This window comes from Callorhinus ursinus, unplaced genomic scaffold (assembly GCF_003265705.2).
Source record: "Callorhinus ursinus isolate GAN/ISIS: 27379988/994484 unplaced genomic scaffold, GSC_fseal_2.0 scaffold43, whole genome shotgun sequence".
Lineage (NCBI taxonomy): Eukaryota > Metazoa > Chordata > Mammalia > Carnivora > Otariidae > Callorhinus > Callorhinus ursinus.
This window is the reverse complement of record NW_027397105.1, coordinates 9718715-9786194: the sequence shown is the minus strand read 5'-3', so window position 1 is coordinate 9786194 and position 67480 is coordinate 9718715. Positions and strand designations below refer to the sequence as shown.

Below are 67480 nucleotides of genomic sequence, written 5' to 3'. Positions count from 1 at the left end.
CCCGGGGCGCGCTCCCCGGGCGCTCGCCGTCCACCGGCCCCGCCCCGGCCCGCCCCGCCCCCGGCTCCGGCTCCGGCTCCGGCCCCCGCCCCCGCGCCCGCGCCCGCGCCCGGCTCCGCGCCGCCGCGCGCCTCCCGCCTCCCTCCCCTCCACCCCGCGCTCCCCTCCCCTCTCCCTCCCGCCGCTCGGCTCCGGGCTGGGGCCTCCGGGCACCCCTCCGGCGTCGTCCCCGGCACCGCGCCCCCTGCCGGCCGCCGCGCTGCGCCTCCCGGGGCCGTGGTGCGCTGGCGACGGGGGCGAGCAGGCCTCGGGGGCGCTCGCTCTGGGTCCCCGGCAGGTTCCCCAGATGCTTCCACGACCGCGCGCGAGGGTGAGGCTCGCGGGAGGTGAGGGGAGGCGGCCCGTGCGCCCGACGAGATGGGGAAACTTTGGAGCTTGGGGGGGGGGGTGGGTCTCAGCCCGAGTCGGGTTTCTCAAAGTGGGCTCCGCTGCGCATCGGCGCCCAAGTCATCTGAGGTGTTGGTTAAAAGCGCCGGCTCCTGGACCTGGCCCCAGACTCACTGAATGAGAAGCTCCGCGGTGGGGCCCGGGGATCTGCATTTTTAGCCAGCTTCTGGGCTGATTCTGATATATGCTCCTTTGACACCTCGCCTGCCCCAGGGGTCAGGGAGGGGGCGGTGGTTGGTGGTGTTCAAAGCCAGAAACTACGTGCAAGGTTGTGTGTTGTGTGCATGCCCTTTTATGGAGAGAGTCCGTCTGGTGCTTCCAGCAGTCTTTTAAAGGGTCTGGACCATCAGGGTGTCAAGAACTGCTCTCTTCTCTTGTTCTTACTCTCACACCTCTGCAGAAGGTTCTTCGTGGTCATCCCGTGCAAAAAAAAGCTGAGGCGTGCCTGCAGGGAGGTCCCACTGCACATTCCTGCGGCCCCCTCCCTCTGCCAGGCCTGACCCATAAGGGATCAGACCCCCTGAAGTCTGATGGTGCTTGGGAAGCCACCCAGGGCCCCGCAAGAGAGAAGGCCAAGGCACTCGGGGACTTTCCCTGGTACAGGGCACAGAGCATGCTGGGAGGCGGTGGGGGCTGTCCTGGTGTCATCTGCTGGGCTGCAGGAGGGCTAGCAGTGGTGTGTGCTTGCCCCTGACCCAGGCACTTGCTGCTGCTTTCGTGGAGAGGGCAGGGTGAGCCACAGGGACAGAAGTCATAGAGAGCTGGAGCCCAGCACACACTGCGCCCCGGGCATCAGGCAAGCCCTCAGCTCCTTCCTCTGTCCTGTTGAGGTGAGAACGCTATGTCAAGAATTGGGAGAATAAGATGAGGGGGTGCAGAAACTCCAAACAGAGTGCAGGTATGCTGCAGAGGACAGTTCCTTTCCCTCTGTGAGCATCCCTGGGTCTTCCCATAGGTGTTTGTGCCGCCAACCCCCGAGTGCCTGGAGGATGAGGCCTTGTATCTCCGACAGCAGGCTTCTCTTTCCTGTGGACTTCCCGCTCCCAAATGCCCATCCTGCCGGCAGAGAGCACTCAGTCTTCCTCGAAGCTCGCTTCACAGGCCTGGGAGCAACAGCTTCCCAACTTGCCTGGACCCTTTGTGTGTAGAATACAGCTGTGGGCATCTCCAAACAGCCCAGGCTGGGAAACATGTGGATACCTGCAGGACTGCCAGGCGGGGGGCACCAGAGACACTTGCCACCCAGGCCCCTCCCTAGGGACCCTGGAGGGTCCACTCACCTGGAGGCAGACCACAGTCTGAGCTGGCAGGCTGGCCTGCTTGTGTGTGTGGTTGGTGCAGATGCCATGTCAGTGGAGGAGGGTCCCGGCCGGTCCCTCACCTGGGGTCTGAAAGTCATTCTCTTCTTTTTCTTCCAACACCTGGTTCCATCTTTCTTCTCCTTGCTCTTAATTAAAAAAAATTTTTTTTTAAAGACTTTATTTATTTGAGAAAGAGAGCGAGGAGACAGCGCAAGCAAGGGGAGGGAGAAGCACACTCCCTGCTGAGCAGGGAGCTGATGTGATGCGGGGGCTCAATCCCAGGACCCTGGGATCAGGGGGAGGGAGAAGCAGAGGGAGCTGTAGTGATGCGGGGCTCATTCCCAGGACCCTGGGATCATGACCTGAGCTGAAGGCAGATGCTTAACCAGCTGAGCCACCCAGGCGCCCCTTGCTCTTAATTTTTTACTCAACTTTTCCCTCCTTTGTGGCTTATTCTCATTAGTGTATAATCTGCTCAAATCTCTCCCATCTGTTTACAGAGAAAATTTTCATTTGCCCCTGTCCCCTCCGGTCACCAGTGCCCCACCTCTCTCTTTCCTTTTCAGCTAAGCTTTTCAGAAACTATTTATTTAAGATGTTTACCTCCATTTACTCCTCGCCCACTCCGGCCACACTATGTCATTGAAATGTCTCTGCCAGTGACCTAGTTGCTAAGTTCAGTGGCCACTTTTTTTTTTTTTGAGAGAGAGCGTGTGCGGTGGGGGGAGGGGCAGAGGGAGAGAGAGAGAAAATCTTTTCTTTCTTTCTTTTTTTTTTTTAAAGATTCCATTTCTTTATTTGAGAGAGAGAATGAGAACAAGTGGTGTGGCGGGGCAGAGGAAGAGGTAGAAGCGGACTTCCCGCTGAGCAGGGAGCCCCCCTCGGGGCTCGATCCCAGGACTCCGGGATCATGACCCGAGCTGAAGGCAGATGCCCAGCCAATGAGCCACCAGGCGCCCGGAGAGAGAGAATCTTAAGCAGGCTCCTTACCTAGTGCAGAGCCCGATGCTGGGCTTGATCCCATGACCCCAAGATCATGACCTGAGCCAATATCAAGAGTCACCCGCTTAACTGACTGAGCCATCCCGGAGCCCCGAGTCTTCATCACTTTTGACTTTTAAGCAGTATCGCTTCCTGTTGCCTACTTTGAAACTCTACTCCCCTGGCTTGTAAGGCATTACTCCCCTCTAAGGTTCTTTCCTGAGGTCATCTGGGGGCTCCTTTTCTTACCCTCATATTTTCCTTGTTGGTGTTACCCAGGGTGCACCCCTGACCTCTTCCCAGGCGATGTTGTTTATACTCATGGCTTTACCTGCCTCGCACACATGGATGACTCCAAGTTTCGCTTTCTAACTCAGAAGCTAATAAATTAACCTGTCACCGATTCCTTGATGCTGGCAGAAGACCTGAGACTCCCGGATCAGAGACACCAGACTTTATTACTCAGGCACACACAGCACATGGCATGAGCAGCTGCATATTTGCCTCAGTCTCCCTTGCCTCTGAGTTCCACGGGGGCAGCATGATGGGCCCAGATGGATGCTCTACAAGCAGTGGGTTTGCATCACCGAGGAACACCAAGCTTGGGAATCCACTGCTCATATAGGAAGCAATAAGCAAGCCTAGAGGGAGGCACCACCTCATCTCTCAAGGTTGCTCGCCACAAAGACAATACTGAGAAGTGGCCCAGGTCAAAAGTGGTCAGGGTCTTGCTCCCTTGACACACACAGCAAGATGTGGAGTGCAAAAGACCACTGGAGGATTAGCTCATCTAAGCATGGGCACTTCATACCCAACAAATGAGCACATCCTCTTCCAGGCCTCCTTCCCCACCTGCCTTCTCCTCTCTCTGCTTTCTGTTAGTTGTGGCCAGCCAGAGACCCTGGAGTCACTGTGGTCTCTGGTCTCTCGCAAGATGTGCATCTGGTCAACCATGTCCAGTTAATGATGCCAAGGACGGTGGCTCTCATTTTGCACATTCATGGTGTGCTTGGTCTCAGGTTGTGTTCCTTGTGTATATCATGCTATGTTACCCTTTCGACAGCCGTGAGGTCCATTTTATTATTGTGCTGATTTCACAGGTGAGGCAGTGGAATCTCAGGTTAAGGTTGCTCGCAGATAGTGAGGGGCAGGACTGGGATTCACAGCTAGGTCTGCCTGACTCGGAAGCCTGTGTTATTAATATTACTTTATATCATTGATCCAGCTGTTTAGCTATGACATCCTATAGCCACTGCCTTGTTGAGGATCTGTCATTTTTCACCCCAATCAGTGGATTACTATAGTCTTCTTTCTAACTTGTCTCCCCACCTCCAGTGTTGCTCTTTCTAATGTGTCTTCCATGTGGTAGTTGGAACCATCACTATAAAAGGAAACTAACTCTGTCTCTCTCTCATACCCTCCCGCTCCCCCCTCAGGAATTCCTGTCACTTTCAGTCCAAACTACTACACATGGCATTCATGTCCCCCAGGTGCTACATTGTCCTCATGCCCTGTGCTTCAGCCATCATCCCATATATTACTTACACATCTCCCAAGATGGCATGTACTTTGCACCTTTGCACATTCAGCACTGTCTTCCTGGGATGTCTTCACCTCCTTAACAGATGCCTACTCATCCCTGAAGATCCAGTTTGAATGCCTCCCGCACCCTCCTCTGTGTGACTCTAATTCCCTGCAAATACCGTAACCTATCTTGTAGCATGTTTCTACTGTTAATTGGCCTGTGCTGTTCTGCCTGGAGCATCCTTCTTCATCCCTCGTTAGTCTTATCCTTTAGACTAAATTTGGATGTCACTTCCTCAGGGATGGCTTCTGAGTGTCTCTTGCCTCCCACCAGCTAAAGTTAGGTGTCCCTCTTTCTTCTTCAAGTCCCACTGCCTGTACCAGACATCGCTGTAATGACCTATAGGCCCCCCAAGGGCAGGTTGTCCACCAGTGCCTACAGAGCACAGCGCCTGGCATATTGGAGGAGCTCAGAAAATACTTGTCGAATGAAAAAAAGGCACACATGGCCGCCTCCAATGTGTTAGCCTAGCATCAGGAAGTCTGTACACGGCAGGCGCTCAATAAAATGATTGAATGAACCACTAAGAGCACTAAAATGCAGGTGGGATTTGTTGACACGGAAGCTACTGATGAGCCTCAGGAAATCAGTTTGCAGGGAATCGAGGAGCTTGTTCTTTCAAGAAACTTGTGAATGGGACTGCTGTTTTGTTTGTTTTTTTTAAAGGGAGATGGGTCACCTTATTAAGAGAAGATCATAGAATTTATCTTTTCGGTCATTCTCTTTTAAGCAACTACTTTTTGGGGATGCCTGGGTGGCTCAGTCTGTTAGGCATTTGCTTTCAGCTTGGATCATGATCCCAGGGTCTTGGGATGGAGTCCTGAGTCAAGCTCCTTAGTCGGTGGGGAGCCTGCCTCTCCCTCTGCTGGCCACTCCCCCTGATTGTGCTCTCTCTCTGACAAATAAATAAAATATTTAAAAAATAAAGAAAGTACTTTTTTATTTTTATGTATGTATGTATGTATTTTTAGCGAGGGAGAGAGTGCGAGCATGCGCATGGGGGCAGGTGTGTGTGTGGGGGGGAGGTTGGGGAGGGGCAGAGGAAGAGAGAGAATCTCAAGCAGGCTCCATGCCCAGCCTGGAGCCTAACTTGGGGCTGGATCTGATGACCCTGAGATCATGACCTGAGCGGAAATCAAGAGTTGGACACTTAACTGACTGAGCCACCCAGGTGCCCCATAAACAAGTAATTTTTGTAACAAGGGAAGCACTGTCCTTTTCTCATCTTCAAACCTGGAACTAAGGAATTCACATCATGATTTCCCTTTGAACGTTCATCTCAGTTTCTGCTCATGTTGTAAGAACTTGAAGTATAAGATGCCCATGGAATTTGAAAATCATTCATATTATATAAATGTTGAAATCAAAATATCTAATACGTGGATCAAACAGTAAATACTTTCTTTTTTAAGATTTTATTTATTTGACAGAGAGACACAGTGAGAGAGAGAGAGAACACAAGCAGGGGGAGTGAGAGAGGGAGAAGCAGGCCTCCCGCTGAGCAGGGAGCCTGATGCGGGGCTCGATCCCAGGACCTTGGGATCATGACCTGAGCCGAAGGCAGACACTTAAGGACTGAGCCACCCAGGCGCCCCAAACAGTAAATACTTTTATTCAATACATCAATCTCTTATTGCCGCGATAGGTTTTACATTGACTATATTTATCATTTTTTTTAAATAACCGTGCAAAAAGTGCTATGATACCCCTTTTTTAAAGAGAAGCTGAAGTTTAGAAAAAATAAAGAATTTGGCCGGTGCCTCCTTAACAGTAACTAAAGATCTGGAATTCAAAACCAAGTCTATATTGCTTTAGAGAATACAGACGCTTGATGTATATTTTAAACACTTCTGCTAGAAAATGTTGCCATGTCGTTGCTGTTTGTCTCTGAATTTGCGGAAAGGACTCAGGTAGGAGCAGGGACAGGAGGGGAGGGGGCTGAGGCCCCTGGTAAGGTGGGTGGGAGGTGACCCAGAGTGGGTCTTCTTTTTTTCTTTTTTTCTTTTTTCGATGAGGTAGAAACTTCCTGCTAAAATGCCAGGGGAGAAGGCAGGGCACCAGCGGTGGGACCGCAGCTGACAGGAATGGGTCAGGGGGCTGTCTGGGACAGATGGAGGCAGGGTCATGGGGCTGGATGGACGGGTTGGCAACCTGGGACCTGGGAGCTGGAGTGGCATCCTGTTTGCATGAGGTTTGCTCCAGCACCTCCTGGCAGCTCAACGCCAGAGCCAAGAAGGGAGGGATTAGAGTGACCGGTGTTGGGGTTTCTTAGGGCAAATTAGGTGACAGTAGGTCCTGAAAGCGATGACCTGTGGAATATTGTTGGGGAAGGTGGTGACACTGGGAGGCCAAGCATGGGATAAATCAACCAGTGATCCTCAACCTTGAGGAGCCATCCGGGTGCCCTGGGGGGCTGGTTAAAACACAGATCCCCGAGCGCCATCCCCACAGTCTCTGATTCAGTAAATGGGGGCCAGTGGCATTTTAAATGAGTTCCCAGGGATATGGACGCTGCCAGTCAGGTGTGTGTGTCTGGGGACCGCACTTTGAGAAGAGCTGGGGCATGGGCAGGAAGGAAGTAAATTTTTCTCTCCTGAGGTCTCATTAAGGCTGCAAAAACAGACAGAACCACTCCTCGACTGAGGGATTTAGGGCGTCACTGAAAGAACTGGCCCTGTGGGAACCCTGGAAGCGCGCACGCACGCACGCACGCACGCACGCATGCGTGCGCACGCAGGGACACGCATGCGCCAAAGGGGGCTCAGCGTCTCGGTTCACTTTCCTTTCGAAGGAAGACCCCAGTCCTTGCAGGGGTGCCCAGCTAGCCAGCTTCTCTCTCAGGAGCTCTCCCGACACCTGATGCCTTCTTTCGGCGACCAGGTAAATGCATCAGGGTCCCTGATGATGACACGGGCCGGGGACGAACGTGAACCCCTATATGTTAGTCTGAAAGTCTGCCGGTACAAGCCGACCACCTCTGTGAGATCCCAAACATTCCACTAGCTCTTCTCAGGAACCTCGAAGCCCTGCACCTTGCCCAGGCCTTTTCCAGAAAGGATACTCTCGGCCTGTCAGGAACGCAGATGAGAGAGATGGCCCCTGACCAGGAGGAGAGCCCGTAGCGGGACAAGGGGCCAGGTCTCCATGAGTTCCAAGTACCTCCGTGCAAACAGGACACCAGAGGGACGCATCCACCAAGTGCCGCTAAGAACTGTGTACAAAGCTGACTTCATACTTTCCCCCCTCTACTTCTTTAATTATTTTTCCATTGCTCCATGCCCGGTTTCCTTTAATGTGGCTATTTAGTTGTGTCATCAGTGCCCAGGAACCCAAAGCAGAACAAAGCCACGCCAACCATTTCATCGTAGGATTCTCTTCCAGCCCTTTGTCCCAACTCCTGATTCCCGTGTTCATCATTCCCCGCTTTCCTCTTTATATTATTTTAAACTTTCTTTGTATAATGGGCCATGTCAGACATACACAAAACGAGGGAGACCAGTATAGTGAACTCAAATGTCTCTATTGTCCAGATTCTAACTTTTCAAATCATGCCCAATCTTGTTTTGCCCATTCCGTCTATTTCCACATCCTGTAGGGAGTTGTACTGCATTTATGTGTGTTCCTAAAGGGCTGTTTATTTTTCATTTCTATTGTCTTTAATTTTATCAAACGGTATGTTGCCCTATGTAATTTTTTTCAGAGCTACTATTTTCACTTAATATTACATTGGTAAGCATCTCCCCTGTTGCAGCCCATCACTATACTGCGTTATTTTTGATGGTGTACAGTAGTCCATTTATGAACATCCCTTGGTTTATTTCTCCACTCTCCCATTTATGGCTCTTCAAGTTGTTTCCAGCCTTTCGATATGGTGGAGAGTGCTTTTATGAACGGTCTTGTGTGTTCTTGTCATACACCTGGTATAGCTCTGTGAGTGGAACTGTTTAGCTTTAGGATTAAAGCTGGATTGTTTCCCACCAAAGTGCCGCCCCACCCCCGGCATCATATGAGAGATCCCTCCCCTGATCTGCATCTTCTTCTCTCCCATGCTGGTTATTGATAGGCGTATTCATTTTTTGTCCCCCAATTACTTTGCCAATTAAAATGGAATCTTGCTGGGGCCTTAATTTGCATCTCCTCAGTAACTGGTGTCCTAATCAGCTTAGGCTGCCATCACAAAATACCATAGGCTAGGTTTTGGACTTGCTTAGGACCTGTCACCCCATCCCTTTTTCCTATTTCCCCCTTTTGGGATGGAGATGTCTATTCTGAGCCACCCAATCCATGGCAATTTGTCATGGCAGCCCTAACTAAGACATGTTGACTATCTCTTCATTTGTTTGCCGGCCCATGCATTTCCTTTTCTGTGAAATGCCTGTTCATGTGTTTTGTTCATTTTCTATGGGCTTGTTGTATTCATTTCCTGTTGTTGCTATAACAAAACACCACAAACTTGGTGGCCTAAAAGAACATAGTTTTATTATGTTCCAGTTCTGGAGGTCAGACGTCCGACGTGGGTCTTACTGGGCAAAATCAAGGTGTTGGCAGAGTCGCGTTCCTTCAGGAGGCTCATCTGTGTCCTTTCTCAGCTTCTAGAGGCTGCCCACATTCCCTGGCTCACGCCCCTCTTCCAACAATTACATCACTTGGATCTCTCTTTCTGTTGTCACGTCTCTTCTCTCTGACCTTCCTGCTTCCCTCTTATAAGGACCCTTGTGATTCCATCAGGCCCACCCACATATTCCAAGATAATCTCCCCATCTCAAGATCCTTAACTTAATCCCATCTGCAGTGTCTCTTTGTCCTGTCAGGTAACATATTCAGTAGTTCTGGGGAACAGGACGTGGACGTCTTTGGGAGACCACTGTTCTGCTTGTGCTCTTTCATTGTGCTCTTCCCTTTCTCGTGGATTGGTATAAGAAGAGACACATAACCCACGTAACACCGCCGGGCAATAGAGGACAGTCCCCACAAGGGCCCAGCCCTGGGCTGCAACTCCCTGCCCTCTCTGCAGGGCACCTGTGGGTGTTTGAAGAGACACAACAGAAAGTAAGACCTCCACCACCCCAGGCCCTCTGTGAGCCTCTGGGAGCCAGTCCCAAGTTCTGAGGTGCCGGGAGACACAGGCATGATCTATGCACCAGTCTTGAAAATCCAAACAGCACTTCACTTCTTTCTGATGTATGTTATGATTTTCCAAAGCACTTCCCCATCCATAATCTGTCTTGACTCAGTGCTGTCAGAGGCCAAGTGCAATGGGATGACTGTGCTGGAAGCTCCCCAGCCAGTTGGAGACTAGCAGATCCTAGGCTCTTTTTTTTTTTTTTAAATATCTTATTGGAGACAGAGATACAGAGAGAGGAAGAGGCATGAGCAAGGGGGGAGAGGCAGAGGGAGAGGGAGAAGCACACTCCCCGCTGAGCCAGGAGCCCGGCGCTGGGCTCTACGTGGTGCTCGATCCCAGAACCTAGAGATCATGACCTGAGCCAAAGGCAGACGCTCAACCATCTGAGCCACCCAGGCGCCCCGGATCCTAGGCTCTTAACCCCCAACCTGGAATTCTTCCCAGCAGCCTGGGCCTTAGGGGAGAGACCCATGTGACTTGTCACAGGGCCCTGTCCCAGCCTTCCTTCTTAACCTGCCATAGTGGTATGGGTGGTGAGAGCTCCAGGGCTTGAATCACACAGGCCTGGTTGTAGCTTCCTGCTCAACCACTTACCAGCTGTGTGACCTCCAGTAGGTGGTTTAACCTCCCTGGGCTTTGGTACCTGCCTGTCTAACAAGTTCCCAGGTGATGCTGCTGCTGCTGGTGTTTGGACCACTTTGAGAATTATGCTCTGTATAAATCACGGATTCTCTCTGAGTCTTTTTCTTCGTCTGTAAAATTGCCCTTCTCTCCTGGTTGGTGTGATCCTCAAATGAGATAACGTATGGGAAAGCCCTTTGTAAAAATTTAAAAAGACACAGAGGGAATGATCAACTTAATGATGTGTCATCATCGCTGCTCACGTGTGTGTTTCCTTCACAGTTTACAAAGAACGTGCACATATAACACCAGTGGCTAACTGCTTAGGAGCAGGGGCTATTTAATTTCATGGACCCTAGGTTTGTCTGACTCTCTGACCTGGGGAGTGTTTGATAGCCGCTTGTGCTGGAAGGGTGGATGGTGCCTTGCCCTGCCTGGAAGAAACCTTGAGATCCGCCCCTGTTGTTCACCCCCCAGACAGGCTTGATGGTGCTTCGAGTGTTTGTGGTTATTTTTGTCAACCGTCACCTCCTCCCACTCCTCCCCAAGAAAGCTCTCCGGTGAGTCATCCGGGAGGCCCCGGAGGCAGTTGACGTTGCTCGGCTGGTATCTGGCCATTGAGGGGAAGGAGAAGTGATGTCTCCTTGGGCTTGCTTTGCAGAAAAATTCCATGGGTTCATAGCCTCCTGGAAAGTCGATCTCTAGAATTTGTGTCTATGATGTGCATTTGGTGTTGTACCTTTTTATTTGTATTCACTCAGAGATTCAACAAATATCTGTTGAATGACTGTTATGTAGCAGGCATTGTTTTAGGCTCTGAGGATACAGCAATGTACCGAACCGCAAGGTGCCCCTTTCATGGAGTTCATGTATGTATAATATTCACGGGACATATATTGAAAGCCTGCTGTGTGTCATGGAATTTATTTATTTTTTAAAAGATTTAATTTTATTGATTTGAGAGAGAGAGCGTGAGCAGGAGGAGAGGCAGAGGGAGAAGCAGATTCCCTGCTGAGCAGGGAACCTGACATGGGGCTCGATCCCAGGACCCCAAGATCATGACCTGAGCTGAAGGCAGCCGCTTAACCGACTGAGCCACCCAGGTGCCCCCAAGTGAAATGCTTTTTAAAGATGGGTGACGGGTGCCTGACTGGCTCCATTGGTGCAGCATGCAACTCTTCATCTCAGGGTCGTGAGTTCAAGCCCCATGTTGGGGGTAGAGATTACTTAACAAGTAAAACTTTAAAGATGGAATTTTCTAGGTTGGCTAAGAGGGGGTATTCTGCAATGAGGAAGCTGCATGCTGTAGCTTGGCACTTTAGGCACCTGCAGTGGTCCCATAGAGTTGGAATATGGGTGCAAGGGATGGCAGGGAGGTTGGAGAGGTGGGCAGGGGCCTGGCCATGAAAGGCCTTAGGTGACAAGGATTTAGCGCTTAATCCTGCAGTCAAGGTATTGAAGTGCTGAAAAGTTCAAGTCGGAGAGTGAAATGACAGTGCTGTGTTGTGGGAAGATAAGTGTAGAGGAGATGTGGAGGTAGTGGATGGGAGTGCGGAACTAGAGGTAAGGGGATGGAGATGCGGGCTGGAACCAAAGCGAGGGTGGTCAGGATGGAGTGGTAGTATCAGAGAGGTGCGGGGGATGCAGAATTGGCAGGGGACCCTGATCTAACTGGAGACGTGCAGTCGAGAACAACCACATTTAGCAGTAACTGAACACACAGGGGAGTGGATGAGGTGACCTGGGATGAGAAAATGGACAAGGGCAGGTCAGTGGGGGCATTGTGTCATTTCACGTGCTGGAGGAGAAAGGGGGAGCTTTGAAGAGAATCTAAAGGCAATGTCAAAGAGGAAAATGGCAAAACTGTTAGAGTAGGCAGCTAGTTAGGTTCTAACAGGATATCAACAGCGAGGAAATCATGGCCAGCTCTCGGGAAGTTCGGAGGCCTGTAGGGGCAGCACTCCACAAGAAGCCAGATCAAACCAGACAGGCCCGAGATGGCGGCTGCCCTGACAGGAACCCCCTGACCAAATAAAGAAGAAAAAGCACGAAACCCTGAATCTCCCCTCTAAGTAGTGAATATCCTGCCCCCTAGTTAATGACTGTCAATAAAAGAAACCCAGCCCCCAGGGTGTACAGCTCACACACTCTCTCTGTCCTTCCTCTCTCTCTCCATTTGTCCTCACATCTCAAAATGTACTTTTTGCTTTTATAAACTTTCCCACTTGTGTCACTTCGCTGCGTTGTGCATCTGTCCTTGAGTTCTTTCTCATGACTGGACCAGGAACCTTGGGTGACACCTTTGGGATGAGCTGGGTCAAGACCCCCGGGCCCTGGAGTCTCCCCAGTCCACCCTGCAACAAAATTAGGAAGAAGCACGGATTAGGACGATTGCTCTGTGGAAGCCAGTGATGGAGAGAGTTCCAGATAGGAAAGAGTAGTCACTGGTGGCAAATGCTACCCCACAGGTCAACATCAGGACTTGGAACTTTGGGTTTCAGAGAGTGACTAGAGCCCCTGCCCATAAATAAATACTTATGGAATGCGTGGGAGACATTTGGGAGGTGAGCCTATGAACACCATCTCTGAAGAGTGGCCACTGTCTTATCAGTTTATGTCTCTCTGCTTTTGACTCCTCTGTTTGTACCAGGAATCCCCTTCTTCCCAGTTATCACTGAAACAACGAAAAGCAGTGGGAGATCACACTGAAATTTGGAGAAAGCTGCCTTTGGTCTCAGAGACTTCAAGGGGCTTCTGCAAGGTTGATGCAAGCAAGAGCAGATTCAAAGAAGTGTCCACAGACACTTAAGTCACTGCATGTGTAGAAAAAGTGGAAGGGACCCTCAGCGAAACGCAGCATGCTCCAAGCTTTGGCAAAAGGCACTCTTTCACGCACACGTCACGAGCAGGGGTCACACCAGGCACTGTGCTGAATGTGAAGGGCAAGATGGGGACCCAGACAGACGAGATCCCCGCCCTCAGGGACCTTACATTCTAGTAGGAGAGATGGACAAGAAACAAGTGTGATAAGTGCCATGAACTAAATAAACTAAGATGAGACCGTAGAAACTGGAGAGGAATTAATTGAGATACATGTTAGTCGGTTTATCTTGCTGAAAATTTTCCAACTTCAGCACACAGCAGATTTCAGGAGCCAGAGAATTTTCCCCCATCGTGTTTTGGACAACCCTCGCTGCCAATGCTAGGAGTGGTGGGAGAGGGGTTGGGGGAACAGAACTCGGGAAATGCTCACACCCCGAGGCTACACCCTGATTCCCTGGCTGAGAGCAGTAGGCAAGATGGCCCACTGGGAAGATTTCAGTTTAAGAGAATGTGCACATGGCGATGCCTTCTGTCAGAGCAACACCCATTCCTCATTTCTGATAACACTTTGCTCCAGCCGCGGCAGGAATGCTCCACCCAAATCCCTCCCAGGGGTTTTTCAAACGTAACCAAAGTCACACAGACCTGGGATCATAACATACAGAGCTGGGATCATAACACAGTTTACTCCCAGAGTCAGTGCTGCACCGAGCAAAGCAAGGGCCCCTCAACAGTGGGCTTTGACACATGCAGCCCTACTGGTTAGAGGAGGAGGAACCCAAGCTAACTTTAGGGACAAAGATCCCCACCATGTTTGCCCCACTCAGGGGTCTCAGGTCCCCAAGGCACCTAGGGCCAAAATGGGCTTTTGGGAAATGGCTGCTTATTAGAAAGGTTGAGCTAGGGCGCCTGGGTGGCTCAGTTGGTTGGGCGACTGCCTTCGGCTCAGGTCATGATCCTGGAGTCCCGGGATCGAGTCCCACATCGGGCTCCCTGCTCAGCGGGGAGTCTGCTTCTCCCTCTGACCCTCTTCCCTCTCGTGCTCTCTATCTCTCATTCTCTCTCTCTCAAATAAATAAATAAAATCTTTAAAAAAAAAAAAAAAAAGAAAGGTTGAGCTAAGCAACCATGACAAAAAGACCCAAAGATATGTATTGGCTCAAACATAAGAAAAGTTTCTGATTCACATAACGGACTGCAGCATATGCTCTTAGTTGATGGGTGGCTTTTTCCCATATGGTGATTCAGGGACCCAGGATCCAATATGTGGTTCTAACATAGCCTAGTGGTCATCTATATCTTGCCAGCAGAAGGGGAAAGACGATTCTTGGAAGCCTCAGCTTGCAATCTCTGCAGGTCACATTCTGTTGGTGAGAACTAGTCACATGGTCATACTGAACTGTGAAGGAGCCTGGGAAGTGTAGGATCTCCAGCATGATTTGTATCCTGGGCCTGGAGAGTCTGCGGGCTGGGGTTTGTATCACAAACCTTGCACTTTGGTATAAATAACCCCCCCCATGACTACAAAAAGAGAATGATTTTGGTGGGCAGAATATTTTTTTTTTAAAGATTTTATTTATCTATTTGACAGAGACAGAGACAGCAGGAACACAAGCAGCGGGAGTGGGAGAGGGAGAAGCAGGCTTCCCGCCGAGGAGGGAGCCTGATGTGGGACTCGATCCCAGGACTCCGGGATCATGACCTGAGCCGAAGGCAGACGCTTAACGACTGAGCCACCCGGGCGCCTGGTGGGCAGAAAATTTGACTTTCTGAGAGGACTAAATGCTAGGCACTCCAGTGTTTGGATTCTAATTCTAGACCAAAATTTCCTTATTTTGACACTTTGGACATTTCAGACTGGCTAATTCTTTGGGGGTGGGAGGGGGGCAGCCCTGTGCATTGTAGGATGCTTAGCAGCATCCCTGGCCTCTCCCCACCTGATGCCATAGCACCCTTTCCCCACTTCTCCCAGCCCCAGTCATCATATCAAAAATGTTTCCAGACATTGCCAAATATCTCTGGGGCACAAAATCACCACCAACTGAGAATCATTGTTCTAGACAACGAGAGCAAGGGTCAGAATCTTCTGTCAACCAGGGACAAAATGCGGCGAAATAACCTGTCCACACTTTGTCACTTGGAAAGCTCATGGAGTAGCTGCTAGTTCTTGCTCACAGAATTGACAGCTTAGCTGAGGTGCTGACTTGAAGTTGCAGAGAGAAAACTGAGTGATCCAAACCCCAGCCTTCAGACTCTCCAGGCCCAGGATGCAAATCGTGCTGGAAATCCTGCAGGTGCTTTTGTCAAAGCCACGGCAGCACATAGAGACGTGCTCTGTTAAGTCTTTTCACTTCACTCAATACAAATCTCAAAACCATACTGGCTTGTTTGCAAGAAGACACTTTCTGGGTTATTTGGTGCAGATTCTCTGAAATTTCTGTGAGAAATAAGGATTGGGTTTTTTTTGTTGTTGTTGTTGTTGTTTGATATCTTGCCTAATATGAGACATATAAGCATCTGGCAAATTCTTGTTCTGTATGGACATGGCAAACAAGAGGGGGATGCCTAAGAAGGATATTTGTTTTTAGGAAATGGGTTGTCTTGGAAAACCTGGTGAGAATTCCTTGCAGCCTGGTAAAAACAGGAAGTACAGCAAAGCATTAAGGATGCTTTGGGGTATTCCTTGGGGATCTTTGGGAAGAGCTTCAAGGTTTGGGCTGTAGTCCCTGACAAGTCCAGGTTTGTGTGTAGCTGACTATATGAAGTATTCATTTCCTGATTCACTGGCAGTATGCAAGGTGCTTGAACACTAAGCGAAGATGGTTATGTCTTTTTAATTTCAAAGCTACTTAACTAAGATGAGTTGCAAGGTCGTAATCAATAAAGCTCAATTTGAAACACCGTGAGAAAAAGGAATAGAGAAATGTTCTTTGGTGCTGGAGTGGTACAAAGTAACAGGTTTATGTCAGACTGAGATTTGTGTGAAAATATCTAAGTACTCCTTCCGATTATGAGCAATTTGGGTCTGAATAAGCATTTGAAGATTCACAGTCCCATGTGTATCATTGTTTCTGAGCAGGCCTGAAAACACTTGACTTTTGGCTATTTACCAGTTGCTAGGTAGTCGGGAAACAACAACGAACAAATAGGATCACTGATCTTTTGTTGCCTCGTGGTTCTCATTCCGGTGTGATGGAGTCAGTCCCCGCTCAGCACCTCTCAGTCACTTCCCAGTGCCTACAAGTGAGTGTCCAAACACCTCACCAGGCCCAGAAGCCCTCTGTGGCTCTTTTCTGACCCTTTCTGGCTGCTGGTGCAGACCCTCTGCCACCTGGAATCAGCAGAGCCAAGTGCAAGGCCATGAATGCAGCAGGACATGTCAGGCCCCCAGAGTTGCTCAGATGGCTCCCTCCCAAACTTCCAAGGCTTGATGGCCACTTTTTCAGGCCATCCAAAAGGTCTTTATCACCCAGAACTCTGTTTGCACTTTATGTTACACACTGTTTAGATGTCTGACTCGCTCCTCCTCTGAGGGCAGGGCCAGTGTCTAATTAGCTCTTCTGGGGAGCAATAGTGCCTAACAGAGGATCTGGAGAATGTTTGTTCAATACAAGTTTATTGAACAGAGAAATGAACAGAAATTTCTGTCATATGGTTTTTCTTTTCTTTTTTTAAAATTGTGGCAAAATACACATAACATGAAATTCACCATCTTAGTCACCATCCACCTCCAGAACTCTTTTCATCTTGTAAAACCAAAACTCTGCACCCCTTGCACACTAACTCCCCACTCCTCTCCTCTCTCAGCTTCTGGCAACGCCCTTTCTACTGTTTGTCTCTATGAATGGGACAGATCCATATTCTAGGAACCTCATCTAAGTGGAATCATATACTCTTGTCTTTTTGTGAGTGGCTTCTTTCACTGAGCATAATGTCCCCAAGGCTCATCTGTGTTGTATCATGTGTCAGCATTTCCTCCCCCCCCCTTTTTTTTAAAGATTCTATTTATTTATTTGACAGAGAGATACACAGTGAGAGAGGGAACACAAGCAGGGGGAGTGGGAGAGGGAGAAGCAGGCTTCCCGTGGAGCAGGGAGCCCGATGCGGGGCTCGATCCCAGGACCCTGGGATCGTGACCTGAGCCGAAGGCAGACGCTTAACGACTGAGCCACCCAGGCGCCCCAGCATTTCCTCCCTTTTGAAGGCTGAATAATATTGCATTGTGTGTATATACCACATTTTGTTTATCCATTCATATATCGAGAGACACCTGGGTTCTTTCCACCTTTTGGCTCTTGTGAACATAAGTGTACAAATACCTGTTCGAGTCTCTGCTTTTGGTTTTATTGGGGATATCCCTAGACGTGGAATTGCTGGATCATATGGTAAATCTGTGTTTATTAATTGATTAAAGGAACAGACATACTGTTCCAGGCCAGCAGTTTGCACACATGATTGCACTGAATGCTCATGGTAATTCTAGGAGGGAGAACAATTACTATTCCTTTCTCAAGAGATGAGAAAAATGAAAGCAATTGCCCAGTTTCATAAAGCCAACCAGTGGCAGAGTTGGGATTGCGACTCAGACACTTAGATCCCCAAATCCATGCTTTTGAGTCCTGTGCCATACTTGCTTTTCTGTAGAAAGGTGGTGGGCTCTCTCGCTCTGGTGGGTGAAGGCCCTGCCTTGGGTTGGGGAAAAGGAACTTCCTGAAGAAGAGACATCCTACTTGTAGGTGGTCACCAAGATTAGCTGTTTGTGACAAGCTTTACCCCAGTCCTTCACAGGCTTGGATATTCTTCAGTAAGTCTGTGCCATGCTTCTCAGTGTTCTGTATCCTAGGATAAGATGACCTAATAAACTCATAATCGAGTTTGGTGATTACAAAATCACTCAAAAACAACTTGGTTGCTGTGCATTCCTCTGAAGTAATGACTTAATATGGGAGATCATTTAAATCTGGTTGAGACCGCTCTAATTTTGTCATCCAAGATCTCTTGGTGGTTCCAGGCATGAAAGAGAGTCGGTTCATAATCTAATAAGTCATTCAGAAATAATCTACCTGTGAGAGCCTTACTCATCTATCTTGTTAAAGATCTGGCAGCTCACTAAACCATCTGGTAAATGGTGGGTTATCAACTCACACCTAGATACACCACTGCATCCCTAGAGGCAAAACTGCCCCTCCCTGCTCAGTAGCCACCAGACATGAAAACCCAGGGCAGAGAAGAACAGCAAGGGAGAAGACAGAGAGCTCATGCTTTGAGGTACCTTCTCTGCTCCAAACATACAGCAGTGACACATAAAATATTGAAGCAGAAAACCCCAAATACCTGGATAAACTCAAAGAATAGACGAATACTTGAAGATGGAAAAGATCAAGAAGGAAAGAGATGAAACATTCCAAGAGCGGAAATATAAATCAGAGAGTGAAATGCAGCCCTGGGTTTGTTGTGTTCTGGTCGGAAGTCAGTGGGAGTGACTGGGATTTTGAATCCTGTGGGATGAAGAGAACTAAAAATGTTCCACAGAAGGCTCATTGCTGGAATTGAGGGGCAGAATAGGTCATGAAAGGAAGTTGGGAAAAAATAAACAACTATGGCTGATGGCCACCTGGGGAGATGGCATTCCATAGGCTACAAGACGGGATGTAGGAATTCGGAGACAAGCTTCACAACCAAGTCACCGGTTGGCATATTACCTGATTTTGCATAACTCTTAAGACCACGATGTCATTGTAAGACTATGGCTTGGTCAGGGGGGCAGGTGGAAGCAACTGCAAGACCACTAGATGGGTGGAGACGTGAGCACAGAATAAGAGAGGAAAAAAAAAATAGAAACAAAAACTTTCCAAGAAAATAAAACATTGGAATGTGTATCCAACTCCAAATTCACACTCTGGAACAGACTGATAAAGACTTCGAAATAAGTGTATGTGGCATGCTCAGAGAGACACAAAAAATAACTTCTGTTTTAAAAAAGAGCAAGAAATCATTGATTTGTTTATTTTTTAAAGATTATTTGAGAGAGTGAGAATGAGAGAGAGAGAGAGCGAGCACATGAGAGGGGGGAGGGTCAGAGGGAGAAGCAGATGCCCTGCTGAGCAGGGAGCCCGATGCGGGACTCGGTCCCGCGACTCCAGGATCATGACCTGAGCCGAAGGCAGTTGCTTAACCAACTGAGCCACCCAGGTGCCCAAGAGCAAGAAAGTATTTAAAAAGCAATCAGAGGGGCGCCTGGCTGCCTCAGTCAGTGGAGCATGTGACTCTTGATCTCGGGGTTGTGAGTTCAAGCCCCACATTGGGTATAGAGATTACTTAAAAAAAAGTCTTCAAAAAAAAGCAATCAGAAAGAAAGCTGAAACAGGTGATGGTAAAAAGAAACAAACTGAAATCTTTAAATCTTAGAAAGAAAAATAGTCATTGAAACTTCAGAAATTAATATGGGGTAAACTTGACACCTGGCAGGCGAAGCGAGAAGAGTGGTGAGTTGAAAAAGAGAAAAAAAATGGACAAGGAGATTGCTTGTACCTTTTGGGAAAAATCAACATGCTCACATTGTCTGGATTTTCACAATCCCTGTAGGTGACTCCCTCTTCAGATCCCTGTTTATCCCTTGGTTGGGCCATCTCATGTTCAGGGTCAGCAGTCCTGTTCATTTCTTAGTGGGAGCTTCTCAGGGCTTAGGACCTTCTCAGGGTTTAAGACCACAGCTTTTCTATGGAACAGTCTCCCTCAGATTCATGCCAATTTCCTCGAGAAGCCAAGGCCTACAGGAGACCTCGAGAAGTGCAAATATGCAATGATGAATGCACTTGGGAGATCTCTGACATCTTTTTTTAATTTTTATTTATTTATTTTTATTTTTTTTTATAGATTTTATTTATTTATTTGAGAGAGAGAATGAGATAGAGAGAGAGCACGAGAGGGAAGAGAGTCAGAGGGAGAAGCAGACTCCCTGCTGAGCAGGGAGCCCGATGCGGGACTCGATCCCGGGACTCCAGGATCATGACCTGAGCCGAAGGCAGTCGCTTAACCAACTGAGCCACCCAGGCGCCCGATCTCTGACATCTTTGATCAGATTCATCTTTTTTTTATTTTAAGATTTATTTATTTATTTTAGAGAAAGTTCATGAGAGGGGGAGGGGTAAAAGGAGAGGGAGAAAGAGAATCTCAAGCAGATTCCACACCCAGCTTGGAGCCTGACACGGGGCTCTATCTCACAACCCTGAGATCATGACCTGAGCTGAAACCGAGTCAGCTGCTTAACTGACTGAGCCACCCAGGTGCCCCGATCAGATTCATCTTCTGTGTGGGTCTGAACACACTGCTTACCCTACAATTTTTTTTTTTTTTTTACATCTACACATTATCAAGCTTTGTTGGTTTTTCCTGAAACTTGTTGCTTCAACAATATATCTAGAGTAGCCTACGAAATTTCCAAAACTCATCTCAGTGAGAGAAAACCCTTCAAATATATGTGTGCAAAAATAAGGTAACTTCCAGTTCCTTCCTGCTCTTGGGCTCTCCCCCTCATACCAGGACACGTGGAAGGAAGAGCGTTGTGCATATTCTAGATTCCTCCTGAGAGTCAAAGGCTGGAAGCAGATGAATGCATGAATGTATCATGTAATAGAACCTATATATGATACACATTGAAGGTGAGTGCTCAGAAGTTATTTTTACTAACAGAAATGTCTGCTCAAAAAAGTCATAAGACCACTTCTCTAAACATTGGACTAATGTGGTGGCTACGCATTTGCTGGTTGTGTATGAATCATTGCATTCAGTTGGAAGACGCCCTCTTATCCTGGTCTCTGGGTTCTCTTCCTCCAGCACAACATGCAGTGCAGACAATGAAATCTGTTTCCGGGAGAACGTGGAAGCTGCAGGAAGCTGTAGGATAGTCATGAGCTACACCTTCAGGTTGTCTGTTGCCCTGTGATGGGCATGTGCAAATCCTATTGTGAAAATAAGTCTGTAAGATAGAATAACGCCTTTAGCTTTATGACGTTATAGAAGTTTCACTCTGTTCACATTTTTGCCCGCATTTCAACCTTGCAAAAGGTTGAATCCAGATGACTGGGTTCTTTAAAAGCCCATGAGCTTTATTAGCACCACCCGTAACAACACGGTTTTGCTGTCACGTTGACACGTGTTCCTAAAACATCGTGCGTGGTAAGATGGGTTGGGAAACTGCCCCCTGAAACTTTGTCGGTGACATATACAAAGATGGATAGGAATCCAGTAACAACAATGGTAGCACCGTTTTACATGTGTTCATTGGTTAGGGAACATGTAAATACTACAATAAATGGTTCTCTTTACCTTGCAAAAGTGTGCTTGTGGAAGTGGGTATCCAAAGGGTGCCTGCAAACTTCTGATTTTTTGTGAAGTGGTGGAAAGAGGGTTATCTGAACTTGGATGGACATTTGTCACATCAAGAATGGATGGGCAGGCAATGTTCAAGATGTGTGCACGTGCCTTTGTGTTCTCCCCAACGTGGCTTGATTATGTTGGGTGTGGCTTTCTGCATTCATTCGTTTTTTTAATGGATGAAATCATATACAATCAAACTCAGTTTGTCCTATGTTCAAATTGTTTCCCCATATAGCAACTGCAATGGAACAAATCTGTGCTTTCAAAACAAGCATTATAGAAGAACTGACTGTATTTAAAATATTGAAATGTTATGTAATTCCAGAATTTCCCACTAATCCCTTCTTCTTCTTCGTCTTCTTCTTTTTAATCTTTTTTTCTTTTTTCAAGGCTAGTCAAGTGAAGCAGCAAGAGTGAACAAGAAACTAAGAAATCTGTAACTGGCTTGTGATCGATTAAGTGTAAGTTAATCTCTTATTTAACGTTTTCATTGAATGTGCCCAAAAAATGATTTCATGAACAATGTATATAATATAACCTAGGAGCTTCAGACACTGAATAAAAAAGTGATTATAGAATTTTAATGGACAACAAAAAAAAAGTTCTGAATGGTGATCTAGGAATTCTTTATAAACTTGCCCCATATTGGGCATAGAGATTACTTTAAAAAAAATCATGACTAGCTTGATGTTGGAGAACAAAGAGGAAATGGTAAAGAGTTTGGACTACCATTTTTTGGGCCAAGCACAACTTCAAAACTTACCATGAAATTAAAAGCTATTTCTTTTTTTTTTTTTTTAAAGATTTTATTTACTTATTTGACAGAGAGAGCACAAGCAAGGGGAGCAAGTAGAAGGCAGAGGGAGAGGGAGAAGCAGGCTCCCTGAGGAGCAAGGAGCCTGACGCAGGGCTCATTCCTAGAACCCTGGGATCATGCATGACCTGAGCTGAAGGCAGATGCTTAATGGCCTGAGCCACCCAGGTGCCCTAGGGCTATTTATTTCTTCAATAGAATAAAAAGTTTTAGTAATTAGATCTGGAAGATGATATAATGTTAGAAACATGGTTATAGGTTAATGTGTGTGTATACTTTTTTGCACTAAAAGTTATTTTTAAGTTTAAGGTCATTAAACAATATTATAATTTTAGTTTTAGCAAATACATTTCTGATTTTATAGGAAGTTTGGATTTTCACGATGGTGTATTACAAAATAGTCCCTTTCCCTCTGATTTATTTACCTTTACCTGGGAGCATAACTACAGAGGAGGAAAATCTTTGAGGATTTCTCACATTTGATACCATTTTATTTTATTTTATTTTATTTAAATATTTTATTTATTTATTTTATTTTTTAAAATTTATTTATTTGAGAGAGTGTGAGCTGGATAAGGGGCAGAGAGAAAGAATCTCAACTGAGTGTGGAGCCCTACTTAGGGCTCGATCCCACAACCCTGAGATCATGACCTGAGAAGAAATCAAGAGTTGGACGCTTAACCGCTTAACCGACTGAGTTCCTAGGCACCCCTAAAGATTTAAGTAATCTCTACACCCAGAGCATCTGGGTGGCTCAATCGGTTAAGCATCTGCCTTCGGCTCAGGTCATGCTCTCAGAGTCCTGGGATCAAGCCCCACGTAGGGCTCCCTGCTCAGCGGGGAGCCTGCTTCTCCCTCTGCTGCTCCCCCTGCTTGTGGTCTCTGTCAAATAAATAAAATTTTTAAAGAAATAAAATTTAAAAAAAGTAATCTCTGCACCCAACGTGGGGCTCAAAATCATAACCCTGAGATCAAGAGTTGCATGCTCCACTGACTAAGCCAGCCAGGTCCCCTCAATACCATTTTAAAAGTTCCTTCCACCATAGAGTAATATGATAGCAATGGATATGAATTAATCTTCAGATATGCGGTGAGATATGAATCTCGGCTGAAGGCTTTTTTCTAAAAGATTTTTTTTTTAAAGATTTAATTTGGGGCGCCTGGGTGGCTCAGTTGGTTAAGCGACTGCCTTCGGCTCAGGTCATGATCCTGGAGTCCCGGGATCGAGTCCTGCATCGGGCTCCCTGCTCAGCTCCCTCTTGTGCTCTCTATCTCACATTCATTTACTTGAGGGAGAGATAGAGAGAGCACAAGTGGGGAGCAGAGGGAGAAGCAGACTCCAGAGCCTGAGGTGGGGCTCGATCCCAGAACCCTGAGATCGTGAGCTGAAGGCAGACACTTAACCGACTGAGCCACCCAGGTGCCCCTAAAGATTTTTATTTATTTATTTGACGGAGAGAGAGCACAAGTTGGGGGAGTGGCAGCAGAGGGTGAGGGAGAAGCAGGTTCCTCACTGAGCAGAGAGCCTGGTGTGGGGCTCGATCCCAGGACCCCGGGATTACGACCTGAGTCAAAGGCAGACACATAACCAACTGAGCCACCCAGGTGCCCCTGTGATTCATTTTCTTCAGCCCCAATGGCTGAAGGCTTTTGCACATACTTCATGGGATTTCTCTCCAGTACAAAATTTCTGAAGTTAAAGTGGTCATAAATGATCATACCAGTGTTTGCACATTAATTGTTACTGATATCAAGTAGATCAGCCAACTAACATTTCAATACTTAGAGTAAAATCCCTGGAGCCTCATAGACCCTGAGGCTTTTTCTTTTCTTATCTTTTTAAGATTTTATTTACTTGAGAGAGAGCAAGAGAGAGAGTGAGCAGGGGGGAAGAGCAGAGGGAGAGGGAGAACCAGGCTGATGTGGGGCTTGATCCCAGGACCTTGGGATCATGACCTGAGCCGAAGGCATACACTTAACCAACTGAGCCACCCAGGTGCCCCTGTGACTCATTTTCTTTCTTTACCTGAGAAATTCCTCTGCCTTACCACAAGCAGAATTTCTGAATTATTATTTACCTGTCATCACCTTCAGTTTCTTATCAATTAACTAAAAGCAAAATCCTTGAAATCATATGAGTAGGTTAGAAAAGGAAAAGTAGGAGGAAAAATTCCTAAAAATAAATCCTCCTCCTCATTGATTTGGAAGCATAAATATCTCTTGTGAGTGGAAATACTTAAACCAAACAATTTTCTCCACGGCATTTAAAGTCCCTGGAAGGTTTCATGATCGGCAATAGAACAATTTTATTCCAAGATTAATTGTAGCTCATTTATTTGGTGAAATAATTGGCAGTGACATGAAAATCACATATGCTGGGTCTTTTCTTCAAAAGATTGTTTTTATTTGAATATTTGTTGAGTTGGCAGTTATAAGATGCCTGGTGTCCGTAAGTTAGAAACAGACCAGTTGCTCAGGAGGACAGCTTTTCCTGGCTTGAGCTTACCAGAAATATCTCTCTGGGGAGTCCTAAAGAAGACACTGATAAACAACACACAGAAATACATCGTTTCGATAAAAACGTCATTTCCTACGTCCACTGCTTCTTGCCCACCTGGATGCTTACTGAGGGTATGATGCCAAATGCAGTTCAGTGAAAGCGACCCCACAAGGGGTCAAAGCAATTTGGTCAAAGCATGTAAGTGTCCGGTACACTGTCAGATATTAGCAAAAATCGGAGAAGTAGATGGAAGGCATATCCTTTTGGTGCTGCTCTCCAAATATTATTTCTGCAGACAAAAATCTATGAGTCGGGCAGCTGAGAAGCAAGAAGGAGGCAGCTATAAACAGAGAGTGGAGCGTGTGGGTGAACCTCACGGCTGGTGCAGTCTTACTTGTGGGTTTCACTGTCATTTTGCTGGAGGTGTTGCAGAAGGTGGCAGCTGGGAGTGAGAGGGGGAAAAAAAAAACACCAAGATTTTTCTTACTATGAATTTCCGACTGTTTAGGAAGGTGTGTACTTTGGTCAAAAGATTTCCTCACAGTTTTGACGTTGGTAAGATCTTTTTCTAGTGTGATTCTTTGGCGGAATGTTCTATTAGTTTCAGGTGTACAACATAGTGATTGGTCAACTCCACCCTATGCTGTGTTCACAAGCGTAGCTAACGTCAGTCACCGCCTGATGCTATTGCAATACTGTCGACTACATTCCCTACACTGTGCCTTTCATCCCCGTGACTTATTCAGTCCAGAACTGGAAGCCTGGACCTCCCACTCCCTTTCACCCATTTTGCCCACCCTGCCTCTGGCAACCATCAGTTTGTTCTCTGCATTTATGGGTCTGTTTCTGCTTTTTTTTTGTTTGTTCATTTGTTGATTCCACATATAAGTGAAATCCTACGGTATTCGTCTTTCTCCGTCAGTCTTATTTCACTTAGCATAATACCTTCTAGGTCCATCTAAGTTGTTGCAAATGGCAAGATTTCGTTCTTTTTCATGGTTGAGTAATATTCCAGTACGGGCACCCACGTACACACATGCACATACCACATCTTCATCCATTCCTCTATTTTTTTTATTTTTTATTTATTTTATTTTATTTTTTAAAGATTTTATTTATTTATTTGACAGAGAGAGACACAGCGAGAGAGGGAACACAAGCAGGGGGAGTGGGAGAGGGAGAAGCAGGCTTCCCGCCGAGCAGGGAGCCCGATGCGGGACTCGATCCCAGGACCCTGGGATCATGACCTGAGCTGAAGGCAGACGCTTAACGACTGAGCCACCCAGGCGCCCCTACTTTTTTTTTTTTTTTTTTTTTTAGATTTTCTTCATTTATTTGACAGAGCATGAGCGAGCACAAGTAGGGGCAGAGGCAGAGGGAGAGAGAGAGGGAGAAGCAGGCTCCCAGCAGAGCAGGGAGCCCAACATGGGGCTCAGTCCCAGGACCCCGGGATCATGACCTGAGCCAAAGGCAGACGCTTAACAACTGAGCCACCCAGGCGCCCCCATTCCTCTACTTTTTAAGAAGATTTTATCCTTTATTTATTTGAGAGAGAGCATGTGTGCAAGTGGGGGCAGGGTGGGGAAGGGGCAGAGGGAGAGAGAGAATCTCAAGCTGACTCCCTGCTAAGCAAGGAGCCCAATTTGGGGCTTGATCCCTGAGATCATGAGCTGAAATCAAGAATCAAACCCTTAACCAACTGAGCCACCCAGGTGCCTCTACCCATTCCTTTATGGATTCCTCTGTGGATAATTTCAAGCAACTTGTGTTGCTTCCGTATCTTGGTTATTATAAATAAGGCTACAATAAACATAGGGGTGCGTATATCTTTTCAGATTAGTGTTTCATTTTCTTTCAGTAAATCCACAGTAATCAATTACTGGGTCATATGGTATTTCTATTTTTAATTTTTTGAGAAACTCCATACTGTTTCTGCAGTGACTGCACCCTCTCTGATCTGATCTTTAATAAGATGTCCACCTTGACAACTGTCCCACATTTAGGACATCTACAGGGTTGTCCTCCCATAATAGGACTCCTCTGATGGCAATAAGGGAAGAGCTATGATTAAAGCTTTTCACAGTTATTACATTTATAAGGTCTCTCTCGGGTGTGAGCACTCAAACATAGAATAAATTCAATATTCTAAGGGAAGCTTGTCTCACATGTAATGCATTCATAAGGTTTTCCCCACTGTAAATTTCCTAGTGTTCAAATAGGATTTTGTAAACATGGGGAGAGACATCCTACATTCATGGTATTCAGAGTTTTCCCCTAGTTTGGTTTCTCTGATGGAAAGTAAGAGATGATCTTTTAGACAATCCCCCGTATTTAGTACACAGTTACCCTCTCTCCATATAAATTCTCTGTTAGTGTAAGGGATGATCTAGGGTTGAGGCATTCCCTCAGTTCTTTTTTTTTTTTTTTAAGATTTTATTTATTTGAGAGAGAGCAGGGGGTGGGGCAGAGGGAGAAGGAGAGAGAGAATCTCAAGCAGACTCCCCGCTGAGCACAGAGCCCGACCCTGAGATCACAACCTGAGCCAAAATCAAGAGCTGGACACTTAACTAACTGAGCCACCCAGGCGCCCCCATTCCCACAATTCTTACACTTATTTTAGGATTATACATCCCAGTATGAATTCTCTGATAATGCATGAGAGATGAGCTTTGGCTAAAAGCATTCCCTCATCCCTTATATTCAAAGGATCCTTGCTTGTTGGAATCCTGTGATGCAGAATAAGGTGTGTCTTTTGCTTGAAAGATTTCTGCATATTTTGCACTGACAAGATTTTTCTGCAGAGTAGATTTTCTGATGTTGAATAAAATATGAATACAAGTATTTTCCACATCCATTACAATCATAGGATTTGATAATTTGCTAGAACCCAGCTCACAGAAACTCAGGGAAATGTTTACTTATGTTTTCTGGTTTATTATGAAGAACACAACTCAGGAACAACCGAATGGAAGACATAGATGCAGGGGGCAAGGTATGGGGATGGGGCATGCACGCTCCCAGCACCTCAGTGTTGGGGATCTCTGAACCCCTGTTGTTTAGGGTTTTTATGGAGGCTTCACAGGATTGACTAAATCATCGGCCATTGGTGATTAAGTCAACTTCCAGTGCCTCTCTCCTCCCCAGAGGTCTGAGGGTGAAGCTGAAAATTCCAACCCTCTAATCACACAATTGGTTCTTCTGGAAACCAGCGCCCCCCTTCCTTAGGGGCTTTCCAAATGTCACCTCATTAACAAAAACCCTGGGGTTATTATGAATAACATAATATAGCTCAGAAAATGCAAATATTATAGCTCAGAAAATGCAAATATTATAACAAAGGATGCGCCCATGGCTCTTTCCCCCTTTATAGCTCAGAAAATGCAAATAATTATAACAAAGAATGCGCCCGTGGCTCTTTTTTTTTTTTTTTTAAAGATTTTATTTATTTGAGAGAGAGAGAATGAGAAAGAGAGCATGAGAGGGGGGAGGGTCAGAGGGAGAAGCAGACTCCCTGCCGAGCAGGGAGCCCGATGCGGGACTTGATCCTGGGACTCCAGGATCATGACCTGAGCGGAAGGCAGTCAATTAACCAACTGAGCCACCCAGGTGCCCTGTGCCCATGGCTCTTAACCCTTAGGAAATTACAAGGGTTTTAGGAGCTCTGGCCAGGAGCTCTATGAAGCCCAAGTATTTCTAATTACCTCCCAATACCACAGACAGCATGTGTATTTAACTTCGTAGTGTTGCCTCTGGCCAAGAGACCAGCTTGAGCAATGACATTCCGGCTGACAGCAGGCCACTGTGGACTGACCGGTCACAGGGCACCAAGGGCAGGAGAGGAATGGCCACCATAAGAAGCGTGAAGGTGCTCCATTCTGGGGCTGGGCCGTTCCAGGGGAAGTGCTATTCACAAACCTTGGAAATGAGGCTGAATTAAATTTCCAAATCAGTAATCAAGTTAACTGTATGCCTTATTCTCTTTTACAGTTTGGCGGCAGACATCGTCAGAAGTGTCAGCTCTTTACCCACTCAGTGTCAGAGACTTGAACACAGCCATTCCTTCTGAGCGCTGCTGATTTTTATTTGCTTTGACTTTTTAAAGTTAGAGACGTTTTCCCAGAAGGTCCTGTACTTGGTAAAAATAAATAAAAAAATAAAATAAGTAAATTTACAGACTTAAAGCTATGCTTTTTCTCTTAGGTGAGGAATGATTGGTGAAAAATGTTTCCACCCTGGGGCGCTTGGGTGGCTCAGTAGGTTGAGCATCGGACTCTTGGTTTTGGCTCAGGTCATGATCTCAGGGTCGTGAGTTGTAGCCCCACGTAGGGCTCTGAACTCTTAAAAAACACAAGAGAGAACATAACTTTAAAAAATGTTGGCGGAGGAGGGCCTGGGTGGATTAGTTGGTTAAGGGTCAGACTCCTGGTTTCGGCTCGGGTCATGATCTCAGGGTCCTGAGATTGAGCCCTGCATGGGGCTCTGTACTCAGTGGGCAAAGTCGGCTTGAGATTCTTTCCCTCTCCCTTCCTCTCTGCCCCTCCCCCTGCTCACACACGTGCTCTCTCAAATAAATAAATAAAATCTTAAAAAAAATGTTGGGGGATGAGGCATCTGGCTTGCTCAGTTGGTAGAGCATGTGACTCTTAGGGTCGTGAGTTCAAGCCCCATGTTGGGTGTAGAGATTACTTAAAGATTTTTTTTTTTAAATGTTGGGGGAAGAAAAGGGTAGGTTTACTCTCTCAGATTAGAACAGTGAAGGCTGGGGGAGCTGAACAACATTTGTGAGAAGTTGTGAGGTGGGGGGGAATACTGCATTCCTTATTTCACTGAAAGGAGTGTTAAAAGTTAATAATTTTGTACTTTTGATAATAGAGTAATTTATATGTGTTTGTTCAAAACTTTTGTTTTTATAAAAGAAATACATTTCTATGGAAGTAAAAATTCAAACAGTATACAAGGGTTTAAAGGAAATTGCAAATTATGCAATTGTAGGAATAGTATAATCATATTCTTTAAATTGTCTATATTATTAGTGATTTTTTATCCGCTTATTTTACTAGCTCCTTAGAGACATATGTTATGACACATTATGATTGAGAATTTGTTTCTCTTTTCAGTTTTGAGTTTTTGCTTTATATATCTGGAGGTTATGTTAACCTCATTTCAAATTCAAAATTTTTATCTTTCTGGTAAACTAACCCTTATATCATTATGAAATATTGCTCTTCATTTCTAGTAATACTTCCTGCCCTAAAATCTCTTTTGTCCAATATTAATACAGTAACATCAACTTTCTTTTGATTAGTGTTTGCATGGTATATCTTTTTCTATACTTTTATTTTCTACTTTTTTGTGTCCGTATTTTTTATTTAGTCTATTTTTTATGAGGTAAGCTCTACGTCCTGCATGGGACTTGAACTAAAGATCCCTGAGATCAAGAGTCACATGGTCTACCAACTGAGCCAGCCAGGCAGCCCTATGTCCTTATTTTAAAGTGTATCTCTTGAAAACAATAATTTAGGGGCACCTGGGTGGCTCAGTCGTTAAGCGTCTGCCTTCAGCTCAGGTCATGATCCCGGGGTCCTGGGATCGAGCCCCGCATCGGGCTCCCTGCTCCGCGGGAAGCCTGCGTCTCCCTCTCCCACTCCCCCTGCTTGTGTTCCCTCTCTCGCTGTGTATCTCTCTGTCAAATAAATAAATAGAATCTTAAAAAAGAAAACAATAATTTAAAAAAATTCCGGCCTGACAATCTTTGACTTTGATTTGAAGTATCTATTCCATTTATATATTGATGTAATTATAGATGTGTTTGGATTTAAATTTACCTTCTTGCTATTTGTTTTCTACTTGTCTTACCAAATTTGTTTCTTTTTCTCTCCTTTCTTGACCTCTTTTAGAAACAAACCAAATGTCTATCATTAAAGGACTAGTTGAATGTATCATAGGACCTCCAAACAATGGAGTGTATGCAACTGTAGAAAGAAGAAAGAGAACTATCTTTGTGATCTCCAGGAGATATCTGTCATCTATCATCTATCTCAGTTGGACACTTAACCGAATGAGCCACCCAGGTGCCCCAGGATATATTTTTATACGGGAGAGGTGATGAGATGTGTATATATAGTATGCTACAGTTGGTTGGAAGAAGGGTGGGGGGAATATGAATATATATGCACACATTTCCTTATATTAAAAAAATGGAAAAGTAAATAAAAACTTTTTAAATTAGCTTTTTGGGTGGAGTTCACACTCCCTAGTACTCAGATTGTGGTCTCTAAATACCAGCTCCCACTAAAAGGAACCAGGGGTCCTTGAAGAAATGGTTAAATCCAGGTCTGGGACAGGAAGTGTGCCAGATGAACCTGGTACACCTTATCATTTCAGGAAACAAAGAAGTATCAAAGATAACCAGTTATGTTAAAGGGCTCAGGAACCAACCTATAAAGACTTTATAGGAACAACCTATAAAGGTCAAAGGTGGGACAACATTTGAACATCAATAACATACTCACTGTAATAAATTTGAAACACATTAAGCAGTTTAAATGCATGAACTCAATGACACTTAGCAAACAAACAACTGAATAATCAAAAACCTCACTGGTCACCTTTGGAGTATCCTAGGGAATGAACCATTCCCCAGGGTAGCCCAATAGTTGTTGGGCAGTTTCTTTTTATGGGAATAATCCAATTTATAAATGAAGGAATTACAGATTATAGAATATTACTGTTTTGCAACTCCTATTGAATTAATAGATCTAGGTAATGATCAATAGGTGCTTACATCACAAAAAGAAAAATCCAGACATTATGTGCCTTCCGATAGAAGAACACAAACCCCCTACGAAGTATTTTTGCCAAAAAATTGAACTTGAATGGGAATCAAGCCTATTGTGTTATCATTTTATAGGAAATACATGAAGGCAGAAGAATATTAAAATATCTCCCCAGTTAACGAGCAAAATCGGGATTGTAGGAAACTTTGCAGGTCAAAAGACCCAGTTTCTCCAAAAAATATATTGAAAGAAATAAAAGAGAAATGTCAGGGGGGTTTATAGATTTTGGAAAAGAGACTTAAGTGACATATCAATTAACTTCAAAGTGTAGAACTTGTTTGGATCCAGACTCAAACTGTGAAAAACACAAAGAAATTTACATCAGGCGGGAAAATCTCAACAATTCACTTGATTTTTGATAATATCAGGACTTCTTCATTTATTTATAGTAGGCTCTAGGACCAAGGTGGGGCTTGGACTCAGGGCCAGGAGATCAGGAGTCGTATTTCCTACCCCTGAGCCAGCCAGGCGCCCCAGGACTTACTTTTTTTTAAAGGCAATACGGATACGTCACTGTGTTTAGAAAGAGTCATCTTTAGAAATGTAAACTGAAGTGTTCATAGATAAAATAATATGATGCTGAAATGTGCTTCCACATCACGGGGGCGGTGTGTGTCGGGGAGGGGGCCGTGTGGCGGGCTACAGATGGGAATAGAGGATGACAGTGGAAGCTGGTGGACAAGAACGAGTGTACACGTGGAGACCCAGGAGAAGGCGGAAGAATTCTTGCACGGCGATGATGGTAGCTGCTGTAATGGCAGCCAACGCAGATGCTTGAAGAAACCGCGTCAAGTCCCTCAGTCCCTGAAAGCTAAGCTTCCTAAAGCAGCTCACTTGGAGGCGGCCTGGTGTGCAACCTAAAGCGGCTTGCGGACGCCTTGCCAACCCTCGGTTCCCGACCTCCGCTCCCGCCGCCGCTTCTCCTCCTCTCCAGGGGAGGGCGCTCAGGGGCGCTCAGACGCGGATGAGCGGAGCCACTATGACGCGGAGGTGCGCATGCGCCGCGGAGGCAGCGGACCACAATTCCCGGGAACGCCGGCGTGCCTGGCCCCGCCCAGTGCCCGACAGTCCCTTGACAGCGGGGCCCCGGGCTTGTGCCTGGGCCTCCTCGGGGCCGCCGAGCTGTTTGCGCTGCGGGCTCCCGAATCTTAGCTCAGGGTGGGGCAGCTCTTGCACCGAAGGCCGTTTTGAACGAGTTTTAGGTCCGAGCCCCTCCCGCAGCGGGGGGGCTTTGTCCTTTGGCTATCACTTCCCACTCAGCCAGACGGCGGGCCGTCCCCGGGGGCGGGCGAGGGGGACCCACCCCGCCACACGGGTGGACTTGCAGCCCCTTGAGGCGGGAGTACGTCGGACGCCGATGAGGAGTGCGGAGTTTCGGAAGAGCGCCTGGGCCCGCTTAGGTAAACCTCTCAGCCCACATGGCCCACCTGCGGGGTGTCCACGGATTTCGGACGGTGGGGAGAGGCGCACAGGCGCGGCGTGGTCGGCAGAGGGCAGCAGTGCTCGCGCAGCGTTCTCCGCAGCATCGACCGCCTGCTTCCTCAGAACTAGGGTCCCCCGGCGCTGTGCCTCCGTTTCCCCTTCGGAGCTCTCCCTAACTGACCTTTACTTCCGGACGCTCTCACGCCTCCCACACATGCCGTGGGCGTTGCTCCTTTGGTCATCTTGCCTGGTGTTCGGCTTAGCCAGCAGTCCCAAACCCCCACCCCATAGGGGTGTATCTGCATAGTTGGCTGGCTTGTTCTAGAAAGGGGCAGTAAAGATTTCAGGTTTTGAGGTCTCTCTGTTTCACACCTTTGCGATTGTAGCAGGAAAGCAGCCAAAGACGATACTTAAGTGAATATGGCTGTGTTCCAATAACACTGACACTGAAATTTGAATTTCATGTGTCAGGACATATTTCCCCCAACCATTTAAATGTATTCTTCTCCAGTGTAAAATATGCATGAACATAGTGACCCAGGTGTAGTTTTTAATCAGTGGACAGTGGAGTGAGAGGCTTACTTTTCAACCTCTGGGTATAGATCATGGAATGACCTAAGCTTTTTTCTTCAGGGAAAGATCTACTCTGTTAAGCTTGGAACAGGCAACTTCATTTGGGTTTCTGTCTTCTCTACATGGAAGCTGTAAAGGTCCCCAAATTCGTGGTGGGACAGTTCCAGTCTTCTACACTGGAAAGGACAGTATTGGGAGAGGCGCTAGGCCGAGGGCTCCAAGGGCTCCAAGCACCCCTGCGTATTCCTGCTGGCCCTGCGGAGAAGGGGAGGTCTTGTTATTCACCTGGGCCACTTCTCAGCCTCCTGTTGACAGCAAGTGAACTTGCAGGGTGGTAGTGGCAGTGAGACAAAGAGCACGTTTGCTTACAATTAACCATAAAAGTAGCCATTCCCCCAGGCTCAGTGTTGTTTTCCTGTAAGGCAGCCCACTGTGGGTGCTGGAATTCATCCAGGGCGCCTGCCTGGGGTCACCCTCGTGCAACTTGGGGTGGGGGTGCGAGTCAAGAGTAATTGGCTCAGATGTGAAGTCTGGCTGCTTTTGCCATGAGTAATAAAGTTCTTTGTCTATGACCCAGGAGTCTGTCTTCTCTATGAAATAACTATAGGCTAGCTTATCATCTTGTAAAATCCCAGACCCTTTAGAGTTCTGGACATGTAAAAAATTTTTTTTGAGAACAGAATCTTGATTATTGTGTGAAAGTTCCTGCAGAGTTGCACTAATCAAGCATTTATTTACTATGTGCCAAGTGCTGTGCTTGGTATAGGAGGTACAGAATTGAGTATCATATAGTCTCTCCCTTGTTAGGAGCATATTCTTCAGTAAGAAACATGGCCATTCTTCTGCAGGTCTTTTTTTTTAACTTTTATTTTTTAAAGTAACCTTTTCCCCCAACATGGGGTTCAAACTCACAACTCTGAGATCAAGAGCTGCATGCTCTACCGAGCCACCCACGTGCCCCTACCCATGGTCCTTCTTGATGCTTCTCCAATCCCTGTCCAAATCATTAGCAAGTCCTAGAGACTCTACCTTCAAAATATATCGTGTTGGGTCACTTCTCACCGGCTTTGCTGCCACAAACACTATTTCTCCTCCGACTCTCTGCAGTAGTTTCCTGCTTCTGCCCCTGCCGCACTTTAGAACGTTAGAGTTACCTGGAGAATTGAAGAAACACTGTCTCCATCCTAAATGAAAGAAATCCCTATCCCTCTGAGGGGGGCCCCGGCATTGGAAAAGCTCCCAGGTCATTCCAGCTGCAGCTAAAAGGAGATCTGCTGTTGACAATGAGAAGGTATTGTAGGGTTTCAAGCAGATGGCGACACACTCCAACGTTCTACTTCATGGGTAGTGCCGTTGTGTGGTGGCCTTGAACGTTCACGTGACTTCAGGTGTGGTAAGGGGCGAGATCAGGGGCAGGGTGAACACTTACTTGGTTATGAAAGTCTAAACACGAGCTGATTAAAAGCCTGAAATAAGGTTGTGGCAGTGGGGATCTAGACGAGATGGAACATTTCTAGAACACGCAGAAAGTAAAACCAACAGACTATAGCTAGAGGTGAACAGAGTGGCTTCCAGCCTCCCTGCCAAAGTTACCATGAATTAAAAAAAAGATTCTGGGGGTCCAATTTGTTTGAGATTAAATCCCTGAAGGTACTTTTGAGATAGGTGACAATATTGACTGTGCAGTTCTGAAACCTGGGAAAGATCTGGGCGGGAGACCACAACTGAAGTGGGGGTAGAGAGGAGCGCATTCTTTGTTGGGCTATTCTCATTTCAAGATTTGAATTTAAGAAGCTATCTAGGAAGGGAGACAAAACAAACTTTCAACGCTCTAATCTCATCAAAATATGTAATTTTATAAAGTTGTACGTACATAGTTTGTGCTCTGAATTTCCATTAGCGTTAATTTTACAGAAAGAATTCCACTAAGTGTTGGAGCCATGGGTTCCAAACCCTTGTTCTGTCGCTGTAGGACTACAGGACCGCAGGCAAGACACGTCAGCCTCATGGGCATCACCTTCCCTATCCATACAGAGGGTTGGGGACTCAGTGTTGCTTGCAAGCTCACACACGTATTTATACATATCACTAGAGTGCACATGCTTGCCATTTTTAATGGCTATAGTGTTCTAAGGGCCTAATAATTGTAGTGAAATACAGAGCCATGAACAGAATAACAGAACTAAAGAACTAAGTACATTTACAGGCACATGCAAGTGAACTGATACCAGAAGCTATAGTTGAGGAACGAAACCTAACACACTTCAAGTTCTGAAGGCTAAATAAAAGTTTAGCAAGAAAAACTAGCACTTGGATTTGCATGAAACAGATCCTAAGGATTCAGATTTAGGTCTTATCAGAAACCTGCTTTAAAGAATGTGATAGGAAAGATGGGAGCTTATAAATATGTAAATTATCAAGACATGTAATAGTTAAAAAAACATTCTAGGTATCACACATTAAGTTGCTGTCTTAACTGCTCTCGAATTAACCCACCTGCCAAGCTCCCTTACATCTGCGGGCCTTGGCACAAGACCTCATGTGGCTGCACTTGCTTTCTAGTATACGCCCAACACTCCCACCCCCTCCCCGAGGCTGCGTCGTTGGCCCCCCCGTCTGTCCCAGCAGGTAAGTACATCTCCTGCAGAACTGTATAACTGATGCAGTGCATGCGAAGAGCTGCCTTTATGAGAACTCAGGTGAATGGCTGGAAAGACGCAGAGGCTACTCACTAACACCTCAGCAGCAGCAAGCACGCCTTGTGCCCAGACCTTGGTTTCTAAATAGTTGCCTATTTAGCCAAAGATTCCTGGAGAAATGGCTCATTCCATACCTGGGGCACTGGACCTGAGATAGGTCAGAAGGAAACGAAGTCCTGAAAGGCTAGAGAAGAAGGAACGTCAAAGACACCTGAGCTCCTCGAAGGGTTCCAACTGGCCAAGTTTGGGACAGTCTGAGCTACAGAAACAATGGCCCTAACTGATTTTTAATACATGAAATCACTTGTCATCCCTGCCAACCCCTTACTATGGAAACAAATTCTTAAGGAAAAGAATTTAAGTATGACCTTGACTCTAGCGCATTCCCAGTTGATGACAGAAGGCTCTGCTTTACGGAAGTACGCATCAGTAAATGTAGAAAATTGCCATTTGGCAAATCTTGATGAAACAACTGATTCAGGGAGTGATCATCACTGGATACTAAAACTATCAGGTGGAAACAGACTACCCATATCTTCACACTGGGAAGATATGATGGTTACCATGTCAACTGATCAGGTTTCACATCACTGACAGTCAACCAAATGTTAGTAAGACTTTTGATGTGATGCAAGACAAAACACATCCGTGAAGTGTTAATGTTCAACATGTTGAACCTGAGGCCAATCAAGGCTTTGGCCCTAAATGCTAGTTTACAGAAACCACAGGAGACACAGGAACAAGCTAAACCACATATAAACCATCGGTTAAATCCTGAATGTGAGACATTCTACAGCTGACCTGCTATATTTATAAAAAAAACAAACAAACAAAAGGTCCTGGAGAAAGTCAAGAGGTGGGAGACATTTTGATAGATGGAACAGCTGTAACGAGTAAACACAATGTGTGAAACTTGACAGCATCAACAGGGAAAATTTAAACATGGACGAAGCATTGGGGATTTGAAAATTACTATTCTTTTTTTGAGGTATGTAATGGTATGTGGTTATGTGAAAATCTGTCCTTATTTTTATGAGATTCATGCTGAAATATTTAGGGGTGAAACGTCATGTCTAACTTTCCAATTGTTCAGTTAAGTTTTTAAAGGTAGGTGGTAGATACACAGTTCGTTTTATTAACTTTTCTGTATATTTCAACACCTTTGTAATGAAGTTGTGGAAAATAAGACTGCTAAAAAAACTTGGATTACATGTGGATCAGACAACTGTAAAAGTGGGAAAAATACACAAAGATTTATGATTCTCTACTATTCTGTTGTTTTATAAGGGCATCAGTTGCCTCAGTGTATCAACGGAAGACTTTATAAATGCATTATTTACAGAAAACTCACAAAGGCAGGAAATACAAACTAAAGCAAAGAAAGGCGCTATGGACTGTGATACTCCACACATTCATGCCAGGAGGAGAAAAAAAATTGTGTAAGGTATGAAGTGGCATTATAAATAAAAATTGCATCTTAAATACAACGGTTATTTTCTAACACGGTAACTACGGCATACGCGTTAACCTGATTATGCAGCCTGAAGACAGTCTACACTCTGGGAAGGAGGGTTCCGACATCAGGGTTAACTGATGTGAGGACAAGGGAAAGCAGTAACTTTTTGAAGAAAACACTCAACAAGAAAGCCTTGAAGATGCTAGCACCCCAGGTCTCTCCTTCGGCACCTGTTTGTATCAACAGTAACAACCAAATGAAACTGCATGGTCACTATATGCTTAAATTGGTATTTACGGCACCAGAATTTGTATCAATTTTTCTTTACCCAGGAAAACTTCCTGTGCAAAGGTGTCCTGTAATTTCTTTAGGAATATTACCCACTGTTATGATGTGGGATTTGGATTCTTCAATTTTAAGAAGTTCCTATTACCCAATAAATGACCGCTATTTTGCTTAGTATTTCTTTGCACACATGCACAAAAAAGAATTTTAAATTCAACCAACTTCACTCCGTATCTGTTAATTCTACCTTACTACTCAACTCTAACTTACCTCCTTATTCATTAATTCAACAAACATATATTGACCACTTTCCATATGCAAGGCACTGAAGAAACGAATAAAGAGCAGGATGAAATCTCAGCTCTCAAATATGGTCTTATATTCTGATAGTGGAATGCTGTGGATACTAGTATTTTTACCTATTTCTATTTGCATTTCTGCCAGTTTTCCTTTTTATGTTTAGGACCCCACAAACTTAGTTATTGTTTAATGATTATTGCATCAATGATAGTTTCTGCATCAATGCTTTTTCCAATGTTTTCTGACATTTTAAGAATAATCCCCATTTTTCTATGTATGAGAAAGTACCAATTCCAATTATTCCTTTAACATCAGTCCCTTCATTTTTAGTTCCTTAACAACAGGCTGAATTTGTCTTATTCAATTAGCCACTCTTACTTTCTTAGGTAAAGCAAGTCTAACAACAGTTCATGTTGTAAGTTACCTGTGTATTCTTTCTTCACGGCTAAGTCTTCACCCTTTTTTTCCCCGACCCACTTTCTGTAGTGAACTTTATTTTCCATTAGTGATCTTTTCCTCACACTTTGTAAATAGCTGCTTTCACCACTTCTTTGTCTTGGGATATGGGGTCACATTTGGCAACCCAGTTTAGTAGGCTTCTTAATGCTCATTCCGTGACATGTCCTTTGTCACCTTTCACTACTTTAGAAAGCTTTTTGTTGCTCAAGTTAGCTGTGGTGTGCCTTGAAAGGATCCAATTAGGAAGTCTGGGCCCTGAGCACAGCGGGCACTCAAGAAACGTGTCTCGACAGAAGTGGGCCTTTGATGGTAAAACAGCCACAGGGGAACCTTAAGTTACGAATTTAGGACCCAGGTGGAAAAAAATGGGTATTTTATTCTTATTTTTTCCTTCACGAGGACAGATGTCAAAACCTAGTTAAACTAAGGCTAATACGTTTTAAAGATGAATTTAAGGTGTTTAGTTTTTGCCTTTTTAACTCAATTTGTACAAATGTCTAAGGGTTATATATACATTAGTTTACCCTAACAGGTCATCTTTCCTTAAGCTCTCCTTGAATATTTCAATGTTTAAAGGAAAATGTTAATTACCAACAGCTGTCCCATAAAAATTAGGATACTTTCCACTATATATATATTTTGCAAACCTACTGGCTCCACACGGCAGTTATGGCATAACGGGAAAAGGGAAGGGAACCCTTTACACACTTAAGGCTTCGAAGCTGGGAAGAAATAAAGGCCTGAAAGCAGCTTTTTTCAATTATCCCAAGATTACTCACTAACGTGAAATCCCTACTTGATGGAAGCTTTCCCAAGTTACATTCATAACGTCTCATTAAGAAGTACTTGAAATACACTAAGATTGATGAGTTACAGATTTTTGAGTACTCTTACTTTTACAGGGTTTCTTTCTGGAATGAATTAAACTGATATCGAATAAAGGTTAAGAAGTGAATAAAGTTTTCTTTTTAAATTTCACATTAAATTTAAATAGCTTATATCCACATTACTAATTCTGATACTTCTGCTGAGTGATACCTAACATATATTGCACTTCTTTGGGGTTTAACAGAGTACAAAATAAGATTTGAATGAATTGTAAAACCTAACTGAAGTCTCCTGTACTCATTAATTATGATGTTTGGCACCTGTATGAACACGCTGATGCTGAATGAGGTTTGTACTCTGGGTGAAGGTTTTACCACATATACGGCATGCATAGGGCTTCTCTCCTGTGTGAATTCTCTGGTGTTGAATAAGGCATGTTCTCTGGCTGAAATCTTTATCACATTCATTACATTTATAGGGTCTTTCTCCAGTATGAGTTCTCTGATGTTGATTAAGTGATGAGGAGTAAATAAAAGCTTTCCCACATTCATTACATTTATACGGCTTCTCTCCGGTATGAATCCTTTGATGTTGAGTAAGATTGGCACCCTGTCTATATGCTTTCCCACATATATTGCATTTGAAGGGTTTTTCTCCATTATGAATCCTTTGATGCTGAGTAAGGTGTACACTCTGGCTGAATGCTTTCCCACACACACTGCATTTGTATGGTTTCTCCCCCGTATGAGTTCTATGATGTTGAGTAAGGTTTGCACTCTGGCTGAAGGCTTTTCCACATATTTTACATATATAGGATTTCTCTCCAGTGTGAGTAGTCTGATGTTGAATCAGAGTTGAGGAATGAGCAAAGGCTTTTCCACATTCGTTACATTTATAACACTTCTCTCCAGAATGAATTCTCTGATGTCGAATAAGGTAAGTACTCTGACTAAACACTTTCCAACACTCATTGCATTTATATGGTTTCTTTCCAGTATGTATTTTTTGATGTTGAAGAAGGTGTGTACTCTGACTGAAAGTCTTCCCACATTCGTTGCATATGTAAGGTTTTTCACCAGTATGAACTCTCTGATGATTAATCAGCGATGAACTGTGGCTGAAGGTTTTACCACATTCCAAGCATTTATATGGTTTTTCTCCAGTATGTGTCCTTTGATGTATAGTAAGGTGTGCACGCTGACTGAAGTCTTTTCCACAGTCATCACACTTATAGGGCTTCTCTCCAGTATGAATTCTCTGATGTATAGTAAGGTGTGCACGCTGGCTGAAGGCTTTACCACACTGGTGGCATTCATATGGTTTTTCTCCAGTATGCATTCTCTGATGTGCAATGAGGGATGAGATATGCCTAAACTCCTTCCCACATTCTTCACATTCATGAGATTTTTCTTTGGCATGGGTACTTTGGTGTTTCACGAAGGACGGGTTTTTCCTAAACTTTTTCCCACACACGTTACATTTATAAGGCTTCTCTCCAGGATATATTTTTCTATGAACAATACCATATGAGACATGATTGAAGGTTGCCCTGCCTTCATCATACATAGTTTTATTATCTGACTGGGTACCAAACTGAATAATTAGGTTTGAATGCTTTTCAAAATTATTTCTATATATATCATATTTACTAAGACACTCTTCCATAGGGTCGTCTTCTTTTGAGAGAACTGACTTCAAGGTGAAATTTCTTTCATTAGCAGGAATTTTCCTGTAGGTATCTGTTGCTTGCCTCTCTAATCTCTCATTGTAGTCATATGGTTCTTCCAATTTGATGGTCTGAGTTCCAGTCTTTGTGAGTTTAGAAGTATTTGTAACTGGAGTACACTCTTGGGCTTCTGTTTTCCATTCTGGGATAAAAAGAATATAGAATATAAAAAGTTTTCCTCTATTTGGAGAAAGGAAACTGCCAAAACAGAAGGAAAATACCGAACATGAATAAAATGCCTAAAAAGACTATGGCTCTGACCACCTCATAACATGGTACTTTAAAGCTTGGGAAAAGAAAATACAGGGGCAGAAAACCAGAAGACCAAACTGCTGAAAAAGGAGAGGGTCCTCACTACTCAACATGGGCATAGATGAATAAAATAGGTTAGGTCAGGTGACTAGACTAAGAGATGTGAAAACACCATGGAATAATTTGTATAAAGCAGACACTAACTCTCACTGGACTCCTTCCAACCTACTCTGCACAATCCACATAATATTCAAAAGCAATTTCAAGGAGTGCTCTCCATGCTTAAATACTCTAGTAAATCTCTCATCGTAAGAGTTCTTAAAGTACAGTCCCCAGACAGATGATCTGGGAATGTGTTAAATTATTGGTCCCCATACAGACAAGCTGAATCAGGAACTCTGGGGGCTACTGAACCAGAAAAGACTCCAAATAGCCAAAGGAATGTTGAGAAAGAAAAGCAAAGCTGGTGGCATCACAATTCTGGACTTCAAGCTCTATTACACAGCTGTAATCACTAAGACAGTTAAGTATGGTACTGGCACAAAAACAGACACATAGATCAATGGAACAGAATAGAGAACCGAGAAAAGGACCTTTAACTCTATGGTCAACTTATCTTTGACAAAGCAGGAAAGAATGCCCAATGGAAAAAAGACAGTCTCTTCAACAAGTGGTGTTGGGAAAACTGGACAGCCACATGCAGAAGAATGAAACTGGACCATTTCCTTACACCACACACAAAAATAGACTCAAAAATGGATGAAAGACCTAAATGGGAGACAGGAATCCCTCAAAATCCTAGAGGACACAGACAGCAATCTCTGTGACCTTGGCTGCAGCAACTTCTTGCTAGACACGTCTCCAAAGGCAAGGGAAACAAAAGCAAAAATGAACTATTCGGACTTCATCAAGATAAAAAGCTTTTGCACAGCAAAGGAAACAGTCGACAAAATCAAAAGACAACCTACAGAATGGGAGAACATATTAGTAAATGACATATCAGATAAAAGGCTAGTCTTTAAGATTATTAAAGAACGTATCAAACTCAACACCCAAAAAACCAAACAATCCAGTCAAGAAATGGGCAGAAGACATGAACAGACATTTCTCCAAAGACAACATTTAATGCCCAACGGACACATGAAAAAATGCTCAACATCGCTCGGCATCAGGGAAATCCAAATCAAAACCTCAATGAGATACCACCTCACACCCCTCAGAATGGCTGAAATTAACAAGTCAGGAAACGACAGATGTTGGCGGGGATGCAGAGAAAGGGGAACCCTCCTACACTGTTGGTGGGAATGTAAGCTGGTGCAGCCACTCTGGAAAACAGTATGGAGGTTCCTCAAACAGTTGAAAATAGAGCTACCCTTTCTCAGTCTTGGTGCTCTTTGGAGGGAGAAAATTCTCCCCCTAAAATACGTAACCATAAAATGCCCCCTCTCTTGTGGATTACAGCCCCAGTGCACGCTGCCTGAATGACCTAAAAAACTCCTCAGGCTCAAATTAAAGGGGTCCCAGACTTAGATTTCTTTTATCACCATCCATGGTTCTTCCAGAAGACTATCCTGACTCTCGTCCAGGCTCATTTCCATTATGTCACGCATGTTTCTTCAGTGTCTAGAGTGTGCCAAAATCATTCCACAAAGAATTTACTGTGCTACAGGTGTATCCTGTGCTACAGGTACATATAGGTCATTCTGCTATAAATTATGAGAAGAATTAAGAATTAGGTTTTCCAAGTAGTATTACCCAAGTTTAGGACAACTGAGCATGAAAAACAACAAACAAAACAAACCTGGAATTAGTGGACTAATACACTGAATTTTGAATTTCGGAAAATCCCATTAGTCCATAGTGACATGTTCACATAAAAAAATGAGGTGGGAGGAAGAAAAACTATTCTTTACAGGAGAATGCTGTTAATCCTTTAGAAGAGATGACTGAATTAAAAAATCACTATCTTGCAATCAGCAGTATAATAAAGCAAGAACCAAGAATGGATGCTACAAATCCTTAAATAAAATAGTACCAGGGAATGGAATAGTCATGTGGCCTCTGAGTATCACTCCACAGATTACTTACTGATTTTAAAGAAAAAAATGCACCTTTAAAACGGAAAGATCTGGTCAAAAGCACCTTAACTTTTAAAATGAGTATCACCAATGATGAGACGAGTGGCAATGGACAGTACACACCTAGGATGCCTTTTTGGTAAACATACTTCATCTGACTCTAAACATAAGGAAACAATCAGGCAAATCTAGACTGTGAGTCATTCTAAAAAAACCTGGCCTGGATCCTTCAGAAAATGTCAGAAGGGAAAAGAACAAAAGGAAAAGTGTGTGTGTGTAAAAAGATAAAGCAAAGGGGCGCCTGAGGGGCTCAGCTGGTTAAGCACCCGACTCTTGATTTCAGCTCAGGTCCTGATCTCGGGGTCAAGCCCCGTGTCAGGGTCCGCACTCAGTGGGGAGTCTGTTTGAGATTCTTGCTCTCCCTCTGCCTCTGCCCCACCCCCTCCCAAAAAGAGATAAAGCAAAAGTGGCTAAATGATGGTAGCTGGTGGTTCCAGGTGAAAATTACATAGGTGTTCGATGTACTGATTCTGCAACTTTTTGTAGGTTTGAGTTCTTGTGGGGAAAGGAAGAAATGGGAATAACTAAAAAGCCCCTCAATAAGAAACAGGTTTAGTAAATTATGAGACACACAACAAAGTGTGATGCAGATATTAAAAAAAAAAAGAACAGGGAAGGAAGTTCTTTATATCCTCATTTGGAACACTTCTCAAGATATGCTTTTAAGTAAACAAAAGCAAAGTATAAAACTGTGTGTACAGTTTGCTACCATTTCCATTAGAAAATGGAGGAAAAGGGGCACCTGGCTGGCTCAGTCAGTAGAGTGTGTGACTCTTGATCTCAGGGTTAGGAGTTTGAGCCCCACATTAGGGGTAGAGATTACTTAAAAAATAAAATCTAAAAAGGAGAAAAAACATTTTTTTCCCCAAATGATATAAGGAAAGCATCCCAAATACAGGATTTTTTTAAGAACACACACACACACACACGTTCAAGAGTTCATTTGACAGAGAGTAAGAGAGAGCACAAGTAGGGGGAGGGTCAGAGGGAGAGGAAGAAGACGACTCCCTGCCCTGATGCGGGGCTTGGGACCTTGGGATCATGACCTGAGCTGAAGGCAGACACTTAACCGACTGAGCCAGTCAGGCACCCAAAAAACATTTTTATATTGACTTTATATGCAAACAGAATACCTGAACAGAAACAACTAGAAATAGGCACCAGTGGTTGGGCTGAGAGATGCAGGAACTGGTGAATGCGCTACAGTAACAGAACATTTGAAAAAATACTTTTTCAAAATTAGAAAATGTAAAGAAAAGAATGAGTTACGGAAGTGGAGGTTGGAGGCTACAGGGGGATTTGTTGGTAAACAGAATGAAAGAAACTTACAAAGAAGAAGGTCTGAAACTTAAAATTTTCAGGACATTCACGCAAGCTTATGAAAGAGGGAGGGGGACACGGCACAGTGAAAGCACCAGACGAAGCGGGGGATGGGACCCAGGGGCCAGAGGGAAGGATGAAATGAGAGACACCGGGGAAATGTGGAACAGCGGTGTCTGGAACTCTCTTCCTGAAGGTGGCCTCTGCAAGGAGGCAGTGCCAAACAGTTCAGTGTTCCTGATAGGCTGGAATGTCTTGGTGGAGAGTGACTTAGCCATTATTTAAAAAAAATATATCTCACTGCACTTATGCTTTTAAATGCAAACAATCTCATGACACTTAATTCTCTCACCTGGACTAGGGCCTTCTAAGATTTCTTTGATCACCATCCATGGTTCTTCCAGTATGGGAATCACAGTTGGTCGGTACACTGTAAGTCCTGTTTAGGAGAAATATAAGGAGTTTTATCCTGGAGATAAACAGCTGTTCGAATTTTATTGCCAGACTTCTATTTATCTGTGAGGACAGACTTCTACCGGAAAACAATGGTTTCATGGACGTGATCTAGTGGGAGAAATAGGTCACTGTACTTTTCAGTGCTAGGATAAAAATGTCCTGCTACTCAGGAGGATATGTGCATAGAGCTCATGGCAGGAGGAGATCCCAGGAAAGGCAGGGAGTGGGCAAGGTGCAGTGTTGTGTGGAAGTCCTGGGAAGCTGTGTGTCATAGTTTTCAACGATCCTTCACTTAGAAACCTTTTATTTGGTAAAAGGGAGAACATAGCCCGAATGGGATGAGCACACTCACCTCTAAGTCCCATTCTTAGCAAAGTGCTTCAGAGGCCAACCCATTTTTAACAACAGAGGAAAGAAAGATGGTGGATAGGCTGGCAGGAGTGGGCGCAGAGGATGCTTACCCAGAGAAACCATGTTCCAGTAGTTCTGTAAGGTCACAGTCTTGTACAGTTCCTTCTGTACGGGACGCATTATCTCCCAGTCCTCCTGGGTGATATCCACAGCCACATCTTTGAATGTCATTGATTCCTGAAACATCAAATATAACTTGGTTCAAGAATTGGTAGGAGAGTGATAACACCAGGGACATGTGTGGTGGGGGGAATCACAGAATCTTGACCTTTAGTAAGACCTTAAAGGTTATCGAGTTAAAACCCTCACCCAAAGTTATGGATGAGCACACTCAAATGGTCCTACAGGGAAGGGTGAAAACACAAGAGTTTGTAATTACGTTTTCAGCTGGTACAAGTATATGTATTGGTGGCTCCATCTTAAAGGAAGGTTTTACACAGATAATGGTTGTGCGCCTTAAGAATTCCGTGTGTTAGGGTTTGAAATTTTAAGATATATCTGTGTGCTCTAAGATGAAATGCAGAGCCCTTCCTTCCTTTTTAAAATAAAATCGGGACTGGGATGCCTGGGTGGCTCAGTTGGTTAAACATCTGCCTTCGGCTCAGGTCATGATCCCAGGGTCCCGGGATCGAGTCCCACATCGGGCTCCCCGCTCAGCAGGGAGCTCGCTTCTCCCTCTGCCTCTCTCGAATAAATAAATAAAATCTTTAAAAACAATTTAAAAAATAAATAAATAAAATTGGGACCGAAACCCACACTGTTCAGAACTGTTACACTTTCAATACATTTCACAATCTGGTGAGGTTAGTATCCCTCTTTGCTCTTTTCCTTCCTTTTGTTTAAAAAAAAAAAAATGGATTCCTTTTACATGCTATTCTTTTTTTTTTTTTAAAGGATTTTATTTATTTATTTGAGAGAGAGAGAGAGAGAATGAGAGATAGAGAGCACGAGAGGGAAGAGGGTCAGAGGGAGAAGCAGACTCCCTGCCAAACAGGGAGCCCGATGCGGGACTCGATCCCGGGACTCCAGGATCATGACCTGAGCCGAAGGCAGTCGCTGAACCAACTGAGCCACCTGGGCGCCCCTTACATGCTTTTCAAATAAACTTTCTAAGTTCCTTATAAAAATTGTATTGGGTTTTGACAATTACATTGCTTATAATTTAGGAAGAACAATTTTACAACATTCAAAGCTTCTTTCACGTCTTATAGTATGATATAGGACATGGAGGTACTATAAAATTCATACTATGTTTAGTCCTAGATATTTTAAATTTTGGGGGTGGGGAAAACTATTCATGGAATCTTTTATTTCATCATCTGCCTAATTTTAACGTATATGTAAGAAAGTTATTAATTTTCTTCTTTTTTCTAAAAGTAAGCTCTATGTCCAACATGAGGCTTGAACTCATGACCCTGAGATCGAAGAGTTGCATGCTCTACCAACTGAGCCAGCTACCCTTGAAAGTGATAAATTTTCATATGCCGTTTTCTGTAGTAATCACCTTACTCAAATTTTCTACTACTGGTTCCCAGTTTTTCCCCTGATTTTTTTTAGGGTTTTCAGGTAAACAATCATACCATTTACGAATAATAATTTTACTCTACCAATTTCAGATGTATATGTTTACAGTAAAATTTTCTCTTAAGATGGCCTGACAGAGGGGCGCCTGGGTGGCTCAGTCGTTAAGCATCTCCCTTCGGCTCAGGTCATGATCCCAGAGTCCTGGGATCGAGCCCCACATAGGGCTCCCTGCTCCGCGGGAAGCCTGCTTCTCCCTCTCCCACTCCCCCTGCTTGTGTTTCCTCTCTCGTTGTCTCTCTCTGTCAAATATATAAATAAAGTCTTAAAAAAAAAAAAAGTGGCCTGAAAGAACATAGACTCACGATCAACAGTAACACCACAAAACACATGGCCTTTAAATTATTTGTTAATGAAAAAATAATTTTAGCAATTATTGTTTATTGATGGTTTACTGTAATCCAGGCTAACCACAAGTCTCAATGTTTAATCCTCACAATCTAAGAGGTAAATTCTATTTTTATTAGAGGTTTAATCACTCAGGCTAAGTGTGGTCAAGTATCTTGCCCCCAAATCATAGGTCCAGAATCAGGCACCAAACCTGATTCATCCGGCTGTGGTGGTCAATCCCTTAACCTCTATGCAGTTGCTACCTTAAAATCAAACAGTGAAGAAAGGCGTATCAGGGGAAGGAAAAAGGAGCCTATTTCCTATAAAGGGCAGTCACTTCTCTTAACAGGCCAAGATGGACTTAAAGACAAAAACTGATGCTTAAGTCCTAGATTGGGCTTTTGGGGAGACAGAAGTTACAGGGCCAGGACATACAACGTCCTCACATAAACACCTCCAAGAAGCCATTTTAAAATCACAGAAAAAACTAACACTTACTTTGGTCACCAAGTCATTTAACCACCCTGCCTGGAAAGCAGGTCTTCCTTTGGGGTCTTCCTCTGGGGTCTCCTGGGGAAGGGCAGAGTTCTGAGGAGCAGCTGGGGAAAGGAGACCATGATGGATATTAGTCCTGTTTGAACAGCCTAGGAAACTTCACCAAACAGATGCCTATACTTTCCTAAAGTGAGAAAAACAGCACCCCTACTTTAAAGAACCAAGGGAAGGACCAATGACTTGTCCCATGATATCAATGCAGGTTTCAAAAACAAGTCTGTTCTGGGACTGCTAAGGATATACATCAAATTCCTAATTTTCTACTCAATCTTCGTGTGATGTAAATTGTGTATGCTGTCTCTTAATAAGGAAATGTGCTCTGGACCCTTTTCTACCTTTTAGGAAGTGTGTTATTGTAAAATCCAATTGACAAAGCAAATGACTTATTGACAGAATGGCTCAAACCTCTGCAGGTGAAATTCCTGAGGGCTCACACGGGGGTAACTGGGTTGTCTGGTCATTGTTTTAGGACACTAGGTAATGTGTGTTTGGTTCCAGTCTGGAAAGGGCACACCCTGCAAGACGGGGTTCATGTCAAAGCCTGTTCTCACTGACTGTGGGGCCCTTTGCTCTCCCCAATTTCTTTAAGGGGCTGCTCTGTGATATGCTGGCTGACTTCTCTAGCCACCCAGGATTCCTCCCCTTTCTGCCCTACAATTCTCACCTTCCTCTTCTAGAATCTGAGTCAAATCCTCCACCAGAGTCACCACTTCCTCACTGCTCTCTGGGTACTGGGACTTCACCCAAGTCCTAACCTCCCCAGGCAGGATGGTCAGGAATTGCTCCAGCACCAGCAGCTCCAGGATTTGTTCCTTTGAGTGAATCTCTGGTCTCAGCCATTTAAGGCAGAGTTCTCGGAGTTGATTCAATGCCTTTCGAGGACCAGCTAGGTCTGGATATGGAAAATTTCTAAAATTCTGTCGACAGGTCTCAGTGTCACGCAAGATTCTTGAAGCAAGGGTTTCCTTCTCAACACTGTGGGGTCCACTCTGAGCCTTGTCCGGCTTCCACATGAGAAGGACTTGGGAGCGTGAAGAACTGGTCATCCTCTTGCACGAGGCTAACATTGCTACAGACAGGAGAGTCAATCTGGCAATATCCTTTATATCTCCAATAGTGAGCCAACTGTTTGAAGTCTCATGCTAGAGCCACGAAGACATTATGTCAAGGGCTGCTGCAGCCAAAGGCAGAACAGGGTCAAGGTAGAGTTAGCAGCCTTAGTTAGAAATTCTGAGCCCAGAACTTGCAGGGAAGGTTAAGAGACCCTGAAACACAAGAATAGACCATAAAGTCAAGAATTCTGGTGCTCTCTGCTATACACATACACAAACAGAAATAGTCTATTCAGTGTGCATAGATAAACACACACAGACTTTACCTTGGTCTTCCTCCCCTACATCCTCAGACTTGTGAGATAAAAATGCAATCTGTTGGGGACAGGGGTTGGGACTGCTCTCAAAAGGTGGTAACAGAAGCAAAGACCCGAATCATGAGCAAAACAACAGATCCAACTTCTAGCTTGTTGAAACAGAAATTAAACTTTTACGGGGGGGTGGGGAGCTTCAGTGCTTTTCGGATGTTACAGAAGCTATAAAGGACTGAAGGGGCTCTCAGTAACACCAGAGCTTATCTACAGGTACTTAGAACAAACCGGAAGGAGAATCCTTCCTAATAAAGGGCTCGAGGTTCCCAGGGAAGCTGTCAAGGAAAAAAGGGCGGACATTCACTTTACCCGCTTTGCATATTGCCGCCAGCCTATTCTAGCTTTTCACTATCTAAGGGCTGGAGAGACAAGCCTGTTGGACTGGAAAAAAGTACAAGAGGCTGGTGTGACCTGAAGCCCTTTTAAGTGCTCCTACAGGAGACAATCCCTCATGAATAAATTTGAAACCAGGATTCCCGAAGAAAACCTCGGAACAGGCCTGACCCGGCGACCTGACACCACCTGACCGCGGGCTCCAGCTCTGAGCCCTCCTCAGGCTCAGTCGTGTAACCAAAGCCAACTGTTTACAGGCCCTGCAGAGGACATGCGCCAGCCTCGCCCGCCGCCTCCCCTTCCCGGTCGGGTCTCCCCAACTCCTCTTCAGCCGGAGGGTCGCGGGTAGCGGGGGAGTGGGGACCCGGCCCGCCGCTGCAGCCGCCACCCCGTGCTCGCCTTCTCCGCAGGCCGCGAGCGCGGACGCCGCGCGGGGACGGGCTGGGGCCCCGGCCTGACCGCGCGGACACTCGCCCCCGGCGCCCTCGACATCATTACCTGTCGCCGGGAGCCGGCGGACGCGCAGCCGGGGCGGCCGGAGAGGCCCGGGGCAACAATGGCGGCGGGGGCGCGGGCGCCTGCGTGGCGAGCTCGGCCCCGCGCTGCAGAGGGACCTCTGGGTCCGCCACTTCCCTAGCCCGGAAAGCACGACGTGTCTCGGCCAGAAGCCGCACCTTCCAGCCCGATCCTGAGAAGCCCGGCCCGGATCGCACCGCGCCTCGGCTCCACCGCGACCTCGCCTCAGCGCCACTGCGCATGTGCGCACGGGGAACGCTGCGCGCCCGCCGAGCCAATCGGAAGGCGCGCCCCCCCTGCCGCCCGAGCCTCAGTCCTTGGACCTGTCTCCATGGTAACCTCCTCCACCCATCACGGCGACTTGCTTGCCAGCCTGCACGGTTCGAAGGGAACTTTAAAGTTTCCCCGGCCAGAAGCAGGTCTGGTAGATGACTGGGAGGTCGGGGAGGGGGATGCGGACGGGCGGCGGTTAAAGCTCCGCCCCAGTTAACCAGACAAAACCCGGTACCAGAGTTCCAGAGGAAGGAGGGGCAGGGAAGATGTGGGTCCAAAGCCACCCGAAGTGCGCTTTCGGGCTTTACTATGCATACACATCTACTAGTACATTTTCTGAGTCCCTCCCCAGGGATCTGGTTCTGACTGGGAAAAGGGATAACATCCAACAGCATGTTGTTTACACAGACACAACAAACCGACATAAAACGCTTGAAAATGAAAGGACAGAAGGACAGAAAAACATTCCAGGCGCTCCTGTTATTTACTGCCGTGTTGGCAGACCACCCAAGACTTAACGGTCTTAGAAAAGCACCACCGTATTATGCTCATGGATTCCGTGGGTCAGGAATCTGGAAGGGGAGCAGCAGGCATGGCTCTTCCCTGCTCCACCGTGTCTGGGGGCCCCGCTGAGATGATTTAATGGCAGGGAGGGTCCATTTCCAAGATGGCCTCCTCAGTCACACGTCTTAATGGGTGAGCTGAGACGGCTTAAGGGTGAGCTCAGCTTGGATTTGATCATAGTGGCCTTTTCTACATGAAGGACTCAGGCTGGTTGGACTTCTTACATGGCATCTCTGGGCTTCAAGAGCAGATATTCTACTGAGTAAGAAAGAAGCTCCGTGGCTGATGACAACATAGCTTTGGAAGTCACCTAGCATCACACCATCACCCACTGGATCAAAGCAGTCACAAGTTGTGCAGAATCAAGTAGAGGCAAAATAGACTCCATCTCTTGACGGGAGTGTCAGAGGGTCTTACTACTACTACAATAGGCAAATTTGAACAAAAAGAAATTGGGCAGTGTGATGGTCTTTGCTGTGTCCGCTTGGCTAAGCTACAGTCCCCTGCCATTCAGTGAAACACGAATTTAGGTATTGCTGTGAAGGTATTTTGTAGATATCGTTAAGAGTCCACAAATTCAGTTGAATTAAGTTGGGACGATTATTCCTAGATAACTTGGGTGGTCCTGATTCGAGCAGTTGAAAGTCCTTAAAAGCAGAATTGAGGCTTCTCTGATGAAGAAGAAACTCTGTGAACAAAGCTTCTAGCCTGCCCTTCCTGACAGATTGCCCTATGGATTTTGATCTTGCCCAGCCCCCACAATTAAGCCAATTCCTTGTAAAAATCTAGTACATATGTTCTGCGTCTCTGGCTGCACCCTGACTGATACAGGTAATAATCCTAATAACTGACAAAATGGAACTTTTAAACAATCACGAGGGAATAAATAAGTATGGTATCCACTTATAAAAAGAAAAATTGACAAAGACTATATATATCCACCATCACTCTATGTCCCTAACAATAAGGCCTCCGGAGATACTAAGCAATAACTGATTACTGCAGGGAGTAAAACATAAATTGACAACTGAAGCTGGAAACTTGAACACGCCCTCTACAATACACTGTGCTGGGCTGCCAGGATCCCCTTTCAGGGCTGGGGCACCTGTTCCCTTGGGGGCTAGTGTGTTTCACGGCTGAGAGCTCGTGATTATGTCCCTGGGAATTGTCCTGGCTGAAGAGAGCTGCCTCTCACAGATGTCTTCTCCTCCCCAGGGCAGTCCACATTCAATGGTGTCACTGCAGAGATTCAAAGACCTTGGACCTCTTGCTTCAACGTGCAGCATCTCTAAAGGGCTGTCCTGGCTTGAGTTCCCTGTAGGATCAGATGAGGCCTCTGTTGCAATCGTACAGCATTTCAGCTTTTTCCTGGGGCCCAATCCTCCTTACGTCACTCCTTTACCATTACTTTTCTAGAGAATACTACCTAACAATACCCCTGTAGAACCCCAAGACTCAGGACGGGACATTTGGACTGATACAGGCAAACACCTTGAAACACTAATCCCTCTGAGTTCTCCGAGCCTGCAAAAGTGGCCCACTCCTTCCAGTCTTGCTTGAAGATGATGCACACAGAAGCTTCTCCTTTGCAATAAGACCTGTGCCCCTCTCAGGAGCTATTCTTTCCTTCCCTCCTGATCATTAGATCAATTAATAGGGTCAAGTCACCACAAAACCCAACAGGAGAAATGCTGGTCCTGATAGGGTAGGATAAGGAATATTCCCTGCATTTGCTGCAGGCCCTCGCCCACCTGTATCTGCGGGAACAGGAGTGTATGGGTCTGGATCCTGAGGACGCTGGATCAAGGAGGAGAGAACATATAGTGAGTACTGGAGAATTTCTTGAAAAGCAGCACAGGCATGTACGGTCAATTAATTTTCAACAAAGGAGTCAAGAACGTACAACGGGGACAGAACAGTCTCCTTAACGAATGGTGTTGGGACAACGGGACAGCCACATGCAGAAGAATACAAGTGGACCACTATTCTACACCATACACAAAAATTAACTCAAAATGGACTAAAGACTTGAACGTAAGACCTGAAACCACAAAACTCCTAGGAGAAAACATAGACAGTTAAGTCCTTTGACACTGGTCTTAGCAAAGATTTTTTTTGGATTTGACACCAAAATAAAGGCAACAAAACCAAAAATGAACAAGTAGAACGACGTCAATCTAAGAAACTTCTGCACCAGCAAAGGAAACCATCAGCACAATGAAAAGTCAACGTAGTGCATGGGAGAAAACACTGGCAAATCAGATAAGGGATCGATAGCCAAAATATATGAGGAATTAATACAACACAACGGCAAAGAAACAAACAATCCAGTTAAAATTAATGGGCAGAGGACCTGAATAGACACTTTCCCCAAGAAGACATCCAGACGGCCAATAGGTATACAAATAGATGCTCACCATCACTCATCATTAGGGGAATGCAAATCAAACCCACAATGAGATATCACATCACACCTGTTAGAAGGGCTATTATCAAAAAAAAAAAAAAAAAAAAAAGAAGCAAGCACTGGCAGAGGATATGAAGACAACACTTGTGCCATGTTGGCGGGAACATGAACTCATGTAGTCACTATGGAAAACAGTTCCTCAAAAAGTTAAAAACAGAATTACCACATGATCCAGCAATTTCACTTCTGGGTATTTACCGAACAGAAATGGAAACACTACCTCAAAAAGATATATACACCCCCATGTTCACTGCAGCATTCATTACAATAGCCAAGACGTGGGAGCAAGCTAAGTGTCCATCAGTGGATGAATGGATTGAGAAGTTGTGGTGTATACATGTATGCATGTGTGTCTATTCTATACATAGAAAACAATGGAGTATTTTTCAGCCATTAAAAAGAGTGAAAAAAACCCCCAAAGAGTGAAATCTTGTCATTTGCGACAAGATAAATGAACCTTGAGGACATTATGCTAAGTCAGACAGGGAAAGACAAATACTGAACGATTTCACTTATATTTGGACTCCGAAAAAACAAAAACAAAAATCTGAACTCGGAGGTAGAGAACACACTGGTGGTGGCCAGGGGCAGGGGGTGGGGGTGCGGATGGGCAAAACTGGGTGAAGGCGGTCAAAAGGCACAAACTTCGTTATAAAATAAGTCCTGGGGGTGTGAGTACAGCATGGTGGCTGGGGTTAAAAATACTGTGTTGTATATTTGAAAGTTCCTAAGAGAGGGGCGCCTGGGTGGCTCAGTGGGTTAAGTGTTCGACTCTTGATTTCAGCTCAGGTCAGGATCTCAGGGTCCTGGAATCGAGCCCCACGTCAGGCTCCCTGCTCAGCGGGGAGTCTGCTTGAGTTTCTCTCTCCCTCTGCCCCTCCCAGCCCCTGTGAATGCTCTTTCTCTAAAATAAATTTTAAAAATGATGTATTAGTTTCAGGGGTACAACACAGTGATTTGGTATTTGTATATATTGTGAAATCATTTCACAATAACTTAGTTAATATCCACCACCACATAATTACAACCCTTTTTCTTGTGATGAGAAATTTTAAGATCTATTCTCTTAGCAACTTTTTTTTTTTTAAAGATTTATTTATTTTAGAGAGACAGCAAGCACACCCAGGGGCTGGGAGGGGCAGAGGGAGAGAGAATCTCAAGCAGATTTATCTCAGTTAAAAAAAAAATAAAATGCCCGGGACGCCTGGGTGGCTCCGTCGGTTAAGCATCTGCCTTCGGCTCAGGTCATGATCCCAGGGTCCTGGGATCGAGTCCTGCATCGCGCTCCCTGCTCCGCGGGGAGCCTGCTTCTCCCTCTGCCTCCACCTCTCTCTCTCTCATGAATAACTAAATAAAAAAATCTTTAAAAAAAAAATAAAATGAAAATAAAATGCTGCTTTGTTATTTAAAAAAAAAAAAAGAAGAGGAGCACCCTCCTGTGGTTCAGGGTTTAAATACCCTGGCACAGATGCAAGGAGATGCTGCTCACACGCTGTTGGAAGGACTTTTGGAGGGCAGGAGAAATAGACGGCTCCACACTGGGCAGAAATGCGGAATCGCTTTGGCAAAAGGTGAAAGAAGGGTTATGAAAGGCTGGAAAATGTACCAGCTGACTGCTTCGCGGAAAGGCCTGCAAGACCCTCTGTTGAGATAAAGAGTGTGCTGGGGCGGGGGGAGCAGCAGTATCACCGAGAGGCTCAGTGGTGGCTGTCCGTGCAGGCTGAGGCTGACAGTAGGGGATCTGTCACAGAACTGGGCTTCCTGAGGGTAGCTCTTGACCTTCGGAAACATGGTGAGCTCAGTGAGCTTAATAAGCAGTAAGAGCAAAGTGGATGGAGGAAGGGTGGGGAATGGAGGGCATGCTTTTATCTTCCGAGAGGCTGTGGAGACAACAGGATGTGGTGTCTCTACAGGTGGGAGACATACAGGCAGACAAGAGGGGCTGGTGCTCAGTCGACACGATCAAATGAAATAAAGGATGGATGATCAAGAGGCTTGGTAATGATTTTTCCAGCCCTCCTCCCAAAGGGACCTATGGCTATTTACTCAGGTACACTGGGAAAAGGGGAGTTCCCACAAGTTTCAAGGCTAGATTTAGGGACCTGGAGCATCATGACGAGCTCTGCGTTAGAATGGAGGAATATGGGAGCCAGGTAGTAAACGGAGGTCTGCCTCATAGCAGGTCCACAAGATTCACTGTACCATCCAGCAGTAGTTTCTCGAAGCACTGAAGATACAACTGGAGTAAATGTACTCGTAGTTGGCAAGTCAAATTAACTCCTTGGGTTGTAGGGTAAGAGCTCTACAAATTGGAAAAGACCAAGTGGAATGCTCTGAAACTACCTCCCTACCCCATCCCTGGCTAAGATAGAAATCAAAAAAAAGCATCACTTCCCAGAAAGAATGGCAGACCTTTGCACCTCTCTTAATCACCTAAAGCGTAGAGGGTGAGGTCTTCATCATGTTCCCATTTAATTCAATAGTCAGCCCCCTCCAAAAGCTGGATGGATCTCAGAGAATGACAGTGGATTATTATAACATATTATAAATATACAATATACACTTATGTAGTAAAAAAAATCCCTCCAGTATCATATGACCTCACTGATATGAGGAATTCTTAATCTCAGGAAACAAACTGAGGGTTGCTGGAGTGGTGGGGGGTGGGAGGGATGGGGTGGCTGGGTGATAGACATTGGGGAGGGTATGTGCTATGGTGAGCGCTGTGAATTGTGCAAGACTGTTGAATCACAGATCTGTACTTCTGAAACAAATAATGCAACATATGTTAAGAAAAAAGAAAAAGAAGAAGATAGCAGGAGAGGAAGAATGAAGGGGAGTAAGTCGGAGGGGGAGATGAACCATGAGAGACGATGGATTCTGAAAAACAAACTGAGGGTTCTAGAGGGGAGGGGGTGGGGGGATGGGTTAGCCTGGTGATGGGTATTAAAGAGGGCACGTTCTGCATGGAGCACTGGGTGTTATGCACAAACAATGAATCATGGAACACTACATCAAAAGCTAATGATGTAATGTATGGTGATTAACATAACAATAAGAAATTAAAAAAAAAAAGTCCCTCCAATTGCTTTGCTAGGGCAGATTAAGACAGCATCAAGTATATGACATTCAGCCATGGTTCTGTTCATCCGCCAGATGAGCAAGAAGGGGCAGGCACACTGGAGGCCTTGGTGAGACACACACACCACAGAGGGTGGAGATTAATCCTACAGAGTTTCAGGGGATTGCCAGAAAGGTAAAATTTTTCAGGGCCCAGGGGTATGGGACTTGTCAGGAATTCCCTCTGACGTAAAGGACAGACTATTATTAAAATATCTCACACTCCCATCTCTTAAGGAAACACAATACCTGTGGGACTCTCTGGGATCCGAAAGCAGAAATGTTCCCAGTCGGCAAGCCGTTCCAACCCATCTACTACATGGAACAGAAGGCTGTCAGCTCAGCGAGGGGCTGGGAAAAGGCTCAGCCGCAGCCCTGCCCCTGGGACCGTCTGACCCACTAGACTTGACAGTACTGGGAGTAGCTGGGCTGGAAGCCACCATTGCATTAAAGACAGATCAGGCAACAATATCTTTACTATGATGGTGGCAAAATGCTGGTTTTCCAAAAAGCACTGGGGGACTTGCAAGCAACGTATTTACTTCTCACAGTTCTAGAGCCTGGAATTCCAACGTCAAGGCACCAGCAGATTTGGTGCCTGTTGAGGAAGAACCTGCTTCCTGGTTCACAGATGGCTGTTCTCTGTGCGTTTCCCCACAGACAGCTTATTAGTTACAGGGAGACAAAGTGATTATGTATTCTAGAAATCAGATCAAATCTCGTCGATTGGTTGATCAAAATTGACATTCAGTGGGGGATGGGTGGATAGTCTGTGCCTCCAAATACGAAATCCTGAACAGGATACAGGATTATTTCCGCTGAGAGAGGATAACTTGAATCTATGACTGAGAAAATGACAGATTACTGTGGAATGTTCTTTTACAAAATGGGAGGAGTGTGGGGAATCGGTATACTAGCAAAATGCCAATATCAGACCACAGAGAAAGGCATGAACATGTTCCACCTTAAGGAAAGGTAAAGGTCACTTTGTAATTAACTGGCGTAACTGACTATAGACAACATCCTGTAATTGATGGGCAAAAAGGAAGTTCAAGTCATTTGACAAATTACACAAGAGACAGAACAGATGAGAGTATTGTATGGAGACTAAAGTTGCAGAACTTTATTTGAGAGAGTATCTCAACTCTCGGGGAAAAATCTCTCTTCTAAGTATTTAGGGGTTAAAGGCCAGAACATACATAACTTAACCTCAAATAATTCAGGGGACAATATTGTGCGAGTGTGTGTCTCTAACTACATCCTGAAGGAGAAATTAAACAGACACAAATAACAAAGAAAATGGAGAAAAACAGGAGTACCTGAGTGGCTCAGTTAGTTGCGTCCAACTTGATCTGGGCTCAGGTCTTGATCTCAGGTCGGGAGTTCAAGCCCCGCACTGGGCTCTGCTGGCTGTGAAGCCTACATTTAAAAAAAAAGGGGGGGGCACCTGAGTGGCTCAGTTGGTTAAGCGACTGCCTTCGGCTCAGGTCACGATCCTGGAGTCCTGGGATCGAGTCCCACATCGGGCTCCCTGCTCGGCAGGGAGTCTGCTTCTCCCTCTGACCCTCTTCCCTCTCGTGCTCTACATCTCTCATTCTCTCTCAAATAAATAAATAAAATCTTTAAAAAAAAAGGGGGGGGATAAAAATATTACAAATGAATGGATCTGGGTAAAGATTGTTTTAGGATTCCTTGTACTATCCTTATTCTTGCAAACTTTACACTGCATAATATCTTGCTAATGCATTCCTAGATACTTCAATATTTCTCATCTTTTCCTAGAAAGGATTTCTCGGAAATCTTATATCCAACGAAAAAGTTAAAGAATGAAAACAAAAATAGGAATCTAGGAACGCATGAATAAAACACTGTTTGGGCAAACACTTGATAGAGAAAAACTGGCCAAGGATTTAAAAAACATTAAAGATTATCTAAATAGGGGCGCCTGGGTGGCTCAGTCGGTTAAAGCGTCTGCCTTCCGCTCAGGTCATGATCCCAGGGTGCTGGGATCGAGTCCCGTCTGGGGCTCTCTGCTCAGGGGGAGCCTGCTTCTCCCTCTCCTCCCACCTCGTGTTCTCTGCAGCTATCTCTGTCTCTCGCAAATAAATAAAATCTAAAAAAAAAAAAAAAAAAAAGATTCTCTAAGTAATGGAGAGCAAAGACTGTACGGTATTTTAATAAGCCCTTTAGTTCACCAGAACAACACAGAGAAATTATAACCAAGACCTTCCCACCCTCATACAAAGGCTGTGAACGTAAAAGTTTTAGGGTAGCGTTACCGGAATCACGTTCTTGTGCCCAACGACAGAAACGAGGCTGGACCCCAAAATCAAAGGCACAAGCAAGGCCTTACTGGGGCTACAGCTCAAAGCTGCAGGAGACACAGGACGAACACAGAGTAAAGCTGACCCTCCTGCTCCAACCTGAAGTCCTGTAGGTAGAGAAGGCTCCCGGCTCAGCTCCCCGCTAAGGGTCCAATACGCTAACGAGGGAAAGGGGGAAAAATGCCTCATCCTGATTGGCTGGAAGGGCCCCGTCCTGATTGGTCAGAAGGGTCTCGCCCTGATTGGTTGAGCCTGGCAGGCCACTCAGGCAGCTCATTGGTGGCTTTTGGAGCCGGGTTCTGCCTTTTAAGGCCGGGTTGTGCGTGACCTTGTCCGCAAGCCGCTTCTGCTCTGTTAGAGGCGCGGTGCGGCGGGATCGGCCAACGGAAAGCGCCTGTGGTTACCTGGAGTTTGCCGCTTGGGGCTCGTTCCCCTGACCCCTAAACTGTCCCAGGGGGACGACAGTGTTTCACCAGTAAGAAGTCTTTAGTCCCTTTGCTCTGTCTTGCTTGTCTTCAGGGATTATGCGCACGTACTTCAGCAGAGACTTCATATGATGTGATTGCATGGAGGTCGGGTAGAAATGGGATGCAGCCTTAGCTCAACTCCCAGGAGACCCAGGGCCCAAGGCCACCTCCCAGAGGGGAAGCGAGAGACCGGGGAGGTGAGGATACATGGGCACAAACCGTTTCCCCTCCTCTGCTGAGGCGTGAGGTCTGCACAGTTAACGGGACTGATTCAGTCCATGCATTTTCTTCCATGCTGTAGGCTGAGGGCGTTGGTCCCATTTATAGATGAGGAAAGGGACCCTCAGAGAGAGAACGTGTCTTAACCAGGCTTCCAGTGGTTCGGGGCAGAGCCCGGCCTTGAACCCTGCAGTATTACCTCCGGGTATAGCCCTGTTCGTTTTTGGTTACCCATATTATACAGACATGGTGGCCTTGAAATCTTCACACCTGGTCATCCTGTCTTCGGTTGGAGAGGAAGGTAAATTAATCGCACTCATTAAAAGAAGGGTCAGAGGAGATGCTAGACTACTTAGCAGATTTTTAAAAACCCAGGGGACTCTGGAAAATTCCCAACTGTGACGATGGAAAATGGAAATATTCCAACCCTGGAAGTCGGTGAACCGGTGAGGCTTCTCCAGTCCTGCTCCTCTCCTAAGAGCCCCGAGGCTTGGCCTCCTGCCCTCCACTGTGGGAGAGACCCTTCTTTAATAGCTTCAGTTTCTCTGCCCCTTCAATGGAAACTGAGAAACAAAATTGTGTTTTAGTATATTGGGTTATCAGCATCAACCTGGGTGCAGTGCAGAGACTTCAAGTGGACTGTCTCAGGTGGTTGCATTTGTGCCTCTACCAAATCCTCACTCATGTTTTTTTCTAGTCTGACCTCAACCCTGCAACGTAGGTGGAATGATCCCCATTTTATACGGGAGGCCCAGAGAGGTTGAGAACTTTCCAATGGCCACACAGCAGCAGTGGCAAGGTCAGCATCCAGGTTGGGGTGTCTGGACTTATCGTCCCTCTCCAGCTGTGTACAGCCATGAGAAGGGGGGGATGTGTTCCTGGATAACCAGCATCCAGGGACTAACAGACCCAGCCGGAAACAGGAAAGGGAGAAGAATTAAGATATCCTTAGTGCTCTCAGCCCCTGTCTGTGCAGTGACCCCAGCAGTCACGGTGTTGCAATTTGTTTTTCTAGGAAAGGCTGCATTATGCTGCTTCATGAAGACTTAAGTTCTAAAGTCAGCTCAAAGAGCAACACTCCCTTTACAGAAAACCCCTCCAAATGCCCACAGCTGTGGAGAAGGAACTGCCTCTAAGGAGTTCAGGCCGTCTCTGGGGGCTCAGCAAGTCCCCCACTACTCAGGGGAGGGCACCTAGGGGTCTGAATTGGCTGCACCCTACACAATTCTTTCTCTTTCTTCATCTTGTTTTTTGTTTGAGAATAATTATTTGACTTATCCTTTACACAAGGGTCTTTTGTAGTCTCGGTCTGTCCCTGTGTTCTCCCCCCTTCCCCAGGCGACCACTCATCTTCCATCACTCTTGGTTTATTTGCATTTACTAGAATTTTAAAAAGTAGCTATATATATCGCTCCTTGGCCTATTTGTTAAGATCAAGTGTAAAAAAGCAGATATAACCATATGGTATGTACTGTTTTCTGTCTAGCCTCTTTCATCCAGCATAACATTTTGAGACGTTATCTGTTTGTTCCTTTGTCAGTGGTTTGTCCTAGATGGCATCATACGTTAGTTTGTTCACGAGTTCATCTACCGACGGATGTCTGGGTTATTTCCAGTTGTGTGTTTGAAATAAAATTGCTGTGGACATTCCTGAAAAAGTCACACACTTTCATTTCTCTTGGTTAATACCTCAGTCTGGAATGGCCAGATCATATAGTAAGTGTATATTCAACTCTTTAAGACACTGTCAAACCATCTCCCAAACGGGTTGTATTATTTTGCATTCCCACCAACAGCATGGGAGATATCCAGCTCCCCTGGTGAGGATGCTTAATTCCTGTGGTTTGTATTTTCAGCACTTTCTTACTTGTTTTTTTGCAACATCACAATGAGTAAAGGCTGTTTGTGTTAATAAAACTAATTAAATTTAGTGGTAAATTTAAATTTAAAAAATTATTTATTTGAGAGGGAGCGTGTGAGAGAGCACAGGCAGGAGCAGTGGCAGGGGGAGAGGGAGAGGGAGAAGCAGGCTCCCTGCAGCCTGACTTGGGACTCGAGCCCAGGACCCTGGGATCACGACCTGAGCTGAAGGCAGACGCTTAACCAACTGAGCCACCCAGGCGCCCCTAAATTTGGTGATAATTTAAAAAGTGAAATCAAGGGGCACTTGGCTGGCTCAGTCCATAGAGCAAGTGACTCTTGATCTGGAGGTTGTGTGTTCGAGTCCCGCATAGAGCTGACTTACAAAAAAAATTGAAATAAAAAGTAGAAATCAACTATAGTCATGTCATTCTAATTATTTTTATGTATTTTCCTTTAGAATTTTTCAGGTATATGCACAAGAAAACACGCCTTACTGGGGAGGTGACATAAATAAACAATTACCTTTCTGCTAGATATTTGTGTTGTTTCTATTTGTGTTCTTTTATTTCACACCCAGTTGTAAAAAATAACGGAGAGATCCTGGGCATCCTTTACCCAGTTTCCCCCACTGGCAACCACTAATTTGTTCTCCCATTGCTATGTCTCTATCATTTCATAAATTCTACATAAACTGAATCATACCGTGTGTAATCATTTGTGATTGGCCTTTCTTCCCTCCGGATAGTTCTCTGGAGATTCATCCAGGGTTATTGCTTGAGTCAGTTTTCATTTGTTTTCATTGCTGAGTAGGGTCCCATTAGTATGGTTGTCTGTCTAATCACTTACAAATGGACGTTTGGGTTGTTTCCAGTTCTTGGCTATTACAAATAAAGCTGATATAAAAAATTGAGTATTGGCTTTTTTTTCATGAACATTAATGTCTTCTTTTCTCTGAACAACTTCCCAGAAGTGTAACTACTGCATTAAATGAGAGTTGCATGTTTCGTTTTTGAGAAATTGCCAACCTGTTTCCCATAGTTGGCTGTGCCATTTTACATTCCCGTCAGCAATGTGTGATTGATCCAGTTTCTCTGCCTCCTCGCCAACTTTTGGGGTGGTGACTTTCTAATTTTAGCCATTCCGATGGATGTGCAGTGATACCTCATTGGCGTTTTAATTTATCCCTAATGGCTAATGATGTTCAACGTCTTTTTATTTGCTTATGGATTCTTTATATTTTCTTCAATGAAGCTCTCAAATCAACATCTTTTTTAAGAATTTTAAAAAGACTTTATTTATTATTTTTCTTTGAAAGAGCAGGAGAGGGAGAAGCAGGCTCTCCCCTGAGCAGGGAGCCGAATTCGTGACCCCCTCTCAGGACCCTGGGATCATGACCTCAGCCAAAAGGCAGACACTTAACCAACTGAGCCACCCAGGTGCCTTCAAATCCACATCTTAATTTACACGTTAAGGAACTAGAAAAAGAACTAGACTCAAAGTCAGAAGAAAGAAGGAAATAGGAAAGATTAAAGGGGAGATAAATGAAATAGAGAATAAGAAAACAGTAGATAAAATCCACAAAATCAAACATGCGAAAAGATCAACAAAATGGACAAAATTACCTTGACGGGCAAAAGAAAAAAGAGGAAAGACACAAAGTGGTAAAAGTAGAATTGAAAGTGGAAACACTGCTGTCCACTTTACAAAAAGAAAAGGGATTATAAGAGAATAGTGTGAGCAACGCACACCCACAAATGAGCTAACAGAGGAAATGGAACATTCGGTTCCAGTGATTCAGCAGACGGCCGGCAGGGGGCACACGCCAACGCTGCAAAACTCCCTGAGCTGCGCCCTGATGGCCACAAGAGGGCTCCATCACCGAGGCATTTGAAGTGAGGGTGTTTGCAAAATGCAGCGGAGGGAGCGGGGCGGTGTCGGTGCCTTCCCGTCCTTCGGGAGCCCCGGGCCAGAGGGGAACCGAGCAGGGCATGGAACGCTGCCGTGGTTGGAAACGGACTGAAGCATCGCAAAGGCGGGGTGTTAAAAATCACATCATTTTTAAGTTCGGCTTACACCAAAAGAAAATGGATTATAAATGCACCCTCCTCCTGGCTTTAATGGAAGCACACTCATCGATTAATGCTTTAAAAAGAGGCTTCTTACCTGATCTCGTTTTCACCGGAGATAATTGGCGTGTTTGACGATTGCTCATGACCCGGTGACCGTCTTAGATGCTTGTTCATTCATTTCAGCTTTCTCTCTTGGAGGGCCCCATGGCCAACCAGGTGGTGGGTGGAAATTACATTAAGTCCATTTCCTTTTTTTTTTTTTTTTAAAGATTTTGTTTATTTGACAGAGCGAGACACAGCGAGAGAGGGAACACAAGCAGGGGGAGTGGGAGAGGGAGAAGCAGGGCTCTGGAGCCCGATGCGGGGCTCGATGCGGGGCTGGATGCGGGGCTCGATCCCAGGACCCTAGGATCATGACCTGAGCCGAAGGCAGACGCTTAACGACTGAGCCACCCAGGAGCCCCAAGACCATTTCCTAATGGGAAAAGAAGTCAGCGACATTTGTCAACTGGTGTTTGGAGATTGAAACATTATCTTTTAAATTGCAATGCCATCCATTGCATCATTTGAGGAATTGACATTTGCACCAAGGCGGAAGCTTATGGGTGTGGTGTGGGAGTGCTGTGTGAGGGTCAGCGTGGAAATGAACGGTTGATAATAGAATTCTGTGTAGAGAGAACAGCAGTGCGGCATTGTTTTTGTGTAGTTTGAGAGATTGGTCAAGGATTCATTTACTGGATATCTTGTGTGGCTATCACTTGAGATTGGAGACAAGGGGAAAAGTCACTTTTGTTTGCGGGGAGAGTTTGAGGGTTTCGGTTTGAGATACATTTCCTTTTAACTTCCTGTAGCACATGCACGTAGAGATAATACTGCGGGGATTAAGTAGAGACATGACTTTTTAGACACTGTCACCACAGAGCTAACAATGGAAGACACCGAAGCAAATGAAGAAATGCTCGAGATTTCCAAGACCCTGTATAGTCAGAGGAGAGCACAGGGGTGGGGGCAATGACCGAAGGGTTCAACTAGTCCTTTTGAGGCAGATCTTGCAGAAGACACTGGCAAGAAGTGTTTATGGTAGCTTGAAGACAGGAGCCTGAGATGTCAGAGGACCCTAGAAAATAGAAGGATCTCAAAGGGAGATCACAGAGGGGCGCCTGGGTGTCTCAGTCCGTTAAACGTCTGCTTAAGGTCAGGTCCTGATCCCAGGGTCCTGGGATCGAGCCCCGCATTGGGCTCCCCGCTCGGCGGGAAGCCTGTTTCTCCCTCTCCCACTCCCCCTGCTTGTGTTCCCTCTCTCATTGTGTCTCTCTCTGTCAAATAAATAAATAAATAAAATCTTTAAAAAAAAAAATAAGGAGAGGTGGGGGCTTGTTCCCGAGAAGCGGATTCAATGCCCTGGCGGCTCCCATGTGGTCAGAGAACCTGTGATTGTGGAATAAGCTGGAAGGAGGTTATGGAAAGAGGGAGGAATCTCAGATGATTGATAGGAGAGATGAAAACCCAGCATACCCTGGGTTAGGTGTACACGGTGAAGACGCAGGTGTTCAGGATTTTTTTTTTTTTTTTAAGATTTTACTTATTTATCTGACAGAGAGAGAGAGAGCACAAACTGGGGGAGCAGCAGAGGGAGAGGGAGAAGCAGACTCTCCACTGAGCAGGGAGCCTCATGTGGGACTGGATCCCAGGACCCCGGGATCATGATCCCGGCAGAAGGCAGACGCCCAACCGACTGAGCCACCCAGGTGCCCCCCGTGTTTAGGAATTTGAGCTTCAGAAAAAGGCAGAGAGATTCGAATTCTAGCCATGTCATAATTTAACCATGTAATTCTGTTACTAAACCTCTCTGAACTGTGTCCTTCTCCTCATTTGGAAATGGGTCGCTAATCCCTAAATAGCAGGTTTACTTTGAGGATTAAATAAGCAAATGCATATAAAATCTTCATGAATATAGTCTCAATCAATACTAATTGTTTGGGGTTTTGTTTTTTTTTTCTCCTCCTTGGTGCCCCTCAGCTTCAAAGGGTTGACTTAATCCTGCTTCTTACTGTATAGTACATGGTCATCAGTTCACCCCAGTGGTTTCTGTAATTTTTTTAAGATTTTATTTATTTATTTTTGAGAGAGAGAGAGAGAGAGTACACACGAGCCGGGGGAGCGGCAGAGGGAGAAGCAGGCTCCCCTGCTGAGCAGGGAGCGCAACATAGGACCATCCCAGGAGTCCGAGATCATGACCTGAGCCGAAGGCAGACGCTTAACCGCTTAACCCACTGAGCCACCCAGGCGCCCTGGTTTATGTAATTCTTGATGTATTAGGGAGGGACTATAGTTTACAAATAGCTCACATATATAAACTATGAAATGCAGGCTGTTGCTGCCGATGGGGCAGGATTTCATCTACTACTTCACTAAGGTATCGGGGGTGCCAACTTTATGTCCCCTGAACCCCTTCTTTGCTCTGCATTTTATGAACTTGCTGCCATTTGGAGATTGTGGGAACACCACAGTAGCATTATGATCCGGGTCCAACTGCTACTTTCCTGTGCTAGGGATTCGAGAGCTAGGCTTGCACTATGGGAGTCCCTGCATCCTGAGACAAGGAATGAGTCCTAAAAGAAATTCCACTGAGGCTTGGGCAGAAATCTGAATTCATGGGGGCCAGAGCTGGGGGTCAGCTCAAATTGTCATAAATGTCATAAAAAGACATTGTCTGAAATCTTCATGGGGGGGAGCCAATATTATTGGGGTCAGTTGAGCTCAGAGGGCCGGAGCAGCCCACGGTGGGGAGGGGTGGGGGGCTCTGGAACACCCGAAGGACATTGGAGAACCAGTGCTCATGTGCCAAACATGTTAAATCTGAGAAATTTGAGAATGGTTTCTTGGGTCTGGAGGCCAGTATCTATATGCGACATGTGTTGTGGTCTCCTAGAATTTGGGGTCAAGGAGGGAATTAAATAACATATCTGACAACAGAGAACATGAAAGCATGAAACTACGATTTTCATTTTCTTATCTGTAAAATGGGGATATTAATGTGTTCTTTATGAGCAGCAGTGGCCAAGGACTTCTGAATTTTGACCCTAAGAAGCGGGAGTGCTCCCTCAGATGAAGCTTTGGGGATTCCTGGTTGGCGTGTCTGGGAACTGTGGGCAAGACTGGACTCTCATGGCTGCTCTTTGCTCAGCTTTGTCCGTTTAGTGCTCAAATTGTCCCTGAGTGAGACTCGAGAAAGGCAGGTGGTGGCTGAGTTTCTGACAGTGAATCCCCAGGTGAGTAGGGACCTTTTCTTGCTCCTAAAATGACATCTCTCTTGTGGATGATGAGCTCATCTCTCCTCTTGGCCTTCAGAGTGGCCCCTAGAGGTGCTCAAGCATTTGAGGTCCAGTTAAGTTTCCCCAGGACCCTCGGATATGTAATGGGTCATACATTGATCAAAAACCAGTCTCCTTCCCAACATGACTCTGCTTTGTTCCAAGCTCTATTAAGGCTGTCTTGAACAGAGGAAATGTTAGAGTGTTGACTTTTTGCCCCCAGACCAGGTTTGGTGAGGGAAAACTTGCTTAAGTAACCACATCGGTGGGTGCGGTTGACTAGGGGTGTGGTGCACGCAGGGGGCAGGGGCGAGTGAAGAGAGTG

The 67480-nt window shown here is 45.3% G+C and overlaps 1 protein-coding gene and 1 long non-coding RNA gene across 2 annotated transcripts; one reads left to right on the top strand and one right to left on the bottom strand.

The window, feature by feature from the left end:
• The first annotated feature begins 7082 nt into the window (after positions 1–7082).
• LOC141370707 (uncharacterized) lies at positions 7083–30788 on the top strand. The gene is made up of 3 exons (XR_012374975.1): positions 7083–7194; positions 21653–21723; positions 30474–30788. It is a non-coding gene; the product is annotated as an uncharacterized lncRNA (long non-coding RNA).
• An 8174-nt stretch (positions 30789–38962) lies between these two features.
• On the bottom strand, positions 38963–50717 carry ZNF287 (zinc finger protein 287). Its single transcript, XM_073881759.1, is given in 6 exon segments — positions 38963–41302; positions 45223–45309; positions 45788–45914; positions 48147–48247; positions 50458–50500; positions 50502–50717. Coding segments are annotated over 6 exon segments (2142 nt in total). The 3' UTR covers positions 38963–39734.
• Between the last annotated feature and the right edge of the window lie 16763 nt (positions 50718–67480).